At 39.5% G+C, this 72,089-nt stretch overlaps 2 protein-coding genes across 3 annotated transcripts in view; one reads left to right on the forward strand and one right to left on the reverse strand.

Moving 5' to 3' along the window:
• Positions 1 to 3,646, forward strand: part of WDR75 (WD repeat domain 75) — a 17,011-nt gene extending 13,365 nt beyond the window's left edge. The window contains exons 17-21 of one of the 2 annotated variants that reach the window (XM_074594737.1): positions 36 to 205; positions 786 to 845; positions 947 to 1,090; positions 1,171 to 1,262; positions 3,284 to 3,646. In XM_074594737.1, coding sequence (XP_074450838.1) covers positions 36 to 205; positions 786 to 845; positions 947 to 1,090; positions 1,171 to 1,262; positions 3,284 to 3,491 — 674 coding nt within the window. In that variant the 3' untranslated portion in view covers positions 3,492 to 3,646. Of the gene's footprint in view, positions 1 to 35; positions 295 to 785; positions 846 to 946; positions 1,091 to 1,170; positions 1,263 to 3,283 lie in introns of those variants that run through there. The other variant, XR_012588332.1, reaches the window with a different exon arrangement.
• Positions 3,647 to 36,286: 32,640 nt separating this feature from the next.
• Positions 36,287 to 53,363, reverse strand: SLC40A1 (solute carrier family 40 member 1). Its single transcript, XM_074594511.1, has 8 exons — positions 53,083 to 53,363; positions 52,724 to 52,791; positions 48,199 to 48,358; positions 47,242 to 47,357; positions 46,784 to 46,910; positions 43,320 to 43,562; positions 40,800 to 41,465; positions 36,287 to 39,633 (listed from the first exon to the last, which is right to left on the reverse strand). The coding sequence occupies exons 1-8, from the start codon at positions 53,123 to 53,125 to the stop codon at positions 39,314 to 39,316; spliced, it is 1,743 nt and encodes a 580-aa protein (XP_074450612.1). The 5' UTR covers positions 53,126 to 53,363; the 3' UTR covers positions 36,287 to 39,313.
• Positions 53,364 to 72,089: the final 18,726 nt, after the last annotated feature.

Consider the following 72,089-nt stretch of genomic DNA (forward strand, 5'->3'; position numbering starts at 1 on the left):
ATGATTTAAAGAGAAGACATTTCTTGGTTTTGCAGTGTTTGTGTTTAAACCAAATGAGCCACGGCCAATCTATATCCAGAGAAACCTTTGTAGAGAAAAGATCCAGCTTGCTGCCTTTGTTCCAAGAGACGAACCTGAAACAATTGGCTCCGAAAAATACCTTTGGCTAAGAAGATCCCAACTATTTTTTCTTACGGATACGCAAGTAAGAAATAGAGATGGGCAGGTGGTTCCTGGGGAAAAAGTATTTTCCTGAACATGGATTGATACAAACTCAGAGTTCTGCTGTTGAGTGTAAGAGTTTCTTTTTATGATTTCAAGGCAGCCTAAGCCACGCTTTGTTCTTTATTGAAAGCTTTCTACTGCCAAAGTAGCTTAAGTTCAAAATTGATTACTTACTGGTTTTCTACTGCTAACAGTTTCTGCTGCCTCATTCATACAAGAAACTAGATAACTTGGGAATATTGCCTATGCTGTTTAACTTAAATAACCACCCAGAAGCTGTATTATTGCTGATTATCAAAATGTTTCATATGATATTTAATTTTCCCTGTAATTTGTGGGTTGATGTTTTTTTGTTTCTTTTCCCAAAAAGTCTATACAGATCCTCTAGGTCCATTCCTGCTTCCTTTTCAGTGTATTTATAAAATAAATAGGAAGAGTTTGCCTCTTCCACTTGACTGATGGAAGCTTTTGGGCCAGTTGGAAGCTTCTGTAGGCAAGGTATGGAAGTGTGGAAAGCAGTTTCACATACTGTAACTCTGCTACATCATTCTGTATTTCAGGAGCTAATGACGCTCAGCACAAAGTCTCTACAAGAAAGGCTTACACCGGCAAGCAAACAGGTACAGTCACCTGGGTTGGTTCTGAATTTTGGTAACTCCAAATGAGATAGGGCTTAGATTTGCAACACTAAAATTCTCCTTAACTTTCACCTTTTTTCAAGCTGGCAGTAGAAGAAAGTCTTCCTGTGACCCCATTTAGTTTGCTATTGGGAAAGCACAGACGTCAGCAATCACAAGAGGATATAGACCTTGGAAAACTATTTGTTCGTAATAAGCGTGAGCAAGATTCACCTGCTGTCAAAGAGGTAGGAGTAATTACAGTAAGAGGACCAAAAAAATCATGACAAACAAAAGCTTTCATAAAACCTCTGTTTTATCTTTTCAGCTTTTGCACACTCCAGCACATGTTTTGCCATCTGCTTCCTTCCTCTGTCCTATATTTATTAATTCATTGCTCATCTCCAAAGAGAACAAAAGGTAAGAAAAATTGAAGCCCTCTCCTTAGTTATTGAAGTTACTGTAAATTATGTACATCTTTGTTTAAAGCGTAAAAGCAGTTTTCCAACACTCTTCATCTCTTTTGTTGACAGAAGTTAGTAGAACACTTCATTGTGGCAAGATTTTCTTTAAAGCAACTCAGGTTTTGGGAGATACGTGGACTGGCTATTAAGGCTATTGGCTCTTTTGTTGCTGTTATTTTTGCCATTGTTTGGTATAATGTGCTCATACGTGAACTGTTGCCTTTGGTAGTCAAATGTTCTTTATTTAACTTTATTCCAGGGATTTTAGTGTTATTTTTGGATAAGTGTTAGATTGTCAACTTTATTTGATATTACGATGACTTCCTGCGTAATTCTTTGTTTCGGTTTCTAGATACACCAAAAAGTTAGTCCTTAGGTTTAATCGTAACAGTTTGTTTAGAACTCAAATTTCATTCCTAATTAAGCTACAAAATATGAGCGTATACTGTGAACACAGTTAGCTAAGCTTGTTTTACAATGCATTAATCCCAGTTTAACGTAGTAGTTTGTTGCATATTTAAAACGTATGGCAGCTTGCTCCCCTGAGATCGATGTATGCCTCGAGAAAATGAGTGCAGACACAGGGGTTATGACACTGTAACCTTGTCATTATGATGACAATTAATATCTTGTCTCTTGCACTGCAGCCAATTAAATGCTTGCATTTTTTTGTGCAATCTGTCCTTTAAAGTGTTCGATGAAACTCTGCTAGGCTGGAGATGAAAACTTGTCATTAGTATCAGCTGCCATTCTGCATTTGCAAAGAGCAATGAGAGGGTGGTTTACACGGCCAGGGTTTGCCCAGAAAAAACAACCCGTTTGTGTAGGTTTTGGATGTGTGTTATATTCTGCCATAATGGCAGTGTAATCAGTTCTGCTGCATTGTGTTGACCAGTATTGCTAGCTTTCTTACTGGATAACATGAGTAAAAGTCTTTTTGCCACATCAGCAAAACACTGGCAAAAATCTAATACAAGGAGTACACAGAAACTGGCATGGAGCTTCAATACCAAAGAATTTGGGAGTTCAGTGGCCTGTGTGAATATTTGCACACGTAGAGCTTGTACTTTGACACTGGTAATTTGTATGACTGCACATTTAAAGTTACGCATAAGAGCTGTAGAATTGGGCTCTTGAAGAATGACAAGAATATATCACTGTATAGATTAATTTTCTTGTTAATGTTAAATAATTTTATTTTCCTTGGCAGTATAATATTCATGTAATACACACGTTTCACCATTTACATTTTGTGAGTGTTAAGTAGTTTGTATTAGAACAGGTGATTTTTAGGAGACCAGTACTGTTCTGCCATGCAGGTCATTCCTAATGAGATCCAAAACACTTATACAGCCGACACTTGAATTAATACTATTAATTACCACAGTGTAAATGGTAACCGTTCTATGTAATTCTTTAGCAGTGCGCTTTCTACTTCAGCGCTAGTTTAACTCTTGAGGTCAGAAGGGAGCAGCAACTTTAAGTACCTCTCTCTGTTTAAAACGAAACAAACTTTTTTTTTTTCTTTTCTAGTAACAGTCTTATTGTAGCAATTTTTAAGATCAAGTGACCTTTTTCAGATTTGAAAGAGAAGAGTGGCCGCCTTGAATGTTGTCTCACCTCCAGTGTATCCAGCGTTTCTAAGCCTGTAGGAGTGTGAGGTTATAACTTTTTACATAATGCTGATCTGCTTGTTCTGACATCATGTATATGGTATTTGAAGAAAGAAAAATATTTTGTTTAAGTTACTCAAAACAGAGGACAGCTATTTGTAAAATGGCTTGTAATTGAGATGGCAAGAGAAATAGAGCAGTTTGGAAGTAGCCTGAGATTAAAAAAAAATAAATAAAATCTGATGTTTACTTAGTTATTTGCATGATAACTTACCTCTCTACTACAGTATGTAATACGGTAGTATGTGAAAGTACCCATTAATTTCATTAATTGGGTTGTTTCCAATCATCTTCCTCTTAACAGTGCTGAAGAAGTTGCTGATGAAGTAGAAATGGAAAGTGAAAAAACAGAGGATGATTCAGATGAGGAAAGAGATGTTACTGAAATGGAACAAGAAGATACAAGTCCGCTGGAGTTATTAGGAGAGACAACATGTAAACTGTCTAAATCCCAGGAAAAAGAGCTACGAAAAATAAGAAAAATGGACTACAGTTGGATATCAGCTTTCTAAACAGACATCTTGTGGGTTTTATACTGTAAACTGAAGCTTTGTGGATTAAATATTCTTCAAAAAAATCTTCCAACTCCTTCGGCCATAAATTTTAGCAGTTTCTGTTTCTGTAAGAAAGGAGAACTGGGGGGAGGGATTAAAGTTTTGAAAAGCTGGTTCTGCTTCTAGTTTATTACTGAGTCTCTGCGACCTTAGAAAACATTTAACCTGTGGGGGTTTTTTTCCCCCTTGCAAATGTCTTTAAAAGGCTAATAGCAAAACCGAGTTCATTATCTGACTTGTGATCTGTTAGCGAAGTGACAGCTAGGCTGCTGCAAGTCTCCCCCGCTGAGCCGCCCTGTTCGAGCAGTAGCCCAAACAGCTTCAGTTAATGAGACTACTTAATTCAAGAGCTGGTAGGAGAAATCAGGATAGTTCTTAGCAGTGCTGTATACAGGTAAGTAACAAGTCTCCTCTTCAGAAGTTCCTCTCTAACCGTTGAGACAGATGACAAATGATTTACTACACCTGATTCTAGAATACAGACACCCAACATGTTTGCTGCTCTTCAGAGAGTAGGGAGATTCTTAGGCGTAGGGTACTTACATGCATCAGAGTATAATGAAACCTTTCCAACTATCAAGAAAATGGCACCATGGGGAAGGAGAGGTGTCTGTTTTCCTGACAGCCAGCTCAGCAGGCCTCTCCTGTATCAGCTACGCTTTCTATGTGTCGCTTAACTGGGTAGCTGTGAGTGTATAGTTAATTTGGAGACCTAAAAGTGACTACAGTCTCCTACGGTGTTACAGCGTGAAGGTAAGCTGATGAAAATTGCACGGGTACTAAACGCTCATTACTATAGAAAAGTGGGAAAACTAATGCACTTTTTTTTTGTTCTGTAAATTGACAATCGTATGGGTGTCAATACATGAACATGGGGAATAGAAACACACTTCAATAGACTTTGCTTTGCATAAAGAGCCAATTTGTTTCACGCCACTTAGAGTGAACTGTTCAATGACAGCACATTACACCGTCTTTGTATTTTCTTTTAATCAGACATGAATATGAAAAATACAAAATTGGTTACAGTTTAAACTGGCCAGGGTTCACTTAGTTACTTGACAGCAAAGGGCTTCCGCAGCTCCTCATGCGATAAAGTTACATCCCGTAGATCTTCAGACTATTTATTGCTTGGGACTGCGAGGGACAACATTTTCTTCTGTCATAGATTACTTACATAGGACTATAAGAAATGTTTCTCATGTTTTAGGCATTTTGGTTGGTTTTTTATAGGCCTTGGTATGACAGAAAAATAATGTATTTTAAAACCCACGAAGGTTTTTTTCAAAACTTGTTTGCCTGAAAGTTCATGTATATTTTTTATTTCCATTTTGCAAACTTGCAGAGAAAAGAGGAGGAAAAACACAATGACACTGTCCTAACTACAGCCAGTTTTCTGCTTTTGTATTTTCTCCCTTTTTATAACAGCTGTTTAGATAACCTTCTGGTATACGTAGCTGAAAAGAGAAATCGCAGCTCCCCAAATATTATGCAACTCTTATTTCCATCCCTCTTATTTACAGATTTAGAACTGACACGGCCTTTTCAGCCCTTGGACCTGATGGATTTTTCCCTAAATGAAAAGTTTCAACAGAACAAATAGGGAAAAACATGTTAAGACTGTAACTGACAAATGCCACGTTTTGAAAACTCAGAGGTTTTAAGAAATAGAAAGTCCAAGGAAAAAAAAAATAATATCAAGATTTCTCCCCCTCTCTCCTGCCCACCCAAACAACGCCTGCACTATACTAAGACAAGACACACTGAAAGGGGTTTGTCTTGTTTCTTAAATAACATCAGACTTCAGCTCTGTGAAAAAACAAGAGCAAGCTGAGTAGAGAGACCTGTACGCGTGTTGTTCCAAAAGTGCTGCTGCACCAAAGCCTGCTCTTGTCTTACTGGGGCAGCAACACTTCAGTGCAGCTTTAAGGTAAGAAGGAAATCTCAGCGCTTGTTAAGTGTGGGTATTTTTAAACCTCCCACGTTCTTGTGAAAGTGCAGTGCCTTACTGGAAAATAACCCGGTACAAACAAGAGACAATTCAGGCGCAATTCAGCATAATTAAAAAAAAAAAAAAAGATAGGCGAGGCCTTACGAAGCGATTTGACTGAGCTGCTGCTTCCTTGTGACACTGCACTAAATGCAGTGGGGAAGTGGCCAGTAATTTTAACCCCCTGGTTCCAGTCAAGCTTAGTTCCACAGAGACTGAAAATCACGGCTGCGCGCCCCTATTTTGTGAGCCCAGACTGGTTGCTAGTAAACAGCAGCTCCAAAACACACCGTGGCCCGTGGTGTGCAGACTTGGCCAGAAAGCTACGCGAAGGGCTAGTATTACTAAACACTGGCAGCTGTATTTTCTCAGTTGGTGAAGAATAGGGAAAAAAACGAGAACTGTGAGTTGTGCAGGCTGCTTTAGCATCACCCAGATCTTTGTATTTCACACATATTTCCCCCTAACAATCATTTGGCTGTCTGACCTTGGGGGAGCCTCTTTCAGGTACCCTGATCTGCCAAATCCCAGTATGCAACGAGCCCTTTAAAGCACGCGGTAACAGCCAGAATTAGAACCAGCGGAGAACAGCACAGAGGCAAACACCAACAACTTGAAACATAACTCGGGGGACTTCATCAGACCTTCTAGTCCACCCTCCTGCCCTGAAGCAGAGTAACCGAGGTATACTTATTCCTGACAGATGTTTGTCTAATTTTGTAAGCCTCTGATAAAAGTTATGCTAAGATCTAAGTAATCTATTCAATGCTTACTGATTCTGATGGTCACCGTTTTTCCTAATAAAATCAATCTTTCTTTCTTGCAAAATGTCTATTCTATTCTTCCATGTTTGTTGTACACTTCTTTGATAATATCTTTAAAAAATAAATGAAAGCATGCTACTCTGTTTCCTTTAAACACAAAATCATCTCCTTTAACCTTTCATTTTTGCTTTTCTGTAGGCCCTTAGAAGCTCAGAACTATCCTCCGGACCTTCTTTGGGCTAATTGCTTACAGGTCAAATATTGTTGTGACTAATGTATTATAATTCCAAGGGCAAATTTTGTCAGGGTCATTTAATACTGATAAATGTTTCTGGATAATCCTAAAGCCTGTTCTTTTTCTGCTCTGGCTTATATCCTGGGTTGATTATCTTTGGCATCTGCCACGGTCTTTTTTGGTGACGGCAGAAGCAAAGGCAGCAATTTATACCTCGGCCAGCAAAGATCGCTTCAGATGCTGAATCTCCGCAGGGCAGCACGGATACCCCAGTTCGGATTGAACGGCGCAGGCATTAGTTTTGGCCTCTGCACAGCATTTCTTCGGGGAGTTAAGTACTAGATTATAATTATGTAAACTGGAATTTAGCCAGGGCAGCAGGGTCACTCACCTCTAAGGTTGCAAAAGACATTTAAATAATACTCTGAACAGCTCAGGATTTTAACTACTTTACTAACGTAGCACGTAAAGGGGAGAACTTGTCACAACAGAGTATCTTCAGGAATCGTCAATGAAATTTGTGTTACCGTAAAGCAGCTTAGCATGAAATCCTGACTCTTCAGAAATCACTGACAAAGCACCCTTTGACTTCATAGTCCAGTGTCATGGAGACGCATAGCCAACAAGATAAAAGTACTAAATCTTAAAACACTGCTATAAACAGCGCTCTGAGTTTGATTCGAAAGTGAATGTAGTCCACGTTGCTCATGAAGAAGTTCTTAATATTGTTCATAATACAGCGAGTGAAGCCCTTTAGGCAAATAACATAACGTGGCTGGGGGGGAGGGTTACCACACAGCTCTGGGAACGTGCACATCAGCAGTTTCTGAGGTTGCAGGTTTCTCAGACGCTTTGAGGGCGTAAGCGGCCACCCTGGAAAGCGGCATTCCCACCGTCGGGCTAACGCCTGCTGCTCGCTCCTGCGCCACCCCTGCCAACACACGCCGTCGTTGCCTTTGTGGGGAGCTAGGCTGGGGGGGAAATTCTGCCTTACAGCGAGACCAGGGAATACACAAATAAATAGTTTAAGATGTTCACAGAACGACAGCCAAGTTCCACTGAGAACAGCAAAGGACTTATCTTCAAGAGGTTTTTGTACGCTCAGGAGATGAGGTTTTAATGTTATACACCCAAAATCCCACTCTTTTCTCACAGAGCCTGTCCCATGTGCTATGAGAGCTGCAACCACAGCCGGAGCGTTCCTGAGGGGTGTTTGTTCGAGGTGATGCACGAGACACCTCCGCTCCGAGCAGCAGCTCCCCGGTTCCCCTTACACCCTCTTCCTCCTCTCCCGAACTAATGGGCTAAGGAAACGAACTCCAAGGAAAGCAGCGGCCTGCTTTTCAAAGAAAATGCTGTTCGATTGATACTAGCACGTCATTAAACAGTTGAAGGGGAATTTTTTCTTAGATTCTAATATGAATCAGTTAAGAAATTACGAGTTTTTTTAACATGTAATGAAGTATCGTTATTGGAGCCATGACCTTCGTCCTCTGTTGACCTTCACAGATACAGCTGTGTTGCTAAGAATTAGGCTTATCTTTCCAGAACAGACACTGCAGCCATAAACTCATCTAACTTCTTCATGAGGGCAGGAACAAAAGAATATGTTTTCAGATAGAAAATGCTTTTTTACCCAGAAAAGCAAGATTTTGTTTTGCCGATTTTTCAAGATGGATTTCTTTTACTGCTAACTTCTTTATTTTAAAACAGCCCAGAATGTAAAACCTCAGCCATAATGCTGCTTATCGGTTTCTGTTATTGATGCCTCAACTTATGTTTATTTGCAGTGCTACTTAGTTTCTTGTATTTTTAGATTTGAGACCGTGATCAAAGCTTCAGATATCTTGGCTATTTTAATTCCTTTAGTGACCAAAGGAGTTTTCATTTCTTCCTCAAACCGGTAAAACAAGCCAACAAACAAACAAACTCCCCAACATTATCTGAGATGACATCTCTTTCATTTTTAGCCACCTACTTTACAAATAATAAAGAAAAAGTAACTTGGCGCTCTTGTGAAGTTTGTTACTCAAAGGCAATATGCAATTTTCACCAACAAAGTCGAACACTTCTGCAATGAAAGGTTTTGTTCAGGTGAAGTTTCCTCTGTGCTTTCAGCTTCCCCAGGCTCTGCTCCTCTTTTGTTTTCAGTCCTTGCTCTTCTAAGGAAGAAATACAGGGAAAGCAGAGAGACCTGTCACAGTCCTCTTACTTTTCCACTTTGAAAATTAAGCTCAATGTAGCAAGAAGTTCAGGGGATTAATTAAAATTATGTTAAAGATGATTTGTCAGTAGGAAAGACAACTTAAAAAACCCAAAGACCTGACTTGGAAGAAGGAGGGGAGTGGGGCGGTCACCTTGTGCCGTACGCACTGCGGCCCATGGGGAGCACACGCTGTTGCCATCAAGACTGCGAAGACCATGAACCGCAAGTCCCAAATGGCAACGCTTGAGTCTCCGTATTTCTCACGTGAACCCCCAGAGCCTGCAGATTGCTCTATTTCCCATGCCACTTCAAAAGCGTAGAAGGAAAAAAACCTAAAAATACAAGCCAAAGTAAAAAGGAGCGCATGTGCTCTTAGTACAAAGAGGCTATTTATGAAATACCCCGTACTGAAAAGAGCCCTTTTTCAGTTGGCGTAGTGCAAACGAAAGCTGGATTTCTGAGAACTATCACAAATGCTAGGAAAGGAAAATTTTCATAGTGCTCGCTCCATCGGTCGGTGCAGTATGTTATTTCTGGACTGCATATTCTCTGAGTAGACTCGGGAATACAGTGACAGTTTATCTTTCCTTTTCTATGTGAAATCCACTAGCTGATCTCAAGGATTAAATGGAAAGAAAAACGCACATCACTTGCAAAATAAAAAACCACTTCTAAATCAACTGGTTTAGATGAAGCCAGAAAGCCACCCTGAATGCACATCACCGCAAATCACCTGCAAGCAATAACAGCTTTCCAGTGAAGCAGCAAAGAAATGTTCCAAAAACATTTCAACTTTGAATAATGCATTGTAAGTAGAACCACTTACAAAACAATTAAAGATGGGCCGGCATATACAAACGGTGGAGGTTTCCTGCTGCCCTTCTCAGTGCAGTAATAAATCAAGCCACTTACGTCGTTGAGTCAAAACAATCCAGTAAACCCCACAGCAATGCTGTGAAGATACATACTATATATCTATATCTATCTATACGCATAACACAACCATGCTTGAGACTTCAACTTAAAGATGGGTATCGGTTCAAATATGGACATTTATTAAAAAAAAAAAAAAAAGATAGCTGCCTATTTACAAGAAAAAAATATTCAGGAGTTCTCAAGCAGCTTTTCAGGCTAAATACAACTGTTTGATGTATAATACGGAAATCCTACATCCGTTTTAAGCATGCTTAGCTCTTAGTTACTCAAGAAAGAATGAATCTGCAGAGACTCACAGTTACCTGCTCAGATTGCAAGAGTAGTGTCAGCAAGAGAAGGAACAGCAAAGGGGAACTGACAAAAAAAAAAAAAAAAAAAAAAGAGAGAGAGAGAAACACGCCTTAAAACTTTAAGGAAAAGAAAACCAAAAAGGTTCTATGCACAGCACAGTGTTGCTAGTTTTCCCATAATTTTGTCTGTTTGGGTTTCGCTAGATCTCCAGCGGCTACTTTTCATCTACCTGGAGCGTTCAGGTCTCTCTTCCATATGAAGTCTCTGGTGCCAAGCCACAAGATTCCTCTTCAGGAGGACACTCATGGTGCCTCTCTCCTCTTACCAACCCCTCATCTCAGTTAACCTTCCGTAGCGTAAACCTCTCATCCAACAGGCTTAAAACTGACCAGAGGGTTCAAAAGTTATTTGGAAGGGGAGGGGAGGGAGACGCACACGGAGAAACTGCGGGAAGTTTCATTTTTCTAATGGAACCAACCTAGAAATCAATGCTCTCCTTTTGTGTAACTGCCCGCCAGTCGCTCACGCCAAGTGGGAGAGGCGGCTGCTGCGCCTTTCCCCTGTTCCCACGCACGTGGCCCCCTGCGGTGCCAGGCGATGGAAGGGGATCCGGGTGATCACCCACTAATGCACAGAGACGAGAACCTCACATCGAGACCCTGCGGACCCACGGACTTGAAAACGTATTCAAGAAAAAGAAATCTAACAAATTCAGTCTAGATCATAGCTTCTAAGTAAAAATAATCAGGAGAAGCATAAAGGAGGCTTCCCGCAGCCACATCAAACGGACTCAAAAAGCTACTAAAATTTTGTAATCATTTTATTACAGTAATTCAGATTAGTATAAAGATGTTCAACCAGAGACAACTCAAACTTCACATGTGCAACACAGCAGATCATGCAATAGAAAACAATACTATATAACAGATTAGGTTTGACTGCGGGCAGTTGTAAGGGTCTAAATTCTGTGAGTATGGAGCAGGCTATTAAGAAGATAATTAAAACAACAACAGAGATCAAAACAGATGAAAGTAACCAGGCAGTAGATTACAAAGAGCACTCTTACAGACGAAATTTATGAGACTTCAGTAAATCTGCAGGAAATAACTATCAGGTGTATAATCCTCCAATTGATAATCACAGGGATAAAAATTAGAACAAACAGGGATCTTGGAGAGGGGAAAAAAAAAAAAAAAAGGAAGAAAGAGCTTTACAGAGAGGTAAAGGGTCTCCAAAGGAAGATATACGTAGCATCTGGAAACTGCTGGGTTTTGTTTCTGTTTTGATTTCCACACGTAACGAAGCTCTGGCCATCCTGTCTGTGGTACTCGTCATTGAAGTGGAGTTTGCTTTTGCACAAGCAAAGCCCCGGCGGCAATAGTGAACTTTTGTTTTCAAAGCACGCACGCTTTTCCTGTTCACAAGTACTTGCTGATCAAACAAAATGCGATAGACATGAAGTACTCACAGCTACTTGGTGCTGGGTATCTTTCATGAACTGTGGAACAAGCCATTGCGCTCCCTTTAATGTGCTAAATATTCCTTAGCAAGAAAACAGAATCGAGCCATAGAAGTAGGCTATTTTCATTAAGGAATCTACACCATACAGTTGTTTTCGACATCTTTTTTGAAAAGAAGAAACCACATCTAGACGAATGCAAAGATGGCTGTGATCTAAACAAAGTTTAAAATATGAACAGCTTAACAGACCTCAGAAAACTACATCTTTTTATGAGTCATTTGTTATCATTTTTTTCTCCATAGGAAAAAATATCTGTCCACTTAACAAAAGGGATTAGGTTAATTTTCTTAACATTTTACTGAAATAATCATTTTAATTGTCATTTTTTAAAGTTTCATAATAGCTGCAGTCTCAGATCTATAGGATTTAGTAAGAAAGAAATCAGCAGGGTTCCACAGAAATGATCTCAGAATCTTTAGGTGTCGTTATTCCTCAAGAAATTAGAAGAATAAGGAATTTCATAGTAAACATTCAATTTAAAATGAAAAAATGAAAAGTCTACCTTTTCATTAGATCCAGTCAACATTAATTATTTCTTGAGTAGAATCTGAGAGGTACAAAGCAGCTTTTTTTTAATCCTGTGTTCATTTCCTAAATTCAATTTGACTATTCGTTAATGAGATCACACTGCAAAGAAAGAAATGTGAACCAACCCATTGCGCAAGTTTGCTAATCCTCTATTTACTACTTGCTCAAACTAACAAAAAGGTTGGGCATTTCATGTTCATAAAGAAAAATCAGCATCAAATGAAGGAAGAACATATTTAAAGAAAGAAAAAACTAGAACATTTGAAATCTTTGGAAAAACTTGAACATCTGGGAAATGCTGAAGCACCCTGTAGGAAGGCGTTATTGAGAGAGATTCGAAAGAAGCGGGTATTTCTGGTGCTATTTTCTGTAAAGCAATACTGAAATAGGGCTACATTGTGCATATTTCAAATCAGAGGGGTTGAAAGGTACGGGCAAATATTATGTTGGTCCAAGTTTTTCCAGGGAAAAAGGTTACCGTTGCTTCTTCTGACTAAGCGAAGCCTGCCTTGTGCTATGGGGGTGGCTGCTGCTTAAATACAGTCCAGATGTCGCCCGGGGCAAAGGCGGGGGTTGTGCGTGGTCGCCGACACAAGCAGAGATGAGAGTCAAACCCACTGAAATTTATTGGGTTTTTATACTCAGGGCCCGTTAGGCCAAATACATATTCCAGATACGGCACAGAGGGGACTCTGTGAACATACCTGCCTGCGCATTTTGCCGTTACACTGACGGAGGCAAGATCCATCTTAAAAGCAATTCCTGGAAGCTCAACCTTATTCATTCTATGGCTTCGGGGGCAAGTTACAAACCAGAAGGCAACAACATCAGGAGAAAACCCAACCAAAACCCAAGCCAATTTCCCATCCACCTCTGCCTTCCCCCCACCCCCTGCCAGTCCGGAGAGCAAGAATATTTGTCATTTGAGATTATGGGCTTTGAAGAAATAAGGTTTGTCAACCCAGTGTGTTTCAGTTGCCCACTTCATGAGTCCCTCATAAGAGGAGTAAAAACCAAACAAACATATGAAACAGCTGTGTTTGCATTTAAACAAACATTAATTGATTGAAGTAATGAGTAACCTCAAAAACTGTTTAGAAAGTTCATAGCATCCTTCAAATATTTGTAGACTATTAGAATTTAACTAATTTAATTATGTATGTAACCTTTTATTTCAACAGTACCTGGAAACAAGGAGGGGAAGGCGCACCACATTTGTACATCTAAGTATAATGGACAGAAATAAAAGGTGAAATGTGAGTTAAATACTTTGAAAAGTTTTCTTGACAGTAAATCTACCTTCAGCCTCAAGTTTCCAGGGGGGACGGTTCAGTTACACTTCTGCTCTTTCAAGAGAAAAGAGAGGGAAAATATTGTAGAAGTTAACCTGACAGTTGTGTCTCTGGCTTACTCGATTACTCCCCCTCCTGCAAATCTATGGATATATCCAACAGGTACATGAGCAGATGTTAGTATTTACAGCGTGTTGTCTTTAGAGAAACATGACAGGCCCTAACCGATAGCTTAGGGAAGACACCATCTGGTGCCCCAGGAACAGTTGGGAAGGAAACCCGGCACCCATTACTAATATAATACTATCCCACGGCTGTGCTCAACTGGAGCAAATGAAAAGATGAAAAGAAAGGAAGAACACATTTTAGACATGCATACTATATCTTTAAAGGAATTTGACACATCAACGGTATATTCCATAGAACAAGACAATAATTTCTTACCATACCCTTTATCAAGTGTCATTCCTGGAACGTCAGATATCACTGCTTAGATTTTACTTGTGCCATTAAACTCTTTCAATAGCGTACATTGTTGCACTCTGAAAATAATTGGTCATTTTGAAAGAGGAAATGCAACTTTTATGACTATTCGTTTTTTAATTCATCTACTTTTCTGAAGTTACTTGGAAACTGTCTCCTATTTATTTCCCTTAAATTTCATGCCTATAATTAATTTATATTCCTAGAATACTTCAGCCACTTATTTCTGACTTTCTTCTACTGAAATTATAGTTAATTTCATATAGTAAAAGGATCCTTTAAGCACTCCGTAAATACAATACACAGTACTGTTGCATGGCAAAGAATCTATTTCCTTTCAGCATTTTGCCTTGTCTGTGTTTAAGCAATATTAACTCCCAACTGTGTGCTAATAAGAAAAATCAGGGAACTCTCTGCAATGCACCAATATGCCCAGAAACCACTGAGTTATACCGCAGGCAAGTTGAAAACAAGTATCTCTCTAATCAGTACCGTGTTTCTGGACTGTTCATTTATTTGCTAAGTTCCAGTGCTATTTAGAAAATAAAGTAGGTGATCAGAACCAGATGATATACACTGAACATTTATGATTTGTTTGGTTTGATTTTTCTCAAACTCTGGAGCAGATATTATTCTTTAAAAGGATAAAAAAGAAAACAATTCTAGTCAAATTTAGCTTGCAATGATGGTAGTTTAGCACACTAAATAAATAATTCCCCACAAATCAAGCCTTAACTGTAGACACATAAAGCTGTACGTGCAGCAAACACACAGCAGTAGACTAAAGGACACTGATAATTAACTAAATCTACTCAGAGAAACGATTCACTCTGCCAAACATTTAAAGTTGTTCCTACAATACTGGATGTTCTAGTGTGTTGATTTTTACCAATCCAAACAAGATCTAAATCTCACTCAGTCTTTCTCTGCTCAGAACTTTTATATCACTAAAGTCACGAACTAAAATACGCAGTCCTTCCACAAGTTAGAGCATATGAAGTTTGACTAATTTCATTTATCTGGGACAACTCAGATATATTAGAAATGACTGACACGTTCACAAAAATCAAAGACTTCTAGAGCCCTTCAGAGAGTGGGGAATAGAGGTAGGAGGGGATGAAGAAATTTCACGTCAAGGAGATAGGCACCATATGTTCTTAACAAGCTTCTGGTTTTCCAACACCATATAAAGAAGAAGAGGTTCCACAAGATTAAGCATGTGCTACCGGTCTATTAAGTTTAATGACATTCTTTATCTCCCCAAAGACCTGAGTTCCTAGATCTATCAAAAAAAAAAAAAAAAAGGCAAGCCTACTTGGACAGCAATTCAGCTACTTGTACATACATCCATGTTTAAGATTACAAACAAACCCCATGAGGTCAATCGGCTGGAAAAGTTGGGTAGATAGTACCCTTTTGCTACGCAAAAGTCTCAACCGAACAAACATAGACATGACCATTCTCAGTTCATGCTTGTAGTGTACAATAACAATTCAAGGTAATCATCAGGCATGCAATTATATGTGTACTTTGTATCTTTGTATTTCCTAAGGTTGCGTGGCCTAAAAGAATTTACAGCTTTGAAATAGCAGTGCATATCTATAGATGCTTTACCACATTTTCCATTATAAATATACCTATCTCTATGCATACGAAATGAATACTGGTGTTGTAACAGATTACTTCATGTCCCAGAGCTGCACTGTCTCCAAATAAGATGCATGTGATCTAACACACTCACTCAGCACAAGCGATTATCTACTGCAATAGCTCCTAAACAAGGAGCTAAGAGCTGTAAATGCAGTGGAAAACCCAATTAATTCAAAGAGAGGGCTCATACCGAGAAATTATATCATGCTACCATAAACCCAAGAGTGAGGTTGCCAGCAAAAGGGTGAGGACTCCTGCTCCATGGCACTGAAATCATATATAATTTGGTATTAACTTTCTGCATCCTTAAGGAAGCTAGTGCAAGATGTCACTGGACAATATTGCAGCAGTCAAGGGATTTGTGAAACATGAGCAGTTATAGGAAAAAACCAACCAACCAAACAAAACCCTCTCTGAAAAGTCTCAATTTGTGCCAGGGACTTACTAAAGGCTTGCTTTTTTCTAGGGATCATTTGGGAAACCATCAGCATTACTGGCACAACTTGAGGCTTCTCTGCTAGAAAAGTTAAGGATCCTGCTGAGAAACTTGTTTCATGTATCATACTGTCGAAGAGCTTTTAAACCTACGGCCTTTTAAGAGAGATGCAGAAAAAAATATTCCGTATTTATGTAAAGGATTAGGGATATGTATAATGAAAGAGGCGTCTTGTATTGGGTGACAAAGGCCTCTTGATGCATACCCAGTGGAGGGACCTATATTCAAAAAAGCAGCAGTGCCTCCAAGTACACTGGTGATGTTTCAATACATATATTTTTCACTTTCACTTCTGGAGAATCTAAAGCAGTCCCAGTTTATGATCACAGACTCAGAAAATATAAAAATAGTAACAGAATCAAATTGTCATGTGAAATGAGACAGTTTTGAGGCCTGATAGATCCCAAAGATTAAAGCGCAGAGCACGATCCACAACTATTTACGCTATCGGGAATGCTGATCTCACATGGGAACAATAATATTACTGCGGACAGTACACCACAGCAGTTTAGAGTCTACGTTAGTATTTTGTAGTTTTTAATTTCTCCCACATGGTTTATATTTTTCCATTTGATGTAATTTTTCTTTTAGTAAATCAAAGCTGAAAACCATGCCAAACTGTGCCTTAATCCCAAGAATATATTCTCCAGATCAAAATCATCTGATTTAAGGGTCATTTTTATTTCTTAAGCGTTACTTCAGAAACGTCTGGTCATTGAACCAGTCACAAGTCATAGCACTTCTTTCCTGCTACCAGTACCTAAACCGATGAGAAAGCTGACACAGCAAATATGCTGCGGCTTGGACCGTTTACGAAAGGGGATCTTTTATGCTTAGCAATCTTCACAGTTGTGCAGAGAACGGACAGTTTGACTAACCACAAAAAAATCAAAACAACTCTTGAGTAATGCACTGCCTTCATTTTAGCACTCTCGTTGTGTCCAGTTTTTAACCTGTTTTTCAGCTTTTCCTTTGTGTTTTCTCATACCGTTTATTTATTTTCAGTATTCTGCCAAGGAACGAACCACCCGGGAGATAAAGTATGGGGACTGTTTTTGTAGTTTCGCTGGAATATATTCCACAAATTCCAGGGTCCAGGAAAGGACCACAGCAAGAAGCAGGAAATACCCTTAATCATTTACTTCCCACAAAGCATACCTTGCTCTGTGTGGCTTCATTCCGCTGAAGCATCTTTTAGACTGTCTCAACTTTTTTCCTAGATAAAATCTATTTTTAGAAGAGAACTATGAAATATCTGAGATGGAGAAAGCATGAAAAAATATACCCTTTTTCCTATTTAAAAATACACCTGTACCAACCATTTTTCCTATTAAAGATATGCCTGTACCAAGGATTTTATACCACGTTTGAATTCCAAAGAGGAAAGACATTCAGAGATTAGCAACGTACACATCTCTTTTCATGCCGACAACCTGCAACTTGGTTAGATTAATCACAAAAGTAGCTTTAGAGTCTGCGGGGCTAATATGAAACAGGAAAAGTACTTCCTTCCTCTGGCTCCTGAGAGCTGACTTCCTTCATGAAGCAAAATCTGTTTCATACGGCTGGGCGTGGAAGTAGCTCCCCTGCCCTCAGCTGCACCCGCCGAGCCATCCTGGCAGAAAATACATTGTGGAAGAGAAAAGGAGGGGGGGAAGTTAAAAAAAAAAAAGAAGGCAGAACGTGCAAATTCACCCCATCCACTGCTGAAAGACAACACGGAGTGATGACTTCCATTAGGCTCTGGTTGCCTGAAACAATTTTAATTTTCAAGTTTTTCTGACCCTTACTATGCAAATTAGCCCCCAGACAGATAGAGCCACGTGGGAGAATGGGGCTGTGCGTCGGGTTAATGGAGTTCGTGTTATTCCCTTGGGTTTAACTCCAGCCAGTCTGGACACGTCAGTCAGTCTGAAGGCAGGCAGATTAAAGGCAACTGAAGAGATAAGAAGAAAGCACAATGTCTAAATCAGACTCCTTACACACTTCATTTTTATTATTCTTTCTTTCTAAGACTCCTCTCTTGGGCTGGCCTGGAAGAAATGCATTTTGCTGAAGAATTGAGGTTCTGTAAGTACAAAAAGAAAGCATGGAGGTTTAAAGTAAAAATATAAAATACACATCACTGTGTAACAAGTAGTTAGACACTAAGAAGAGAGATTCAGTTGTTACACCTGACTGGGACTCTGCCCGAGATGGAGGTTTGGGGCTGAGGTTTCCCTGTTCCGAGAGGAGCCTTTGACCATCCACATCACGCGGTCAGGAAGACAGTTCTCTATCTGCAATAGCCAACATCTCTGCTGTTGCTGGTACCAGCATAACAGTGGCCTGGAAAGCAAAATACTTTTCCTACCTCAGCTCCTAACCACAAGGAACTGAAGTATGAAAGAAAACAAGTTTTGGCGTAGTTTTCATAGAATCACAGAACGGTTCGGGTTGGAAGGGACCTTAAAGATCATCTAGTTCCAACCCCCTGCCATGGGCAGGGACATCTCCCACTAGAAGGTTTTTGGTTTTGAACCCAACCAGGACCTAACCCCATTTAAAAAATTTCAAGTCTAAAGAGCATTTTAATAAAGGGTTATAATAGAGGTAAATAGAATACTGAAAAACAACTAGACTCATCTCTCTCCCTTTGGAGGCATACAGCTTCTTGAGAGACCTACAAACATAATGGCTCGAATGGATAGTTTAGTGTGAAAGCTTTACCAAATTGAAGCCATTTTAACCTTTTCAGGAAACAAAAAAAAACATCCGTTCACACAAGTTTTTGGACTGAGCATGAATTTCAAAAGCAAAACGTTCGCAAGTGGCTTTCTGCAACCGATCTGCAGAACCAGCAATTTTCACCGACAGAATTAAGAGTCCCACAGTACAGGACAGTCACATCACCACGGTGGCAAATGCTGCACGCAGCTACACCGAGTGACCACAGGCAAGGCTTTGAGCTATTCTACGACCAGCACGAAGGGAGTAATATTACTGTCCACATTTTTTACTAGTTAACACTGAACTTTTCTTTTGAGGATGAAATAAATAGACTAATAGTTGGATCAAAAAACTTGGGATTATCACGGAATGCTGCCTACGTTCACGGGTTGTCTATATTGATAGACTCTTACAGAACAATATGCACAACACGCAGTTTTTTAGAATATTAGTAATCCCATTTCTGGTTTTAATTCCTTTTTTCCAGGTATTTCAGTTGCATCATAAGCGTGACGTTAAACAAGCTGTTCAGACAGCAGTTTAAAGCATTACGCCTAAAACAACAGGCCTGTGGCTTCTTTTAAACTCTTACCCATAGGAACAAGGCAAGCACGATCCCGAGAGGCAAAATTATGCTATATAGTATAGTCTGACCACCCAGACACTTAAAACTGAAATACTTGCAGATATATCAGACCATAATCACACTACAATCACACAGCAGGCAAGGCGTGGAGATGACTGCTTTTATATTTCTTTGCAAAAGTAGAAGGAATTAGCAATAATTATCATCAGTTCTTATTCTGAAACAGCAAAACACATTTTCTTTCTGGCAAGCAGCCGAACTATTAATGTTTATAAAGTATACTGAGATCTATCAATTGAAAGCGTACCAGGAGCGGAAAACACATCACAACCCATGTGTTATACAGACCTGCATTAGTTTTACTCCTTTGAAACCTAGTTTGAATCAAGAACTACATAAAACTTTGATGTAAAGCAAATAATTGTTCTGCTCAAAACACAAGCTGGTTTTGCTTTGAAGATGTGTGGCATAAAGAGCGGGAAGTCACAAATGATTTCCATGGGAAACATATGACTCCACAGTACTCCTATCGTTGCTCAGACATCTAACTCCTGGGTCTTCTGATCACGTTGTGAAAGGATGTGAAACTTCAGAAGTATTATTTCTTGTATATTTTTCCATGTCATGAGCACAATGAATGGGATTGCTCCCAGGGGCAAATCACAGAGCATACTTATTGCTAGAATCAGAATGCATTAAATTCAGGTTTTGATCTATTAAAATAGACTATTTACAGCTAAGGTTTCCTTTTTGAAGAAACTTCCCCTTCCGAAACCTCACTTTTTTTTTGCACATTTAGCGTTTGATAGTACATGAGGATGTGCTATTATGCATGATGCACGTATTACGGTTTTGGTACTAAATAGCTAAAGCTGATATAGCGTAACCTGTTTTCCCTTGAACATGTAAATATCCAGCAGAGAGAGCCACCAAAACTTAGCTGAGAAACCCACTTTCCCTCTTTGTAGCGGCCCGAGTATTTTCAGGACTTATAAAAAAAAGTTGTATTTCTGATCCTGTAGTGAAGAAATTGAATGAAAAATAACTTCCATTCACCAAAAGGCAGAAAAAACACCTGGCTGAGAAACTTTAGCAGATGTCATGTAAGAAAATGCATTCTTACAGCTTTATAGGCAGACAGACTGTATGCCTTTACATCCCTTACTGGATTTTATCCTGTTCTAGTTAAGTTTCCATCAAGCACTTCTCCAGGTAGCTGACTGTCTTTGCAGCGTCTTCCTGCCCAGTGCCTCCTAGCGATACGCAGCCGTTTTGCAGCTGCTGCTGGTCATCCCTGCATTCCCGCAAAGCATCTCTATGACACGACAAATAACTTTGGGCCCATAACATCAACTCTACAAAACCACTTTCTAATTAAAATGTCATTTGAAAATCCCTTCTTATGCTAGCATCTGAAATTACTTGAAACTAATATTAGACACATACGTATTTATAACTCGTAAAATATTTATCTTCAATTTTCAGCTTGTCTTTTTTCTTTTTAATTTCTAGCCTGCGTTAGGAAAAAAAAAAAAAAAAGTAACTTCTCTGAAAGAGCGTAAACAGGAGCTAGAGGTTCATTCCAGACCATATGCATTAGGTCTTTTCAAGGCAAAAATAAAGATCATGTGAGGAATGTGCCAACTTTCCATAGATAACCAATAGACAGCAATTTGACTTCCTAATTGCGTTTCTGTTTTTCCAAGGACAGAGCAAAGAGAAGAGCTTCAAGGAAATGAAACTCCCCAGTGTCAAGTATCAGCATGATTACATTTGCTGTTATCTGTGCTGAGAAAGTTTTTCTGTACTTCCAAATACAGAAATAATGGCAAGTATGCTAACGAGTGATCCTGAGATGAGTGGTACCACGTGAATTTTCTTGTTCACATAGACATAAGGTTTTGGAGTTAACAGATCCTTGTATTACAAGTCCTAGGAAGCCTTCCTGATGGTGAACAGGCCCTGGAGCAGGCTCTTTAATGGCTAATCCATCCTCGGTATTCGCAGCCTCTGAACAAGCACATTTCTTCCATATCGGTGGCTGCGTGGAAGGTGTGTATTTCATGGCTGAGGTGAAATTCATTGTATTAAATTAAGCATAAACTTGGTACGCTACAGATGGTGTTTTATACAGTGCTGACTTCATATCCACATTGTTTTAACTGTACCCTGCATCTCTCTTTAAGGAAGTATTTCTATTTTGTCAACGAATTAGTATTTGAAGCCTAACAAAAATATAATGAAGACTACTGATTTTCCATCCAAATTTGCTTAAAATTTTCCAGTAATAGATACCACTATGAGAGGTCTGTGGCATAAGAACTGAGCCCTGTGTCACACTGGGGTTAGAGATGCAGTGCTCCAGGGAGGGCGGAGGGGAAACAGGGAAGGTGTGCTCAGGAGCTCTGCGCCATTTCTTAAGGAATCCTTGTGAAGTGCCACCACTCAGGTGGAAGCTCAGGGGAGGAACAAGCTCAAGCTAGGATATCAAGCTAAAGACGATCAGCAGATCTGAATGTTAAAGTAACCTTTAAAGTTGGTTAACTGCTGGTTTATAGGGACCCTTTGTATTCACTCTGTTAGAGAGCAGGAGAGTTGAAAATTCCACCTTATTGATAGTTGTTAAGAAGTAGTTTTCCAGAACGTGACAAATTTTTGTTGCTTTTCTGCAACGGGTGATGAACAACAATCTGTTCTCAAAACACAAGAGCTTCTTCTAGAGTGTCAGATGTTGCAGGTAATTTTTTTCTTGTGTCCACTTCTACACCTCAGCCAGCCAACAGAACGTAGGCTCCTTCTACTCACATTCTTCACTTGTGGTCTCTCAAACTGTGTAGTTTTCCTGGCTTCTGTTTAACTCAGGAAACAGAACCAATAATGAGAACTATTACAGAGAAAGGGAGAAATAATTATTTGAGTTGGAATGCCATTAGGTTCATAAAGCTTAAATCATTTTAGTGATTGCTCCCTATCATTTCTTGTATGTGAAGCCTAACTTAAAAGAGAAACTTGAAAAAAATTTAAAAATCCTAACTACTGGATTATAACTACTCTACCTCAAAGCAACAATTTTTTTTCTTGTTAAGGAGATACATTACTGTGTTCTGCAACAGCTGTTTTGTGACTTGATAACCAGAATCCAGGTTTGTGATTTACTGTAATTCAAGTATATATTAGCAGTAATAAACCTATCTTATAGTAGACAACATACATTTCCTGAACCTGAGAATAGACCTTCTGCTCACATCAGTAAAGAATCAAAGTCTGCAGTCGAAAAAGTGGACTGTTATTCTGTGATCAGTTGTAATTGTCATTCTGATAATACTTTATTAGTAAGACAAGCAATGTTTTTAGTTCCTTCTCATTCCTAAAGGCCATAGTCCCTGCAGGGAATCTATGCGTGTAAAGTACTTGCTGCAATAGTTTAAAATGAAAGAGTACTTAAAAAAATAAAGGTTTAGGCTCAAATCAATAGCCTTATCAGATTTGTGGCATCCAACCTTTGTGTATATAACCTTCTCATTCTAATAATAAACATTTTCAGAATCTGAAATTAAAGATGAGTAGTAAAGGCAGTATTGTTTTTTCTTTTAAATGACAGAAGGTCCTGTACAGATTTCTCTCTGTTTTAATTAAACAGTGTTATCCAGGTGAAATGAATTCAGAGCCTACTTTCAAAGGGTGTTTGATTTTCCAGGTATACAGAACCTATCTAAAATAATCTAAAATAAGTGCAAGGTACTGTAAAATCGTTACCTTTACTAGTGCTCTAGTTTGCCACAGGTTTCTGTTTAATAGAAGCATCTGTTGGAAACGTTTGGTACTTCCACTCAAATTTCAATATTTTAAGAATTTCTCAAGGAACGAACACAGCAGTTTCAAGAGTCAATTTTAGGGTTTTTTCCCCCCCACAAAAAAGGTACAGGTATAATGTCAAATGTCCTCTCTCAGCTTCTCAGAGGCTAAAATAGGGAGATACTCAAAACAGCCGTGGCAAGGCTCCAACAGTGGTAGGAGGAAAGCTTTGTCGCGCCTGCCAAGAATCTCAGCGATGGAGAGCAGAGAGCTGAACTTTGCCTTACATAGTGGCTGACGAGCCCAGAGGTCTGTAAGGCTTTCCTATTTTCATTTGGCTTTACTTGCTTACAAAAATGTAAACTCTGTGGGAATCCAGAAAATTAAAAAAAAAAAAGCTCTCATTGTAAGTTACTAATTCATACTGTGTTAAGCCAGTAGTTATAGGTCAGCTTTCGCTATGGCATCCAACTATTACGGATTTCTTTTAACATACTTTCTCATAAACACCTCCCACCCCCACCCCATATTGACTGATAGGGTGGCTTAATTCATCTCTTCACCTAAAGGGCCCTGATTTGCCAGAAATAGCCAAGAGAGAGAACCTCACGGGACGTGCCACATATTTGCATTTCGCTGCCAAAGTGTTTAATCTTGCCCGTGAACAGCTGAGTGAACACAGGAGCCCCAAAACCTTCGACAGCCATTTTCTTCAGTTACCTTTGCCAAAGGACAACTGATTTATTCTTGGAGGGGCTTTATTTTCTTAATTCTTTCGTTTGTTGCTATTCTGGTGCCTTGATGTGATGTAACGTTCCCTCTTACCATTTCATCTTCATAGATCTTATACCCCCCAAAACACAAATCAGCAGGCTGGGACTACAGCATTAAGGAAGTTTTGTTGTAAACTTGGTTTAAATCACAGAACAGCTTCAACCAAAATAAACAGATTTCCCTCTTCACTTGAGTAAAAAGACAAATAAGTTGTTTGAGGTTTGACATTTGAAAATATTGTAATGTTCTACTTTGCAGAGTTACTTTTGTTTTGTTTAGTTACTTTTGTTGCTTTTTAAGTCATACTTTGGATAAAGCTCACTATTTTGTCTTTCCCAAAATATATTTTTAGAGTGCGTGTTCTTTCGTTGTTAATTTTTTGTTGTTTTTGCCAAGAACATTCAAGTGTTTGAGGTTGAGCGAGACCCATGTCGTTTGTTTTTTTCCCTCCTCAAGAAATCTCTTTTTCCCCCAGTTCAGTCACTGAAGAAACTGTGGAGCTTTTTCCATCTATTGCCTAGGTGGAAACTTTACTTTAGTTCTAGGTCACGGACTGAAGGCATTTAGGTGCCTAACTCCCACAGGAACAACAGGAATCACTGAATTCCACCGAGAACCGTGCTGATTATTCTTCACTTTCTCAGTGGGCATTGTGCTATCAGCTCAGATACTTCCCACCTCTTGTTCCCTGCCCCTCCCTGCAAAGGAAATACCACGAAATTTTTCTCCAGAGGAACGCATTTGATTTCATGAATACCGAAAGTTGCCCTTTACATTCCCACTGCTCTTCATGCCCCACAGAAGACAGACTGGGTGGGCAGTCCCTGGCAAGGCCGCTTCCACAGGGCGCTGGAAGGCCACTTGTTGGGCTGGGGCCACCTCGCAACTCTGTAGATTGTAGCGGCTCCCAGGGGCAGCATCTCACACACAGGCTTTTCCTCTCCGTGCAAGGAATGAGGCGGACGTGTCAAGGGGCATCAGATGTGCTGCATCCTGCTTTCTGCCTGAAAATTAATGGGGAGCCACAAAAGCTGAGTTTATGAGAGAAGTGGGCTACTCTAGGAAGGAGGCCAAAGTACGTTCCCACGGTAAAGCACCACATCAGGATTCTTGCCAGGGAAGCTGAAGGAGGAGGTACTCCTCCTGCACATGCCATGAGCCAGCTACCCAGGGAGATGGCGGGGCAGTGGGGATCTCTGCAAAGCCTTCCTGTGTGAATAAAGAAAGGGGATTTATAAACTGCTGAAGTGTCCATCACATGAGTTTTGTTTCCTTTTTAGTTCTAATCAAGATTTTTATGGCAAAGGCAGCAAGAACATTGCTTGCCGCTCATGATGCTGTATTTCTGCTATACAGAACAAACCCTCAACGCGTGACGGCTACAGTAACGCGCACCTGACTGTGGATTAGACAAGAACATCTTACACACACCCATGTTTTAAGATGGTTGAATCCTACCTTTTTCATTATGCTTATGTTCACACTTACACTACCAGTTCAAATTTCCAGCCTTACAGCTGACCTCTGATTATTGTTTTTTTTTTTTCTTGTCAATATCAAATAAATAACTGCAACCAGAACCCCAATCCAGGAAAAACAGACCAGTTGCTTCCTCTGTATTAGTAGCCTTGAGAAGATTACTAATCCTCCCACCTGTGTGCAAAGTGACATAAAAATAATATGGTACAATATGAAAGAGTTGACCCTGCCATGGTTGTATTTCATTGGTTTCAGGTCTCCCTGCTTCAAACTTAGTTTCCTCACAGGAAAAGAGTGTTAATTTTAAAGACTGCCATAAATAATTATATTCAATGGGAATACCTTTATAGAGATCCATTTAACCGAGTCCTCTCACTATAGTGTATAACTTAACGTGCTCCCATACTTATTAATGAGTGATACATTAATAGATTTACCACATAATCACAGATAAAGTAAGACAGGAAAACTGTTACTAAGAAACATGTGATAGCGAGTCCTAAAATACTCTGGGATAGGTTTGAACTACTTGCTGGCTGGGAAACTGCTGAATCATGCCCTTAGGCTCATACTGAAAATAGTGTTTCATTTGGCAAAGCACATACAAGCTATTGATGTTCCCTATTGTTGAACGCCAGCTGAATAGCTGCTGATCAGGAAGGATGAAGAAGCATTCTCCTAACTTTTCTGCCTCCTTGAAAGAAAGGCAATAGCAAGTATGTTTTATCCTACAGTAGTTCCCCCTTTCGCAGTAGCTTTTAACAGAAAAAGAAAGTCTCCAACACATTTTCAAAGTGTTCTGTGAGCTTTCTGAGTGTGAGACACCTTAGAAGAACCTTTACTTGCCTTTTTACACATGCAGCATTGATGGGTAGCAGGCGTCACTCATCTCTCAGTTGTAGTCCTCTCTGGTGAGACTGTGATATTCTCACTGTATAGTCTATAAATTATGTTTTAGACTTAAGGGGAGAAAAGAGCCATTCTCGATCATTTAAAGAAGATTGAATTAATATGAGTAAAGTAGCTCTCTCTGAGGTCTTGGAAAAGGTGACTGCTTAATGCCCTTAACAAGGAGGGAGAGGTTTTAAAAAGTTGAGTTCAAAAGCTCCAGCTGGAGTTAATTATGTTCTCTAATAGGCTTTGTAATGACTGTGTTTCCTGGCCTTTGGCATCCCATAGGCAGAAGGAGAGACAAGAGTTGCCCTCTGAGTTTCTCTGGGTGCCTCGTTACCTCCTCCCTTATTCCTTCTGCCCCGGTATGATGGAGACCTAGACTGAAGTCCTGGGTTTATCAGCAGAAAGGGTGCAGCGCAAGCTGCTGGTATGAACTTGGCAAAGTCCATCCAAGGTGGTGTGGAGGGACCTCCTGCTTTGGCCCCGACGCCACACAGCCTCGCCCGGGGAGCCTTAGCCCAGCTGGAGGGATAGGTCATGCAGAGCAGCCTCTTCGGCAGAGCTGCCAGGGGACAGGCACTGAGAAATTGCAGGGAGAAGCCTAAGAAGGGAAGAAATATTATTGCAGTTTTCTCTGCTGGGTCTGGGAGTGTTACCTCCCAGCCCTCTGGCTGACTTGACCTCTCCACAGTGGCTGACTGCCATCCATGTAACATCTGACCATTTAAAACACGGTGGTGGTTTTTAAAAGGACAGAAAGTATATTACCTTTTAACCATCTGCCCTGAAATCTTTATACAAGAGTTTGGGTATCACATAATGAAACGTTCTCATACATTTTTTATTACAGGAGGGGTAAGAAAAATGTCTGTGGTGACACAGCCACTCGAAGTTGCAGCCCTTGCATTTTGTCTGTAACTTACATATAATCATGTAATTTTTCCCGCAAATAAAATCCATCTTTGAAAAGAAAAATAATCTCTAGGCAGGAAGCGTGGGCAGCCCAGCTCTCCAGTCTCCAGGGAGGGTAGTTTATTCAGAAAGCAGAGGATGGTATTTCCAGAGTTTCCTTTACGGAACTTTAAATCGCGGTAGGTGGGACACATGCGGTCTGCTGAAGAGATGTGCTGAGTTAATCTGCTGCTTTAGCAAAGCTCCCTGGCACAGGCCACCTGCCGAATCCATACCACATAGGGGGTTATAAGTACTTTGTGCTATATATTTCTGCTATAGAGAATAAACCCTCAACACACGGTAACTGCAGTTACCGTTGTGCTACATATTTCTCACAAATTCATGAGTAATTCACCGAACTCTTCAGCACAGCTGTAATTAGGTAATTCCTCTTGGTGTCTGCTTGGTAAGTTACTCTTTTTCCTGAAATCCACAAACACGTTTTGCTTCTTGGTCCTACTTCTTTAGATTTCAACAGCAAATGACTGAGACTATCAGAGCCCAGAAATGGCAGTCCCCTGCATTTATCAAGCCCAAGACACAAACGACCTGTATTAATTAACTTTCAGTCAGTATCCTTAGGATGGCACAGAACCGTCTCACTCCAGATGACTTCGGAGGCAGGAGTAAGACCTAGAGGTGGTTTACTGTAGCGTGACAAGTGATGCTTCAGAGAAGGGAGCAGGGAAAGACAGGGATGTCCACTGAATAAATTAAAGGTTTGAAGGATGCAGGGATTTAAATAATGGCTAGCAGCGAGGTAATAACGTGAAAGCAATTAATCTCAGTCTGCAGTGTGTCCTCTGTCACATGCTCCTGATGGGCCGTCTTACTTCCCCCTTCCTTAACATTTTATACACTTTTATCACCCCAGTCTGAGCTCTCCAAGACTCTTCCACGGGCACTGGACAAATCTTGGTTTACAGAATGTGCTTTCTCCCATGCCTCTCTTGCTCTCAGCCATACTTTGCTGCTCTGTGAAACCCAGTCAGAACTGTCTTTGCCATTTCTAACCAAGGTTTGGACTTAAGGCTACCAGAATTGGTTTACTTTTTCCATCCTATTGTTTCGTGATTGCAGCCAAACTTCTGGTATATTGTGTTAAGCATGATGTAAGGTAAGAATTGCTGACACATCCCCAAGCACATCTAATAATGCCTTGTATCACTTCCTCAGGATGATCTTGCGAAACTGCGTTTTCCCTTTTTTTTGAAGTGTGTTATTCGTAGATGGAAGCAGAGTTAGATAAATAAAAATGCATTGTAGGAATTGCAGTTAATAGTACCGAGGTGAGCTATTCCTACCTATTTTGTTGCTTAAACTTTTACTCAGTAACAGTTTTCACAGACAGCAATATATAATGACTAAATTGTTTTTAATGTATCTGATAAGAAGCAGGATAACATGCTGATATCCTTTTATTTTGAAGTGTTAACAAGGAGGATTAGGACTGTAATTTTTTTTTAACGATTCTGTCTTTTAATGAAGAGAATTAGAAGACCAAAATGGTCACAGAGAAATCAGTCTCTGAATATCTATCTTTATTGATTTGGTACAACATTTGCGTGTTGTCCTTTCCAAAGGTGAAGGTTCTTGGAATTTATAATAGCAGTGCATGGAGGTCTGCACAGAATGGCCTCAAGTAATGCTGAAGTATGATCCCAAGTAATGCTGCACACTTTCAGTAAACTACAGAAAAGAAAATTGCTGCTGCCTTGGTCATCTTGTTTGGCACTGGGCTACATACAAGTAAGGCCTGCATGCTGAAGCTTAGTCCATGAAGAACACCGATAACCCTGCTGAAGGGCTGCTGACTGGGTAGCTCCTCCAGATCCCTCTTTTCTGGTGTCAAATTTGTCAATGAATACAATGCATGGGAAATGTACAGACCCAGAAATCAGCACCTATGCTGGACACAAAGGTGCAACTTCCATGGCTTGTAGCTCTGCGGATGTGAAGGTACGTGGCTAGGGTTGAGGACAATACTGCTCTGTACTTCAATTCCTTTACCACATTTAAGAGGACTTATAATTGCCAGAAAGAGCTGAGGTTATTAATATGATCTTCTAGCACTTCCGTTTCCATGCCCTGATACTCATCTCGCCTATGTGCTCTGTGGCTGCGTGGGGAATGCCAACTAGACAACAGATGCAACACGGGAAAGAAGTACAAAATCAGTCTGAAATAACAGCCTTCTGATGAGCATCCAGCTATCAGCCTTGGGCTCTTCTGTTTGCTCTCTTCCATTTACATAAGACAACATTTAGATTTTACCACAGCTAAGTGATAAAACGAAACCATACATTCCTCTATAGCCCTGAACTTGGTTACCTATGCTAATAACCCAAGTAAATAAGTCAAGTTACCATTTTGTTACTGAAAATCTAGTCTCAGTTGGGAAAGCAGAACTGGATAAAAATTCTTTATTTGTGGAGGGAGGACATACCTAAGCATTCATCTTAAGAAAAAAAAAAAATCTCTGTTTTTTGTCTAATCGGGCCGTTTTTGCCGTGAGTCCAAAGATTAGACATCCTCAGGTCTGATTCCTCTATTCACTGAATTCTTCTTTTCAGAAAATCTATTCCTACTTGTGTCCACATAGTCACAAAAAAAAAAAAATAGAGGAAATAAACAGTGGGAGAACAGTTTCTTTTCCCTTTTTTGTCTAAGCATGAGCCTAATGACAAGATTCAGGGGAAGGAGTTAAAGGTGATGAGACATATTTTTTGCAGATATTGTGATTGAGGCTAGTGGTACCTGCCAGCTTCAGGCACTAATTAGAGCAGGCAAGATGACAGAATCATAGAATTCTCTAGGTTGGAAGGTTCGGATCATCGAGTCCAACCATTAACATAAAACTGCCAAAACCACCACTAAACCACGTCCCTAAGCACTGTGTCTACCCGCCTTTTAAATACCTCCAGGGATGGTGATTCAACCACTTCCCTGGGCAGCCTCTTCCAGTGCTTAATAACCCTTTCTTTGAAGAAATTTTTCCTAATACCCAGTCTAAACCTCCCCTGGTGCAACTTGAGGCCGTTTCCTCTTGTCCTATTGCCTGTTACTTGGGAGAAGAGACCGACCCCCACCTCTCTACACCCTCCTTTCAGGTAGTTGTAGAGAGCGATAAGGTCTCCCCTCAGCCTCCTTTTCTCCAGGGTGAACAACCCCAGCTCCCTCAGCCGCTCCTTATGAGACTTGTTCTCCAGGCCCCTCACCAGCCCCGTTGCCCTTCTCTGGACTCGCTCCAAAACCTTGATGTCTTTCTCGTGGTGAGAGGCCCAAAACTGAACATGGTATTGGAGGTGCAGCCTCACCAGTGCTGAGTACAGGGGGACAGATAGTTGAAAACAAAAGAGCCAAAGCATGACTCTACTTCTTTGACAACTGCACATCCCTGGAAAGGCTATCCTGGGACAGTAAAAGCAGTAAAAAGGCTGTAAAGTTAAAGGTCCTGGAAGTGTGCATGACAAAAATGGCTGCTGCTTTATAGTAAGACATATAATAAGAGAAATGTTTTGTCTTAAAAATAAGTAAATAAAGGGTTCCTGACTCATATAATATTTCTTGGTATTTCAGATAGGGAAGAAAATTTCAAAAGACATTCAGGAGATTTTATTGAACAAAACTTTTCTCCCAGGAGAAACATTTAATTTTTTTTTTACATTCCTTCCATAGGCACATACTACTTGCACTACTGTTTTGTGTGTTTCTCTCCAGGAACTGGTTGTATTCCAACCGCCCCACCACGTGCCATCCACTCAGTCCACTGACACCTTGAGACTACGCTACTGAAATTTGCAGGGGGGCTCTGCAAAGCAGCAGTGTCTGTGCTCAGACATCCACCCAGGCAGCGCTGCAGCTCAGATGGGCTGGTTCGTGTTTCTCTGGCCCCAGCTGTGTCACAGTTTGCTCCTTTTGGGCATGGCTGAACAACGTCGAGGTCAGTACAGCATGACAGGGAGCAGTATATTGCAGCCAAACTCCTAAAGTTTCGAGCAAGTCATTTTTATTATTCTGAAACTTTTGTCAAAACCGTCCCAAAGAATGAATTCTTTATCATGTTTTGTTATCTTTAGAAGATAAATAGATGGCAGCACACTTCATACCGTAAACAGTAACTTTGACTGGCCTTACTCCAGTAGCAGCTGAACAAATATTTCTGACATGGACAACTGCTCCTCCCTCCTTCTCAGCTGGACAGACCACATATTTTTATAACTCCCTGTCAGTTCTTAGGTCTAATGTGGTCAGCCAGGGAAAGGAAGCTCCCACAAATAAAGGAATTCAGACATCGCATGTACCTTTTCATCAGTCTTAGAACCAAAATGTGCATTTCTAGGAGCAGCCCCAGAAAACACATGGTCCAAATTCTCCCAGTTAAGCTCTGCCGCTCTTAGTTAAATCAGCAGGCTACAGCCAGCTAAGAGCTCAACGCAGCAGACTGTATAGGAGGTGTATGCATATAATTCAGGCACGCTCTGTACAGGAATATTGCATGTGAGCATTTTGGAAAACAATTTTGGCAAGTCTGCTTAATGTAAACAGGAATATTTGTACTGTTGTACCAAAATAACCTGAGGGAAAATCTAGTATTCCTAACTGTCACGCTAAATAATCCAGAAGACCTTGTTTAGTTAAACAAGATTCTCTGCTGGAATTATATGAATATTAATCAAGAGGCATCAGTTTGAGTCATTTAGTTCAAGATAAAACAATGTGAAATGCTTCGAGCAGTACTAAAAATGTTAATGTGAGGAATGTGTGTTCTCTTCACTTCAGCTGTCCTACTTAAAAAGGATCCTTAGATGAAAAGGCGCTGAAGCTGCTTTACTTTTACTTTCTAAGCATAAAGAGGATTTTTACACTAACCATTTTGTTCTTCCAACTATGTATTTCAGCTATCTGTCCTCAGCACCGCCCCTTTGAAGATCTGCTGTATCATTGCTCTATGAAATCTGGCTGTAGAAATTGTGGAGTTTTGACAGTCCATAGGAAAAAAGCTTTCATTCTTATGCCTGAACACTTTAATAACACTTTAATAACACAAATTAATAACACTGTAATAACATAAACACTTATGCCTGAACACTTTAATAATCCTGCAGAGCAGCTTGTAATAGTGAATTATAGATCGCTTATAAACTGAAGGCAAACATTAAGACACTAAATGAAAGGAAAAGATGTATTTATTGATGGACAAGCTATCCATTGGACAATCTCTGGAGGGCAATTAACTGGTGGTTAGCTGGTGTGAAAAGTCCACGTGAACTAGTCTATTCTCTCAGCAGTGGTTCTAGAGGAAATACTGAAGAACCGCAGAAATACATTACATTACATGCAATTGGAGAAAAACAGAGCTGGAAAAATGGTACCTGCCCTTGAAGATATTCAGGATTAGAAACTCCACAACCTCCGGAGTTTCAAGCATGCTGTAATCTGACTTTGTTAATGCTTGTCTTCTCAATCAAGATTACACCTTTTTCCCATCCCCTTTCACATAGTCAGGTATTGTGAGTGCATCACCTCTTAGTCTCCAAATGACTTCTTTCGCTCGTGTCTCGTTTCCTAGAGCTCTGATTACAGACACGAAGGAAAAGCGCAGTACCCCATTTTTCCCAATTCAGAGAGAACAGCAGCTTGTATGATTCAATTCATGAATCATACGTGCTCTAGATGTGTTTCCATTTATTTTTTTGTGTTATGTAGCTGACTTATGTTTGGCCTTTGCTGTGCTATAACCTTGCAATTCTTTTCTACAAAAACAGATAGGTGTTCCCTATCCATTATTTCAGCAGTTCTGCTGAACATTTAGGTCCTGCCTAAATGTAGTGCCTTGCACTTGTCTACATTGGATTTCATCTTATTTTTTCTAGACCTCTTTATTGATTTGTTAAGACGTGCTGGTGGCAATAGACATAAAGCCATATCACACATCACATCACAGGCATATCACATTTTCACCTGTGTTTTCTGAGGACACGGGACTTGCGCAATCACACTGTTCTCTGTCACCTCCATCACTTCCTGAAAAACAGCTTTTGAACCACTTGGTTAATTTTGTCTAAATGTGACGAAAGAGGTCTCAAAGAATAACAGTTTTGTGAGAATCAGCAGCTGGGTAGAGAAGTTTGGAACTGCTTTCCTTCTCCAAGGGAAAAGCCTTTGGCGTGAGTACAAGCCTTGTGTGTGCTGTCTGTCCTGTTAGCTGGCTAATCAGTCCCTGAGCACTCCTGGGCCCGCCGCACACGCGTGGCTCCCAAGGATCAGGCAGAGCACATGCTCTACTTTGCTGTGCTGGTAAAACAGGGGAGAGGGGAGCACTGCGAGGAGGCCTCGGGGAAGAGCAAGGATTACACAAGACAGGGGTAGGAGCTACGGTTATTGCACCTGTGGGTCTGTAGGGACCGAGGACACGTAGATACAGAAAACCATGCTTTGTTAGTTCTGCTGCGCGAGGAAGAACTCATTTTCAGACGCTGGTATGGTGTCACTGGGATGCAGATAGCCTGTTTTTCCCCTGACTGAAGCGGACAATGGCTTACCATGAATAAAGTGGGTGCGTTCTCCGAGCCAATCTGTACAGCTTTAACAAGTGTTCTGCGGTTTTGGGGGACAGGGTGGGGGGCAGAGTTATGCTTAGATACCTACTGACGTTTTAACAGCAGCATCTACTGTACGTTCTCCTTCCCTTATCTCCCAAAGGAGGAGAATCAGATTTTCTAAATGTAAGTAACTTCCCATGCATTTAAAAGGATTAGGAACTCTTAACTCTGCTTGTGTGAAAACAGATTGCTCCATCACACTATACTGAGAACGAGCAGAATGCACGTTTGCATGCTTCTCTTGTGACCAAATGCAATAAAGTTTAACTAGAAAGAAATATTGACCCACACAAGAACAAGCTGAAGTATTTGAAAAAGCATTATTGAACAGCCTGCACTTTGTCCACGCGCTTTGCAAGCCTTTAAGCAAACATCCTTGTTCAGTTTTTTCTGCCCTTCAGAGTTGCAAAACACAGTCTGCCTTATTTAAAGCAGAAGCTAGAGGCATAGCCTTACTCCAGGAATAAAATACTTTGAATCCCACAGTGATTGTTACACCACGCAGTTAACAGCACCTACCAGCAGGAAAAAGAATGTATGAGTACAGAGGGCACGGACTATTACTCTTCATACTTACTGCCAGCTTCTCTAGTACTAACTACTTGAGAAAGATACGAATGCAGAATACAGCACAATATATTCCTGGAGGACCTGAAAATAGGTCAATCTTGAGACAGATAGAAAAGCATTATCATCTCAACAGGGCTAGATTTCAAAAAGCTGGATCTATTGGTTGCACTTTTCTCTAGCAGAAACAATCTTTACTCTGAATTACTTCAGGTTTGCTTGTAATTTTGTATTGTTTCAAAGTCATGAAGAGCCTATGACTTGTCATTGACTCTAATATCTGCTAGTTTTTAATACTAAAAAGCAATAGAAATTATTTGAAATGTGTCCGGAATTGCCTGTTCATTTCTGGTTTCTTTATGAAGCTTTACCTTAAAGATGTGATCGTTTGTAGATTATGAATTTAAAATACATGCTTTGCAAAACCAGTTGTGTAGGACACTGTGAAAGAAGCCTCTGTCCAGCTGGAAAGGAGTGTAACGCTATGACATGAAAAAATGTCATCTTTGACAGTGATCACTGAGGGAACACTCAGCCAAATTAGGAAGGAAGTGAGCTTGCTCTGCTGACCTGGGACATATACACCATGTACTTTGTAGAAGCAAAGACAGCAGTAACTGTAGTAATTTCGAACTACTAGATATGAACCTACTTAAAATTTCTAAGAGACAGTCTTCTCATTAAAGAAACAGAAAATAGTTTAAACTGAAGGGACCGAGTTCACTGTATCCGTTTTCCTTTAACAAGATTCAATTTTCAATCCCTGTCTCATCAGGGCTCAGTTTAAGAAAACACTTTTGAAAATAAAAGCAGTTACATATTCCAGAGCAAAATACGTTGCCTTCCACAGGCAGGATTATCTCAACTACCTAGTAAACCAAGTAATGCAATAAGCAAGTAAACAGGTGGTAGGTATCTTCAATCATACCTTTGGTTGCTGAGCACTGAATTCCACAGGGTCTTAGAACTTTCCAAAACATGAACACCCAAGCAAAGGAAAACAGTGAAACCATCAAATGGTAAATTGTGAAGGGCCTTCTTCAGTCAAGAAAGTGTTCTTCACCCATTAAGTATACTGCACAATACCATTCACAAATCTTTTTTTGTGCCTGTATGGGTGGATCAGTGTAACTACATTTTCAAGCCAGTATTTTAACAATTTTTTTAGTTTCTAAGGGGCAGTGGAAGTAAACATTCCTAAAAATGAAGCCACGTTTTGGTGGTTTGTATTAAAGAGACACATTGCTTACCCTAATGCTACCAAATCTGACACACGCAACAAAGCCTGTAGTTTCAACCCACCACATTCTAATTCCCAGATGGGAATAGCTAATTATTACTAATAATTCTTCTAACTCCCATAGGGGAATAACATGGTAATAACATAACTGGGGACAATCCATAAAGGTATTGTTCTAGGAAAATCTCTAGTTCAAAGAGGAATCTGCTCAGGGAAATCCTAGCGCATGAGCATAGCATCCTTCCAAAGATCAATTCATCACGCAAGCATATCCTAAGTACACATATCAAGAAACAGTCCTGTATAAAATACTTAATTGAAGTACTTTTCAAGGCTAAACCAGAATATTGGAAGTATAGCATTTATTTGTGACCACTTTTATACCTAGTGTTCTCCCCTACAGGTTGCTGCTACAGAAGGCCATAATCTCAAATTCAATACAGTAAAAAAAAAAAATGACTTGCTCAGCAAGCCAATATACAACGCTGCTGTGTCACCAATGCTGGTCCTGGGTTGAGGGAAGACCACAACTTCTCCTTCAACTGTTGTGTCTTAAGTTACCACTGTGGATGGTAAATAAAAATGAGGTGACTAAATACAGGGCTGTTGAAAGGCTTTTACTATACTTGTCATTTGCTTCCTCCTCCATGCTATTTGTTTGTCCTCCATGGCTGTTTCCAGCCCATCACTATGGAAAACTTTCAGCTACAGGATCCATGCAAAAGACAGCATACCAAGATGAATAAGACAGGACAAATAAATTTTTATGCAAATTTATTCATCAGCTTTAACAACAGTAATACATAAATCAATACTATGTCCAGCATAAGGTTGTATAATAAAATATGCTCTTCTGGTAAGATTGGTTTCTAGTGCGTACATTTTAAGGGCAGTTTTCATCCAGATTGGACACATTTTAAAAAAAATAAATAAATACAAGGCCAAAAATGCTTACTTAATGAAAGTCCTGCTAAGTAAGACTTCAGGTTCCACATTGCTTCAAAGCACTAATCAGTACAGGTGTCTGCGTACATCTTAGACTTATACACAAATAGGTTGTGCTCAAGCAGCATACATTTTTTGACATCTGACTCAGACCAATACACACAAGATTTCCAATTTAGACCTCTCTACTCTTCTTAAAGCTAGCATACACCTTTTTCTTTCTCTTTTAGGATTGTCTTGCTTTCTGGCTTTGTATCTGCACATGTGAATCCTAGCAACATTATGTGTACAAAATACAAAGGTCTAGTTCCCTCCCAACACTACTTTTTTGTCTTGAGATCCAGACTGCACTATCTAGTGGAACTATTTATGAAACAAATTGCTACTCAACTCAAATAAGACTACATTGCTCTTGGAAAAAAAGTAAATTTGGGAACAGATGGGAACACGGTACGCTCCCCACCTCTGTTATGTTTTTGGAGCTCTCTAGGGTTTCAGGAATACATCCTCTCTGGGATGTCTGGTGCTTAGTGCTACAGCATTCGGCTTTAGGCACACTGGGTTCTCTAGACTACAGACAGCCCACAAGAAGCTGCATTTTCAGCTTTGTTTCCCTGATGGCCAGCGAGTCAAATATCTACAGTGGCATTCAGATGTTCAAAGTGCAGTATAGAGGCATCCACTGACGTTTGGGCTACCTTTATTTATAATCAGCGATATTAAAATCTGGTCCCAATTTTGATTAGATACACATGAGAAAGCATATTTGGCAAATCAGATGTATTTTATTTACTAGCTTACTTATCACATATTGTTTGGGTATATTTGTTCTATGAATCTAGATAAGCTTGGGTTTTTTTGTCTTCTGACTTTTAAATTCCGCTGACAGCAAAATTCCCTTTTGCTTAAAAAGTTACACTTAGGATTGAGTCACAAATTTTAAAACTACTCTAATTAACATATTTTACTTCATTATATCAAAACCTGAAAGCTTGGTCAAAGTATAAACACTTATAAACCTAGTGAAAACATCCCTGAGAAACTTTCAGTAACATAGCTGTAATGATTAGGTTTTGGTCCATTAGAGGAGAAAAATTGTTACATCCAGTTATTGAATACTGAAGGCTACAAGTACATTGGATTCCCATTCATTGACTTTCACTCCTCTTACAAAATATTCCGAGACAAAAGCCGCTAGAGGTTTTTTTTACATTCTATTTAGCTTGATATATAATGTAATCATTACAAATTTTAAGATGAATGGCCTAAATTCAGCCCTGGTGTAACATGTTTAATGTCAATGGAGTTCACACACTTACATTCCAGGGCTGAAGTCTGGCAACACAAATGACTGTGGGAGGATAGTACCTAAAATAAAAAAAAAAAACCAAAACAACTTAAAAGTTACAGAGGATACTTTTCACAAGTTGCTGATGTATGTTTTTGCATACTACTTATTTTGCAAACAAACGTTTTACAAAGATTTAAGTTTAGAAGTTATACCATCATGCCATAGGAAAACTCAGAACACCACCGGGTTCAACTCTACTGAGAAAGCAAAGTGCATAGCATAGTTTCCACAAAAGTGCACATACAGTTAATGACTATGGAAGTACTGTTAGTATACATGCAGGGTAAAAAAAAAAACAAACAAACAAAAAAAAAACCAAAAAACAAAACCACACCCAAAACAAACAGCAAGAACTTCTTGCAAATCAGAGCAATATCATTCTTCATTGTTTTGAAGTTGCTTAACAGGGCCACACAGTCAAACATCTCATTGTTTTAGCACTATTTTAGAACAAACTAAGTCAAAATCCACATACACGTGAAACAGGTAAATGCAAGCAATCCACTTTTTTTACTTCTTTTGCCTGGGATACTAATAATTTTCCAATACATCAGGCTTTATTAGGGACAACAGCATTCAAAAATAAACTAAAGCTGCTTGTACTCTGAGGCAAAAACTAAGTTAGCCTTAGACATTATCTTTCTGTACCAGTACTCCTGACCTTAGCACTTTCTGCTACATAAAACCTGAGCAGACCTGTCATTTGCAATTAAAAAAGCCATGCTTTATAATGTTATATGAATAGCTTCTGCTAAGTGACGCTATGTTTTACTTGATATCAAGTGCAACAAAAGTGTAATACAATATACTGTACCTAGCACTCGCCTAATTTGTATTTGTAAGGAAACATGCAAAAAAAACCCTACAAAGGTGTTTCTGTAAAGTTAAACCAAAACAGATAGACTACTAAAAAGGTATTTTGTTAAAACACTGGAACTTAGAAGAGTCCACTTTGGGAATCCAAGAAGTATGTTTATATGAATTTGAGAAAATAGGGGAGCAGAACTGTTCATGCCAAGCGAAAAACAGAAAAACCCCACAAAACCAAATACTGTATATCAAGTTTTTCTGAAGCAACTAAAAAATAAACACTCTTGTTTTGCTCAATGAGCACAAGAATTGTTCCGAATTCATGAACAAACTGAGTATGTATAACCACTGAACAGTATCATGCCGTGGGGGTCGGCAACAGAATTCAACATTATCAATGCTGATGTTCATCATGATTGTTGATCAAATACTAGATGTGCAACTTGTGGGGATCCTTTGAAACACCTGCTGTCAAGATTCAACTAGGCTGCTCTCTGCCAAACAAAACATTTTTACAGGGTCACTGTAACACAAATTTAAACTCTCTTGGGACAGGTTCCTCAAACAGCTAAATTATGTAGTCAACTCTAGAGAAACACCTTAGACAGGGTCACAAAAGGCGGTAATGTATTTAACCATGATATTTTTGTAGCAAGTTAGTAAGAGAAGTGAATCCTTTCAGACAGTAGATGTATTACCAGGTGGTGAACTGTCAGAGACTGTTTTGGGATCAGGAGTGCAACAAACAAAGAGTTGTTTTCCCAAGCTTTTTTGGGCAAATCTGAAGTACATTATGTGGCCCATTGCAACAAAAGACACAGAAATAAGCACCAATAAGCCAAAAGCTTCAGGGTTTGGGGCCAAGATGACCATGATGAAGTGCAGTAAATCAAGAAGATAATTCATGGAGTTTTGGACACCATTTATGATGCCTCTTTCAGATTCTACCACGTTTTCTTGGAGCAACTGTGTGACAGTCAAATCAAAGGACCAAAGGCCTACAGAGAGAAAAAAAAAAAAAACACAGTTATCCATACCACTGGGCTTCTCATGGTAAGCTTTCATTACTGCCACAATTCAGTTCATACTTCCAATTACTCACTCCTGACAAAAATGTGTGCAACAAGCTAGCCTCTTGTCAGACTCAAACTGATTTCACACTGACAGCCAAAACAATTTACCTTCCCTTTACTAGTATTTCCTGAAATACATACATACATCTTGACGCATTAACTTGCCTGTCCCATCTTACTTCAACATGCATATCAAGCTAACAATGTTTTGCTCACTAGTTCCTTATTTCAATAGCCGTTTTACAGCTATTCACAGTGTATTCATGCTAGCTACAATTGCGAATTTGTAAGATGGTTGCAAAAAAAAATATCAAACACATTTTAAAATATGCAAAATACTTAATAATTCACAAGAATCTTGGTCGACACTAGCTTCTATACTGTTCTAGTCTATTAACGATTCAGTTTTAAAAGTTTATCTTGCGAACAAACTGAATACATGTAATTCAAGTATTTTATTCCTCCAAAATTCAGCAGAAAATGCAGAAATTAAGAGTACAAGAATTCTACAGGTGAGAATTACTGTTTGTTACATTTATGTATTTGACAGCCTCGCCTGTTGACAGATACTAACACCACACTAACCAGCAATTCCTCAAAAAATTAAGCTGTCATCCAAATCAAAGTTTCTGTTCTGAACTCCTTTGCTGGTCACAAGTTTAGAGGTTAGACAGTTTATTTAAAGAAAGAATTAATGTACTAAACTGCTAAGTTTTAATGTTTTCATAGCAGATGTATTTAGTTCTGTCTCCTATTAACAAATGGTTTTATTTGGTTGTGAAAGAAGATCATTTAGAGATGAGCATTCCAAACAACAAGTTACATTCACTCCCAATGCAGTAACTTTTCTCCTGTTAGTGATATATGATATGCAAGAAATCAGTACTGCAGTCTCTGCACTGGTGATACTATTGCAAGATCATTTCATTTTTATGTGAAGTGTGATGAATTAGCCTTAGAAATGCAATATAACACTTCCAACGGTAGCCTACAATTCTAAACTCAAATTTGTACTTAGTTGACAGGCACTGTAATTTTTAGAATTAAAAAGCAGTCCATAGATCAGATTTTAATAGAGACACAATACTTACCAACTCTAGCAGCAATGACTCCTGCAAACAGGAGACTAACAGAGATTAAAGGCACAGGCTCAGGACTCATCTCTGGGTCGCCGTTAGCAGGAGTAGTAGACCCGTTTAACAAGTTGGGCATTCCAGTTGCAAAAACCATCTCAGGCTTATCTTCTGGAGATGCTATAGTAGGTAATGGTTCACTTTCAAACAGCCTGGCACTGATGTCAGCAAATGGGGAAACAGACAAATCCATAGGACTTCCAGGCATGAATACAGAGATGGCACATAAGACCAGACAAGCAAACTGAGCAACTCCAGAAATAAGGCCCGTGCGAATCAGGCCACATTTGCGACGAAGCCAAGTGAAAGCTACTGTTCCCATGATTCCAGTGACTGCCGAGGCACCCATGAGGAGGCTTAGCACAGAGCCACTCAAGCCCTGAGTATATGCATAGCCTGTAGTAATACAATCAAAGCCCAGAACAGTCATATACAGAAATGCAAGACCCATGCCTGCAAGAAACACTGGCTGGTTGTAGTATGCAACCCATCCATCACGAAATGTGATGAAAGGTTCAGCAATCCGGGCACCGCAGCCGACTTCCTTCTCCTGTTGGGGCTCAAAGCCAGTTACATCTTTCTCAACAATTAACTGCACTCCTTCAGCAGGTTTCACGTCACTCTCTGTAAACAGAAAGGTAACTGTTAGATATGGTCCTGCCTGCAAAGTGCAGTGTAAACTGCGAGACAATTGTTTGCAGTTAGTAAGGTCACTGCTGCAGAATGCATCAGTTAAATTCTGCAATCAGCCTTCCTCCAACTACTTAAATGTTCTAAAGTGTCCTTAAATCCCACCTATATAGTAAGATCAAGTAAAGTTTAAATAAAACTCCTGCTTATTTAAACAGTGGTACGAGAATGCATAGCCTGCTTCTTTTTAATAGACTTGTGACCAAATGCTCCATTTCCATAAATTATTTGTTTAATGAATGCCAGTGTTAGTTGTCATTTTTACATAGCCTTGTATGTCCAAACGCACTAATCACAGAAAGCAGGGAATACTTAAACATCTGGGAACATCTCATGTCATGGTTGAAGAACCAAAGCAGAGATGCTTGCTGAAGCCTATGAAAGCCAAGAAGCTTTCAAAACTTGACTTCAAAGAAATCTCATACCATGCTTTTCTACAATTCCATTTTCACCCCCATTTAGGTGGCAGGCACTTCCACTGGTCACGAACAAAAATCCAGAAACCTACAGCAGTATTTAGATTAGTAATATGGATAGAAACGATACATATGTTTGGATACCTGAGCAGTGTTTTTACACTGTCAAGTTTGAAACAAACTCCATATATAGCAAGTGACACAAATAAAGTATTTTTAGAACTTTTAAAAACACAAGTCTTCTACTGAAATCAGTAGCTACTGCTACTGTACTGCTACTACAATAGCAAAAATTAAGAGATCCTTCCTACATATTGCCATTTGCTAAACGCTTCGCTCTTCAGGAGCATTCAAGAGCCAGTTCCAAAGCTACAGAGCCTTCTATGCTCTTTATCTTGCTCCCCTGTCTGAGGCTGCCATCAGCCTACTACAATAGCTTACTGGACCAGCTATTACCACAATGGATCTGCTGGCTGGCAGGAAGGTATGTCTCTTCAGCACTTTTAATAACTCCTACCTCACTATATAGTGAGCAAAGAACAGATTGCCAGCTAGCTTTTAAAGGAAAAAAAAAAAAAAAACAACCAAAGAATTCTTTATAACATTCCTTTAAAAAGAAAACAAATACACAACATATGAGCCCATAGCTTGAGCTTTCAGTAGTGCTCACATACTGCTGTCTTAAAATGTGAAAATGCTTGAGTTTTGTATTCCAGTATCTGACTGGCACAGTAAGTCTGCTTCTCAAGCAATTTTAATTTCTGCTATTAAGACTATGTAAAGTAATCTTAATATCAATTTCAAGGTTGCTTATAGTCATAGTCATCTGCACTGCAAATCCCAGCTGTTCAGCTTGGCCAAGGAAGCAGAGTAGAAGATGAAAGTAGATTTTTTTTTTTTCCTCCATCATTTCCTGCAGCATGTGGAACTCATTGAAGCATTATCACCTATTCTACAATCTCCTGAAAGCCTGTTAGTACTACGCATAACTAGAGATGAGTTGGCAAGAGTCCTACACAGGCTGTTTTGCTTTTAGATGCTACAGAGTGGAGGACTTTATTAGTTTATTAGCTATGCTGTAGATGGACAGGAGCATTCCTTGTGATCAGCCCTATATAACAGGGCAGACTTACTCTAAAGGACTAATTGAGAGCATTCATTCTTTGGCTGCCTTTTATGGGATTCCTCAAATTGCTGCACAAAGTATTGCTATTTAAGAGTCTCTGGTATCTATGTGCAAAACCTGAAACCTCAAAGCTATGAGTAGAAAGCCTCAAAGCAGTGTCTGTAGAAGGCAAAAGTCAGCATTTCAGTTTGACTGCCACAGTGAATATACTGTGAATTTCAACAGTTACTTTTGTGTTTTCAATACCTTTCTTTACATTCAACTGTTTCAGTTCCGATTCTTCAACTTTTGCAGATTTGAGAGCCAGAGTAGGGGTTTTCTGATAAACCTTCCAGAGCAGCAGGTATTCCACACACATCGACATCAGGTTCCATCCCGAAATGAATCCACAGCCAATCATCGGAGAGCCATATGTCATTATCTGGCCAACTGCCATTGGTGCCAAGATATTGGTCAACTGATCAATTCTTCTTATTGTGGCATTCATATCTGTCAGAAACGATTTTATGAAATTGGAGTAATTGCTGAACGCTTACAGTGAAATACTCAGTATCATAACCGAGGATTGCGTATGTATACACATCAAGCTAAAAAGTCTTGTTCCAAGTGTAAGCAGTTCCAGCAGCGTGAGACTGCTAACCAGAGGCACCTTTAGAGTGTTCCAGTGTTAAAAGTTTACTGCAACCAACCAAGGTGTTTGTAAGCCAATTCCCTACTCCCTGTCGGTTTTGCCTGCATGAGGTCTTCCAAATTGAGCATACTGTGTTTACAGTGGAAGTTTAATCCTGCAGGTAAAACTTAATCATGAGATCAGATTGCCTTTCCATCATAGTGACATTATGGACTCCTAAACCTATCTCTGTAACATTCAAACCTAGCATGCACAACTCTGGACATTCATAGGAATCTCACATGGTAGAATTCTTTCCTGCATAATACAAGAAATTTCCTATGTAATAACTTTAGCAATTACCATCTCCCAGTACTGGACCATCTATTTCTTAATCTCCTCCATGGAATTCTAGTAACTGGTGGCCACAGTACCCACTGTGATACCAGTGGACCTTTGAAATGGCTTTAAATTTCCTTATTGAGTCACACTGGTTGATGGCAGTTGTAGGCATTCTCAGACCTTACTGAGCAAAGTCCTCACTACTTTCTGTTCCACACTTTGATGTTCAGAGTCAAAACAAGCAGCCTGTTCTTAGCATGAACACATCTTCCACTTGCTGGATGCGTCACCCTGTCCAATCTTATCCGCTTTAGTGTCATCACACCCTCTGGGTTCCTGTAAAGTTTCCAATTAATCGTGCCATCGTTCCACTCCAAAAAGTTGCTAGATGCTCAATGGTTTTGCGCATCAGGGCTTCAGGCTGCTTAGAAGTACATCTCAAAGCCATTTTAGAGTCCTATTATGAAATTAGAGCTTTTGAAAAGCAAGTGAAACCGTATACCAGTGTGAAGCTGCTTTTCTGAATCTGTGGAGAATTACTCCTTGCTATTCAAAGAAATGTTTAGGTTATTCTATTTAAAATTCAAAGTCAATTCAACTTTAACTATTTGACTGATGGTTAACTAAGATGAGTTAAGTTAAATACTTGCATAATATTTGGCTTTAGAAATTCCAAGAACTGAGCTTTGGTTTTTTGAGTTGAGGAAGGCTAATATTTCCAATCAGGAAAAGTACAAAGTAAGAGTGAATGGAAAAAGGAATCAAGGACAATAAAAAGGGGGAAGCCAAGGCAATTTTTTATTTCCCTGTTCCACTAACTTACTTAACCAAGGCTCCTCTTCGAGGAAAGGTAACAGTGCAGAGATACACAACAGTATTTAATGCAAAGTCAATGCTGGCATTTAATTTTTTAAGTTAAGGAATTTCAACAGCCTCCAAGTTACACTCTGATTAAACACATAACCCCCCTATTCATCCTGGAAGATCCTTTAGATAGACCTGTTGAACTAAGGTGCTTAGTTTGGTGGGTTTTTTGTTTTTAAATTAAGTTGCATGAGAATTTAGAGTAATCTCTTGTCTGATTTTTCAGTACAGAATATAAGTGGTCATACAATTCTGTCTGAGCTCATGAAGCAGCAGAGAAGCAGAACTGCCTTCCATGCAGCAGCACTCTGCAGGTGTGATCTGTACCTCATTTCATGTGTATTAAGTAGTACAGGGATTGGGGAGATTTGCTAATTAAGATCTGTCACAAGAAGACAGGTTAATGAGAACCATTAGAACTTTAAGGCTTTTATGGATAGATTAGATTTTTCTACTTGTAATTCAGATGCATAAAGAAAATTAACCTGTACTGCTGCTCTAAAAAAGGCATGACCTACAAAGGCACTGCAAGGACAAAATAAAAGACTATGGTAGAAAATTTATATGCTGGGAAATGGAAGCAAGATGCTTTTTATACATCTAAGAACTAACTTCTCCTGGATGAGATGGGGAAATAAGATTCCTTCATTGGAGATAAACATCAAGAATAAATCTGCAATATAGGACTCAAATCTCTAAAAGGACTCTGGCACATAAACTGAACTTCATAGGCAATTTAGGCAATTAATAAAAAATTAGAGTCCAGAAGCTGAAATGCTGTCTAGGCCTGAAGGTATCTAAACTCCTCAAGTGCGAGCTATAAATGTCTTGGCAACGTTAAACTGCTCTGTGTCTTCTTTGCACTTCAGTATCAGTTCCTCTATCTGGGAAGGCTTAAATCCCCTTACAGGGTTGATTCAGAGCCCATATAGCCTGTTCATCACAAAGAATGCTGCTTCCCATGCCATCTGTTACAATCAGAGCAGCAGCATAGCCAAAGATCAGTCACACATCCCTTACTGTGAGTGGCCTTGCAGCTAGCAGTAGCCCCCAGCAAAGGAGAGTCAGGTTCAATGCATCCTTGGGGAGGACCCCAAGCAATCTCTCACATCCAAGTAGTGTCAAGGCCACCAAGCTGCAGTAGAATTTGAATGGGAACTCATTCGCTTTCCTAATAATGCCATGCTACTGTGCAAGAAAGGGGGAAAAAGAAAAACATTCCCTAGGTGAAAAAGAAGATTAAGTCTGTAGTCTAATACCAAAGGTATCGGATGTCAAGGAATACAATACAGAGCTTTCAGTTCCAACTGAAGAAGCATTCACAGCTCTGAGTTAGACATCTAATGCTAGAAAAGTGCAAGATTTCAAGTATATCTGCACGTACAGCATTTCCTACTGGCAACTTCCTGATCCACCTACTTTACTGTTCTGGACTTCATTCTCATGTATCTCTTTCTTTGATCCCTATGTGAGGAGCCCAGTTACGCAACAGTTTTCTGCTTCATTCCAGGGACCTAAAAATAAAGCATTGCAACACTTGGCTTTAAGTGCCTGGAAGTTAAATAGCTTTTCTATTAAACACTGGTTATTTGATTTAAGAGCGTGGTGTATGTTTATTTGTTCAGCAAGAATAAAGTTTTCCTGACAAAGCTGCAGTAGGACTAAAAGGGGAACAAAACAAGTTTAGGGATGAATTTTAAAAACTGAACTGTAATCACAACAGTAATTTCTAGTCTTAGTTAAGTTCAGTCCACAACAGGGAAGAGGAAAATAAAGGCTGCCCTTTTTATCTGCTGTTTTCTTATAATCTGGAACTCAAAGATGCGCTGACCTCTGTAAAACTCTAGCTTGGAAAATAAAACATTTAAGGCATTAAAAAGGCAACATGTTTCACCTGCCAGCTTGCTTCTGTCTTCCCCTGCAACCACAACAATCCAGTCCCTCTGAATTGTGATCGCTGTGGCAGTGCTGGCCAAATTGGCAATATTTGCTATTGTGATAACCAGGATATAGCACACCGTCTAGAGAAATGGGGGAAAAAGTTACAAGGTAAGAAAATTGATGAAGGCAGAGCTCCACTCCTACCCTGTACAACCAGAAAAGACACTTTCACATTTGAATCCATACATTTTACCATTATTCTTCAGATAAAACAATACCAAGTCTACTTTACAATTCTTGGCAGAAAACAATCACCTCTGTTTACCCAACTAGCTCAAAGTTTCATTTGCTAGTTTTAGCTCACAAGAATGTCTTAACAGACTAGAGAGAAAAATAAAAAATGATCTGCCTCCCATGCTCCCCAAAGTTTCTTTGTAAGTTAATTCCTTATTAACAAGTTCAAGCACTCACAAGAAGCCATCCATGGTATAAGGTCAAAAGCTGTGTCTTAAACAAGAAGACAATCATCAGGATAATACCACACAGGATGACAGACGCGTTCTGTACAACCAAAGATGTCTGAGCCACTGTTTTAAATCAAAACAGAAAACAACAGTTATGAACATAAGAATGACGTAACTGTAAGCTTAAGGAGGTTATAATTAAGGAACATGCACAGATTCTTTAAATGTTTTTGTTTTCCTATTCTCCCCCCAAAATATAAGTGGTAAAACTATACTTCATATTACATTTTGAATCTTCTATTGTCTTACAGAAACAAGTTAACGTCTGATGTGACTTTGTAGCTCTTCGCAATTCATAGCTCTTAACAATTTACAGCACAAGTAAGTCTCAATCAAAAATCAAGCTACCTATTTAAATGCTGACACTATTTTTAAGGGGGTAAAAACAAGACTTAGCTTGAGTCTCTAAAATTCATCTTTGGCATACCATGGAAGTGACGCTATTTTGTAAACTCTTGGAAAGTAAAAACGTGTATGAAGAACTTGATGCCATGTTACTGATAAACAGACTAGAGCACACATATTTAAAATATGTAAAATGCAAATGCAGTGCATGTTTACATTTAAGTGGAAGATGTTTGTATCCGGGCAGAAAACAACAAATAATATGAATGTATGTTAGTATTAGACTGTTAATGACTACAGACTGAGTTCTTTAAGTTACATGCTTTTGACCTTTTGCATTTCTACACATCACACAGGTTTAGCCTTAGTGAACACAGAGTGATGTAAAACTGTTTTCCTTTGTATCTTTGTATAATCATTACCACTGAAACACTACCCTTCTTGAAAAAAACTGAGCAAGCCCCATTCTCATATTTGACTGGAGCAGCTAATTCTAGCTTTATCTTTTTACATTAATTTGATCCATCCTTAAGTAAATAACCTGCTCTAGGCATCTAACCTTTGAGCCTGGAGTTCTTGTCCACCCAGTCTCCAATAATGGCTCCAAGGAGAAGAACTGATCCCGCCACAACCAGTCCATACACTGCAGTCAGGAGTAAGCTGTTTCCATAAAGTTCAACCAGGAATACAGACACGGCAAAATGCCACATACGATCTCCCTTTAAGAGTAACAGAGAGTACATACACAACATTACTATTTGCACTTTGCAAGCACACAAGCCGACTATTTTACTAATGCCCTGACAAAAGTCTGCATTAAAATAAACATGTTATATATGCAGCAGTGGCATGTGGGTTTTTTTTTTTTGTTTGGTTTTTTTATTTAGTTATTGGGGGTTTATTTATTTATTTATTTAGGGCTTTTTTTAATGACTACATCCTGTCACCATTGTTTTTATCCCCGTATCACTCAGATCATTTGTCCTAATCAAGTGCAACATTACAGCTTGCAATACCATGTCAAAAATCCCAAGTATTTTCCCTTATAGCATTACAGGACAAAGTCTGTTACCTGCCACATCCAACAAGCCTCAGAAAGATAGATTCCCCAGCACAGTTCAATTATCAGCAGAGTTATTGATTACCAGTACTATTTAAATAACTTTTCAAGACAGCAGTTTGCTCTTAGGTGATCAAAGCTTAAATGCTGCTTTAAAACACAAGAGCCAGTCAAGTCAAAGCAAGTCATAATATAATTCAAGATAGACATGGGTAAATCAAGGAAGCTGTTATCCTAAATGTTAACTGAAGTTTCTGAAGTCAGTGGACTTACGCTTTTAATAATGTTTAGCATCAGCATATTACTAAGAGGCAGGGTATCAGAGCTCATTTAGCCTAACACAAACTCATTGCTAGCTGAACCTGTTTAGCCCATTGCTAGCTTAACCTAGGGCTCAGAATACAGAATTTTCATGTTCTGATACTACTTACTACAGGTTAAAAAAAAAAAGCCCAAAATGCTGAACATGTTTAAGTGCGGTAATTTTCATACTACTCAAAACATTTTTAGGTTTGCTACCGAACAGACCTGTGGCTTGCTAACAAATAAATCGAGGCATTTTTTTGTCACATGATGGGAGTCACATCTCACTTGTATTTTTAAACATATCACAAGATACCTGCTACAGAAAATGCTTTATGTAATCAATAACAAAGCAGATGAATAGAAATCATTCATACTATGCTAGGGCACACAGCTTGTTTAATAAAGGTTCCTAATGTTAGTCTTGCATAAACCAAACACGAAACTGCTGCCTTTTCTTCTGCTGCCTTATCTAAAATAAGCAATTGCTATGCGATACATCAAATAGTACAAATTTCTAAGGACCTCAAATATCCTGAAGGGCTGAGGGAGGTGTAATATAAAGCACTTTTAAAAAGCAAAGTCTGCCAAATCTAACATACCATATAGCACAGCAATCAAGAGATACATAAAAAGCATGCTTTCTGGAGGATCAAAATAATTGCAAAGTTTGATTAAAGTCTTCAACGCAGTATAGATGCACAAAAAGAATTCACCTTTTAATGTTTTTGAAGCTCTCTGAAGGAGGTTTCTTCAAACACTGTAATGTGTAAACATTCATATTTGTTTCCTTAACCATAGGCAGAAAAATAACTACATCCCAATCATGTGGGAAGAAAAGTTTCACCTGTTCAAGGAAAAACTCTGGGTATTTTTTTTGTTTTCTAACTAAAACCAATGAAAAAATGCAAATATAAGCATGATCAGCTTAAATGTGCCCTCTCGTATATAATAAACCATTTTTCACTCTCCAGAGACACCTCAAGTCTTCTGTAAAATATGTTCCATTTATTCCATGGCTAGAAGTATGTATAAAGTATTCCAGCAACTAAAACACAGGGATATAATTTTCCAAGTCTAGCATTCATTTAAACTTAGTATGACTTGAGGTACCTCCTTACTGAATTTCACTTAAAATACATGTAGGTGGATTAACTAAGTTTTTATTAGCCTGGGTAACTGTTTATTAAGGTAGAAAAATAAGCCAAAAGAGTACTTTCACATTACAATTTTGTGACAGAAGTTTAGTTTTTTTCTTTAGGCAGAGATGTTTCAGTTACTGAATTCTGACAAGATAAAGAAGGCTTTATTAAAAAAAAAATGTAAATATGCAAAGGTCAGTGGCAGCCACTACTGTCAGAGTGAAAAATCTGGTCGCACTTGAAACTCACAGAAAGATTCCTTTGACTCCAGTGAGATCGTGATTTTGCTATACAATTCATTAGGAGCCTGTGAACGCTGTTCAACCTTATCTAACGCATTTACCCAGAGTATTTAGATCAGGCCAATCCACACAGATCATTTTTGGGGTAACTAAAGCTATTGCAACCTGGAAGAATGAATTTCTTTCAAGAATTGAAAACCATAAAGAGCAACCAAAGATAAATCAGTGTCTCAGAAGGGCAGTATTAGTGAATTACAGAGGTTTGAAGCAGGTATGTAATTTCAAGCTAAGATCTACTGAAATTTAAACAGTAAATACTGCCTTCAGAAATGGGCAAAGCCTTGATTATACACACTTCATTCCACTTTAAAATGTCTCAAAATGTGTATATTTCAACTCTTTTAAATAAATAACTACAGCTGTTTAGCCTCACCATCCTTTAAGATGGTTCCTCCTCTTCTGTCACTATAATTATAATTATCTCAGACTGAACATACACAATCCCATCTCAGAACTGAAGCCAAGTTAAGCCGCAGCCACACTACTGCCATGCCTCCAGAGGTCCAAGTGGCACAGATAAGGCTGTGAAGTTGCAACTGATCTCCTGGCAAGCATTAGGCATGGCACCAACAAGGTGAACCCAGTTTCATTCTGTTCTTTCTTTAGTGCAACAGCGTAAGGTCTGGGACTCCAGTTCAGAACCGCAGTCCAGCCTATTAAGATCACTGAGGCCAAGCACACATTCAAATGCTTTGCTGAACCTAAGACATAGCCTAGACTTTGTTCAAACCTGAATATTTGTGGAGATGTGACACGTTTAATCATTTACAGCTTCCCTCTGTATTTGGGAATGGCTTAGTAAAACAGAAACCAAATTAGCTCTCTCAACTACAGCAAAAATCACATTTCCATCAGGTTTCCTATTGTGGACATAGCCATTCCATAACAAAGATGATTACTTTGAGTTCTGAAGATTAAGGCGGTTGTTTACTGTTCCTGTTAGCAAAACCATTCAGTCTACAGGAACACTAAAGCTTAGGAGATACAAAAGGTGCAGTCCTGCACCTAGTTCTGTCGAAATATGGTGTATTTCTGTTGTTTCAGCAGGTTTGGTTGGGGTTTTTTTGAGTCAAGATTTTCAGCACAAAACACATTGGAATAAGGAGTATACTATTAATATTGTTAAATCAAGCTGAGTAGACATCTTGCAGTCCAATGTTTGTTATAGTGTGCGATATTATTTTCAAACTCTGCTTTGTCATCTTTACTCATGTACTCTGAGCGCAGTCCCACTGCCGAGCTTTGAAGCGCTCGTCAGAGAGGAGTAAGCAGTGTTGCCTGAATCGCCGGTTAGGCTCTTTGTGGGTATTACTGACAAAAAAAACTGCGGCAGGTAACAACCCTGGTCTCTGAAAAGCAGTGAGCCAAAGAGAAAACACTGCCACTGAGCTCCTTCAATAATATTAATAATTGCTAAAATATTGCACTTGTTTAAACAAGCATTTGATACCACTCCAAGCCTTCTTCCATTAACAGAAACATCAATATGACCTTTCAGGTTGGTGAAAGTAAGGAGCTGCCAAAGTTAGGCACGCAATGTTGTAACTGTATATCAGCCATTTTTCAGTGCTATACAAAGCACAGTCCAAATCCATGACTAAAAACAAAACAGAGAATATCAGGAAGGAAACCTTCCACTTGATTTTTTTGATCAAGCCATCGGATGGAGGCTTAATATTGTATTAACACATACATATATTCTTAATTTTATTGTATGGAATAGAACCACACTGTCCATTTTCAGCATGTTTTAAGATTTTTTTAAGTACCTTTCAAGTGAGTAAAAATGGTGTAGTAAGTTTCTACACAGGAAAGCACTTCAGAAGGCAAACATTCTGACAGAAAGACAGACATCCCCCTGACACTCTCAACAGGTTTGCTAAAGAGTGTCAGTAATGCGTCCATTGTAAACATGGAGTATTGCCCATTAGTTAGTGTAGTAAGCATACAAGCCCTTCAAATACATGTTGCAATGGACTGTGCTTCATTTCTTTCACTCAGAGCTTACCCTCTAAGGAGTCTCACTGGTTCTGTAGTTACTTAAAACCATAAAAAGGTACAGAACCAGATTGTCAGGAAAGAGAGTACTGCACTACTCGGCACTAATGAAAACTTGAAACCACTGCAACTACGAAGACTTTTAGCAGCAAGGTGTTGTAAAGAGACCTCTGTCTTTGTGGCTACTTTGTGAAGATTTTTTTGGAAAGTACCAATAATCAGGTAAGTCATAGCTAGATTAATGAAGTCCTCCTTCTCCCAGGCCAATATTTTACTTACCCAAGTGGACAGCGCATGTCCAAGATAAAGAAGAAACTTTGCAGACGTAAAATAGGCAACCACAGATCCTAAATGAGAAATAAGAAACAAATGCTAAAGGAGGTTCGGGCACACCCACCACGTTTCGCTACACACCGGGTACTATTCGCTGCCGTGGAGGAGCCCAACATCGCTTTCCAAGCGAAGCTGCCACCGGGACACGCCGCGTTTCGGGGCGGCGGCCGCCTCTCCGGAGCCCCCCACCCGCGGGCAGCACCGCGCGGCGGCCTCGGCGGGGCCTCTCGCCCCCCCGTCCCGCTCATCCGCGCCCGGCAACAGAGCGAGAGGCGCCCCGGCCGCCCCCGCCGCCGCGCACTGACCGCAGGGCCGCCGCTCGCCCGCCGGCTCCGCTCCCCGCGCCATGCTGGCCCGCTCAGCCGCTGCCAGAGCCCGATGCCGAGAGGAGGCGGGGGGACGCGCGGCTTTGCTCCGTGTTGCCTTCCCCGACTTAGCTAGCACTGTAGCTGAAGTCGGAAAGCCTTAGCCTTATGCCCCGCGGGCGGCCGGGGACGCTCCGCCGCGGAGGGGCCGAGCGAGCGCCGCACGACGCCCGGCTCGGTCTGCGCGGCCTCGGCTGCCGGAGGCGCCGATGCTGCGGGCTGGGCGCTGTTCCGCGCACCGCCCTTTGTAGGCGGTGGCGGTTACCGCCCCCCACCGGCCCGGCCCGCCCCGGGGGCGGCCCCCGGCCCGGCCCCGCCCACGCCCCGCTCCGACCCGGCCCGACCCGGCCCAGCCCGGCCCAGCGGGAGCAGCGCCCGAGGGGCCGCGGGGCGGCCGGCGGGGTGCTCGGCAGGCTGGGGTTGCTGCGGTCGGGTACGGGACCCCGAGCAACAGGAGACCCGCCTGAAAACCGTCATAACGCGCTTTCGGTACTGTGGGCCACAAGTCTCCTTCGTTTGGTTTGGGTCCTTGTTGATTCTTGTTGTTGCCTTTTTATTTTATGACCTTTTAAAAAACGTGACATTCTTGAACGTTCGATTTGAAGAAGCTGGGGTTGTAAGATAAGCACCAAGTATCACAAGACACCTGCAAATGACAGTGCTCCCAATTCATCGCCTTCCAAAAAAACCCAACACAACATTTAATGTCTTTAACTGAAATAACCTGCCGTTCTAATGAGATGGTGCAGAGTTCACTCACTCGATGCTGGCTCAGCCTGTCTGCTGCAGATCAAGTATCCCCGTTCCTACCATAAATACTTTTTTTGCACCCTATGTGACCTATTTTTGGTATTGACCACCAGCAAAACCTGCATTTTTACATAACTTAAAAAACAGTCAAAATGTACATCAGGTTAGTTTTCTCAGGATGCTATGAAAATAATTAAGAAGTATCTGTCTCTGTACTTCAGAAAACATAATGATTTCTCTTGGTTGCCAGGGCTGAAATAATTTTTTCATTGTGTAATACTGCAGAGTTCCCTCCTATATGTGTAGAATTGCTTCTGGTTTGGGCTTCTTTTTTTTTTTTTTCTCAAGTATATAGGCCATCCCAGAAGTAAATGCCTGACGTAACAGACCAATAATCTGTTCTGGTTTTGCTACTCCTGTGATCTTGTTCAAAGTATTTCTTGTATTAATTAGATGACTTTCTATGCATGAATCATGGTTTATCCTTTGCATAAAGGGAACTATACCTTGGGAAAAAGTAATACGGAAATAAAAATTCATATAAACATAGGAAGCCTAAAATGACTATTTTAATGGGATTGGTTACCCTAGGTGAGTTAAGTGTTTCTTCTTATAGTATGTTCCATAGAAAATGCAAAAAATCTTTTCTCAGATTGGTAGCAAAAGCAGAGGAAATTTTCTTGATGGCTTGTCATATAAGCCTTACTGCTTGAACTGTATGCTTCTTTACTAACAAATAAAAAGATTTTTTTCCTAAAACTTAACATTTTTAATATTATTAGTCCTTATTAAATAAATAACGTACAGTATATCAAAATCAACTGATACTTTCTTAGTTTTAAGTCTATTAACTGTCAGTGCTTGCATCTTTACTGACAATTTTGGTGCACTGAATTAACTCGGGTTTCTTCTGAAGCAAGGCTCTGATTAGTGTCCAAGTTACTTGCACCTTAGGCAGTAAGGTGACGCACAATTTCTAGCAGCACTGTGAGAAGCCTGTAGTGGTCCACACAGGGCAACGCATTTCACTTGTATCTTTTCTAGCCCTCTCCCTGGTGGCACTTCTGGCCACTGTCACAGTTTGTTTGCTGGACCAGATAGCTCTGGGGATCTAGTCTGCCAGGTACCATACATAATACAGCAGCAGAGCTGGATCCTAAAGAGATTTACTCTCCATGCAATGACACTAGGAACACTTACCAGAAAAGCCCTGCTGGTTAGACCCTATTTTTGTTACTAGAGAACAACTTGGATGAATTACATTTTAAATAACCATTTCTGATGGAATGCTTGCAGTACTTTACCTGTGCCTTGGATTATATACCGGAAATCATCACCCTCATTATTTTTTCCTACAGGACAACTCGTCTTTTTTATGATATTTAAGCCATGAGAAAAGGGCAAGAAAACGTACCTACCATCCTTTGGAATATAAAAAGCAATAGTTCCCATAAGTCTGAGATTTCTCAGACAGAAGTATGTATAGTCTGTCCAGTGTATACAGAGTGAATCTAATGTGTCCATGAAATATTTAATTTGGTGGATATCAGTGAAAGACTGTACTGTATGCAACGTAGAGTTGAACTGCACACAATGAAGTCAGCCTGTCCAGAGTGCACAATGTATGATGCAAATGATTTGCATAGTGCAAATAAACCATGCAGTTCACATACTGTAGGTCATGTATGTCCCAGATGTACAGACTCACTGAAAATCTGATGTAGAGTTAACCTGCCCCGGTAAGTACAGTAAGTACCATCCGGAATTTGTTATATCTGAAGGGAGTAACAGCACCTTTTCCAACAATTTGCCTGCCAAATATCCAGAGGTCCTAGACATACAGCTAAAAGGCCATAGCTGATTTATGATGCATTTGTCTACTTCCAAAAGCAGCGGAGTTGGCAGGCAGGGGAAATCCATAGTTTTTCTCCTGAATTTGCGACCACTTTTCTGCATGATCTTTCCCCAGGGGCTTATTAAAATAAGTCTGTTGTAAGGTTTCTTTCCCTGTCAAACAGGGAATAACAGAATACTCCTTACAAGACCAATGCTAAACCTAATACACTAGCTTGAGCACTTTGATATTTACATCTAAGATGCTGCTAAAAGAGTCCCAAATATTCTTATTAATACTTCACTAAATCCAAATTTTATTATGTTGCTTTGTGAAGCCCTTGTGAATATTTTTAAAGAGGCAGCTCTTGTTTCAGGTTGGCTGGCTCACTGGAGTCTTTTCACCACAATATTTACAGATTTCAGATGCATTTAGGGAGGTGTTTAATAGCTGGAAGCTGTATGAGAGGAGTTACCAGTTTTACTTGGTAAAGACCCGACTCAGCAGTCTTACAGCAATAATTTACATAATGGGACAGCATACCAGCCGTGGATTTGAGCCCAGGTCTGACTAATTGTCACTAGCAGAGTGGAAGTGGAGACAAAAAAGTGGGATTTTGGAGACAAGTGTTGACCAAAACAGTAAGACAACCTTACTATGCACATAACCCTGGCTTTCCACCACTTTTTGGAATATACATGTTTGTGGGCAGCCCGAGAGCATCTTCTATTGCAAGGCCAGCCCTAGCCTCCTACTTAATAACTTGATGTTCTTACCTACACTTCTGCTTTTCCTATGGGAAGGCTTAACCATTTCTTTTATTACTACTTTTCCAGATTATTAGATAGTACAATTTATCTTTGTTTTGTTTATTTTCAGGTGAGGAAAACCCGTTCAGAATTTACATGTACTGCTATTGTAGATGTCACAAAGGCATTTTATTCTTAACAGAAATCTCTTAATTCTTCACAGCCTATCACTGGAGATGCGCAGGAATTAACAAGACCTGTATTTATGCTCTAGTCTTCCTAGCCAAAGTTCTTCAGTGGATAAATTCCTTATGCTTTATTAAAAATATATGACTAATGTAATCTCTCCAGTTATTATTTGAGTGAAGAAATGCAACTACTGGACTAGGTTTTAGAATTTTTACATTTCAGATTAAAATACGAAAATAATTTCATTCAAAAGACAGAAACATTCTTCAAAATGTTTCTAATGAGACAGCTGTCTCAAAAAAAATTATAGTATATTTAACTTGTCTGGCAACATGGGCAACAATTCAACTAGAAGATGTAAACAACTGAAAATGTTTTAGTTATTGGTAAGCGCATAACTATGATGCCAAGAATATTCAAAGATATACTTCCAGGAAGGCCATGTCTTGAAAAATAAGACAGGATATATTTTGGCTTTAAACAACCACCCACATCAGTGGCAGCTTCTTTAAGCGCTATGCTTGTAAATAGAGCTGCTGAATCTAGAGCAATAGCAATTTTACAAAATAATACCCACAAACGTCATCATGGTTTAACCAAAGAGGCATGAATAATAGTGAGAGACCTCATGTAAGCTCAGATCTTACACTCAGCCGAGAGGTTTCATGAAGTTTAATTATCATGATGGTACTATATATTTCATTAAGACGCCCCTCTTGGTGAGCAAAGTGGTTTTTTACTCAACTAGCTTACACAAGGCCTAGGAAAACTGGGAAGAATTTGCCATCTATTGAAGGGTGAAGCATAGAAGCCTTTACTGAACTGTCCCCTGCTATGACTTAGGCATGGAAAGCTGTGGCTCTGTTGCTCATAACCCCACACATTCAACTACCAGAACCACCGTCTCCGTATCAGCTGACACTCAGAGTTTGCAATGCACTTGCACAGGGAAACAGGCTGAGACGGGGTGGAGAAAAGTCTTCCAGGTTTCTTAGGATTCCTGCTTCCCTTCAAAAGAGATTTATTTCACTTACATGCAAGTAACCTGAGTATCTATACATACTGATCCTCATAAGTAAATGTCCACTCCCTCACACTTTCTCTAAGATTCATAGTGTGATGCTCCTATTGGATTTGTTTCTCTCAGACTTCAAAGTGACAGCTCCTGTCTCTCAGGGCTAGATGACAGACTGCCATCATTTTAACCTGAAACAGTCATCACTTTCATGACCAGAGCTAGACTCCTGTGACAAACTCTTGAAGAAAAACCATCCAGGAGCTCTAGCATATTCAGTATTCAGAGGTTTATTTGGAGGCTAGAATTATCGAGCTTGTACAAAACTCCGGCCAGGGGGCTGAACCAGCTCAGTGCCCACATGCCCAAATTAAGATGTTTGTAATTGAAAAGTGATGGCCTAAATAGTGAGCAAAACAACTTGCTTAAAATCCTATGTTATGTGTAACAACTTATTTCAATAATTTCCTTTTGTCTGATCTTTCTCGGCCATAAGAGAACACTGTACCCAAAACACAAATAAGGAAAGCATCCTGTACCAAATGAGAAAAAAGTAATTAAAAGAAAGAAAACACCACATCTAGGAACAAGTGGATGTTTCACACACAAATGTCAATAGTAGCATTTCTGCACATTCCCTATATCATACTGAACATTAATTCTCAAGAGTGGGAATACTGACTTGAATTGGAACACTGTGTGTTGAGGAAGAGACTGAAATGAGTCTGGAGGGTAAGATTAACAGCTTATCTGCAATTTAAGCTCATTTTTTTTAGTTTTCTTCGTTAGAACTTAACTACAGTTTGTCTCCTACAGGGTGTCATTGTTCTGTCACTAAAAAATAAAACAATGCTTAATAAACAGTATTATGTTTCCTGTCTGTATTTTAGTGTCCAGTATGAAAACACTGCGATATGTTATTTTCCCTAAAGCCTTCTAATATGTATAAATCTTGCCTTTTTATTTCTTAATTCAATGTTGAGGAATTTTGACACATACAATAAGATCAAATGTGAAAGCCAGTCAGACAGTATTTGCACCCCTTAAGAAAGAAACCCTGTTATAAGCAGAAGGCATTCTTCTCTTGAAGAACTCCTGTTGAAGATTATGGTTGACCTCTTCAAGACAGTCAGATTTTGATATCCCTGTTCACCTTTCTGCAATAGTCTATTCTGATTCTATGCCAAGAAAATACTTAAAAGCACATTTTTAACTCCAGGCATATGTTTAGTTTCCACTGATTTCAATGAAATAAAAAAAAAATTCCTAGATTTAAGACAATGTTGAAAGACTTTTTGGAATAGAAGTGAACCAGGGAATAAAAGCTTCTTTTAATCTGCCATTAGTTTGAACTAAACAATCTGTAGCATCAGTGATCCCACAGCAGGAAAGGGGAAATCCCTTATAAGAGCTTCAGTTGCACTATCAATTTCTGTTTCTGGGTGTCTCCAGAAGTCTTTATAAAAACATGTTTGTCTTTAGAGACCAATATTCACGTACGTTCAAACTAGCCACAACTTTTAAAGTAATTTTTTGGCAGGTAAAGCATAAAGTACAAGAAGTACTTAGAATTACATGATGAAATAAGTATACGTCAGTAAATAAAATCATTGGGTCACAACAACCCCATGCAGCGTTACAAGCTTGGGGAAGAGTGCCTGGAGAGCTGCCTGGCAGAAAAGGACCTGGGGGTGTTGGTCGACTGCCAGCTGAAAATGAGGGAATACTAGGGAATACTAGGGAAGTGATTGTCCCCCTGTACTCAGCACTGGTGAGGCTGCACCTCCAATACTGTGTCCAAGTTTGGGCCTCTCACCACAAAAAAGACATTGTGGTGCTGGAGCGGGTCCAGAGAAGGGCAACGGGGCTGGTGAAGGGTCTGGAGAACAGGTCTCATGAGGGGCGGCTGAGGGAGCTGGGGTTGTTTAGCCTGGAGAAAAGGAGGCTGAGGGGAGACCTTATCGCTCTCTACAACTACCTGAAAGGAGGTTGTAGAGAGGTGGGGTCAATCTCTTCTCCCAAGTAACAGGCAATAGGACAAGAGGAAATGGCCTCAAGTTGCACCAGGGGAGGTTTAGACTGCATATTAGGAAAGATTTTTACACTGAAAGGGTTATTAAGCATTGGAACAGGCTGCCCAGGGAAGTGGTTGAGGCACCATCCCTGGAGGTATTTAAAAGATGGGTAGACACAGTGCTTAGAGATATGGTTTAGTGATGGTTTTTGACAGTGTTAGATTGATGGTTGAACTAGATGATCTGAAAGGTCTCCTCTAACCTAGGCATTTCTATGATTCTATGATTAATTTGAACTGTTCTGCAATTATACAAATAACATTCACCTCAACAGCCATCAGTTTTGTAGGCATCAATTTTGCAGGTGAATGAATACAGGTGGAGCCCTTTGCCCATATACAGCACCCTATGTGAACAGGGCTCTGCACTGGGACATGAGACTTCACCAAAAAAATCTTTAGCAAAGCCTGCATAGATGATTCTAGCATGCATTTGTAGACATGAGAAAAACCTCATACTACCATCTGACTGTTCTTGGTGTTAGACATTGATTAACTAAGTTTCCATATCTTATTAAGAATTAATAAGCCTGTCTTTTCCCCTTTTGCAATATCATTAATAAAATCCTTTGGTGTTAGAGCTGTATTATTTACTCATAATAGCCCACCTAGTAATTAGCCATCATTCTACAATTACTTAGCTTTCAATTGTCATAAATTCTAGCCTTGGCTTTCAAAGAGTAGCTTACCCATCAGACTTGAGCTGATACCTTCTTGTCACTGATGGTATATGACTTCACTAACACTAGTAAATGTCAACTAACTATTGTTTCAATAGGAAAGGCTGTTCCCATAGAAAGCATCCATCTTCAGGCTTTTTTCTTAAAATGTGTTTAGCATTAATAAGTAATTAAAAAACTAAAAAGAAAACCTGAAAAATATAAGTTTGCTCTAAAATTTCTTTTATAGTGGCTCTAACAAGAACATTCATATTAATATTGTTATATTGATTTTCTAATTTATCTGAAGTGAAAGTTAAAGTAATACCAAGGGAAGCACTCCCTCTCTGTTCCATTAATGACAACCATGGCCTAAATTATATTACAGAGATATTGCCAGGGAGACTCCCCCAATATCCAAAATGGTATGTGGAATCTGTTGGCACTGGCACATTTATGTTGCTGTGCTCAGTGACAAGATGCAAACTCCCTGCCTCAGGATGCTTTTCAAAGTGACAGTCTTTGGCCACAATGGTGGTCTTAGCCCTCGGTTTCAGCTTTGTGCTAGCACTGCTGTACCAAAGCTGAAAATGGGGTACGGTATTTGCGGAGCTCTTTTTTTCCAATATCCTAAGCACAAATCTACTCATTAGCTTAAATCAAGCTAGCAAGAAAACACAAATATGACTGATCGCTTGCTCTTATCTTGCCATAATACTTCTCCACCCTATTATTATGGCTAGCACTCCCAAATGGATGGAATGACCTGTTATCCTAACCCAGATAGCTGGCTAAAGTACAATTTTTCATGGCACAATTATGCTCAATGGCCCAAACTGTGATACATTTAAATAATTACGGAAATCAAGACTCAATATAAGTACCCAATGAAAAACTGAAAAACAAGTGTGGTCAACAATTCAATAAAAAGTTCATCAGAAGCAAATGCAAAGTCTTATATCTGGGATGGAATAATTCCATCCAACAGTACAGGCTGGGGGACAACTGTGTAAGAAGCAGCTTTGAAGAAATGGATGGGGGAGGCCTGGTGCACAAGAAGTTGAACATGAATCAGTTGAATGTGAAGCAGTGTGTCCTTACAGCAAAGGCGGACAACTGCATCCTGAGTTGTTTTAGCAAGAGGATAGTCAGCAGGCCCAGAGAATTAATCCTTTCCCCTGTGTGACAGCTGTGAGGCTGCAGCTGAAGTGCTGTGACCAGTGTTTCAGTCCTCTGGACAACAAAGACATTGACATATTGGAGTGAGTTCAGCAAAGGTGGTCAGGGGGCTGGAGCACACCATGTAAGACAAGAGGCTGAGCAAGCAGGGCCTGTTCACACTAGAGAAGAGAAGGTTCAGGGAACATCTTAACACTGTCAGACGATACAGAGAAGATGGAGCCAGACTCTTCTCGGAGGTGCACAGTAACAGGACAAGAGGCAACAGACACAAGTTGAAACATGAGAAATTTCAATAACTACAAGCTTTTTCTTTTTTTTAAACACAAAGGTGGACAAATACTGGAATAGATTACTCAGAAAGGCTGGGGAATTCCCATCCTGAGGGTGCCCAATACACAACTGGACAAGTCCCCGAGTAACATGCTCTAGGACCTGCTTTGAACATGGCATTGGACTAGATGACTTCCAGAGGTCCCTTCCAACCCAAATTATTCTATGATCATGGAAACTTTATCACCTTCATCACTCAATTTCTCAAACTGCAGGCTGTGGCCCTCTCTTTTGGGGGAACTATAAATACATCCCATTACAGATCTACCAAGTAGAGTCAGTGTATGTGAAGAAGAAATGGTCAAAACCTGATCCTGTCTGTTTGAAAAGGCAATGTTGATTTGAATTTGGGGAAGGGTTGTAAATAACTAGATATTACAGAAGAACTACTCATGAAAAATAAGTCCATACTCAGTGCTCATGAGTCAATTCAATTCAAATCAAGTTAAATTAATATAACAAACACAATCAGATCTTTAAGATTTTGCATATAAGGAGATCAAACATTAATAACTTAAGGGAACTGATATGGAAAGGTAGCAACATCATGGGGGTCCTGGTCATATGACGCCTGGCATGTGAGTCAAATGTGAGTTAGCAAGAATTCTTTCCTGCCATACCAGTGTTAGGAAAAAGAGCAAATATTTTCAAACAACTTCAAACAACTATGAGCAGTAAAATGATCTAACAAAGTCTGTATATTACTGGTACTGCAAAGAACAGCTGTATATTAGCTATATTCTTAAACTACACCGCACAGGTTTGCACGTGGAAAAAGTAAAACAATGGCAAGATCAATAGATTTCAAATTGTCTCTTAATACCATATATAGATGCTTTTTTCTGACCTCAGATGAGGCTGAGGCAGGGCTCTTGCTTCACTGCAAAAGAGATTGACTTAAGTTGCTTTTCAAGTAAGTAGTATTTTAAATCTATGGGCTGCTCACTAATTATGTCTTCAGTCCTATAAAAACACGTAATTGCCCATTACTGTAGAAATGTACAGTAGAAATAGTTAAGTATTTATTATACACGTGCTTCCAAGTGTTTTCAGGATGAGAGTCCATGCCAAAGTCAATTAAGTATAGGGCTCCAAAGTGGTTGGGAAATTATACAGGATAAACAGGCAGAGGATGTTTCTTAAGTGAAGGTGCAATTCTGGATGTTAGACATGGTCAGAAGCATTGTTGTGATGTATTTAACCTTGCGAACAAATAGAAGAGTTGTTGTAACATATAATTATTAAAGAAAACATTGACACAATTAAACCTCTAACTAATGTCTATTTACACAATATTCACATCCATCCTGAGGAGCACAGGTTTTTCATTTGTGAATTCCTTTCTTCTGTAGTCTTTCTGTTTTGACCACATTTTTATTGTCACCAATCGATTTCGTACCTCCTGTTGCAAAACAAGTATTTCGTTTACGCTGTTGTGCATAACAAATTTCAAAATGGTGATTAATCTAGCTAAAATACTGCACAGTGACAACATGCTACATAGGGCCAAAATAAGCTGCCTACACATAGGCATGTAGTTTGAGAGACCCTTGTGTTATCTGAAACGCCCAAACAGCAAATACAGCATAAGCCCTGTGAGAGGCCTGTGCTCTTCTGGTGTATTAACTGGGTGGCAGACAGGATACCCTCTTATCGCCTCAGATGATAATAGATGTCTAAATTTAGAAAAACAGAACAAATTCTTTCTCTCTGAAAACCTCATTGAGGCTGTTGGAGACATGCTAAATCTTTAGGACAGCATGTGTTTATTAACATGGTAAGTTTTTGGTTTGTATGTTATCTTCAGAGTACTTTGCCAATATTTCTACATTGAGACTTGGCAGCACTTCTGCACTAGGTATTACAGCTACACTGTGGAAGAACTGAGGTTTGGGGAGACTGAGAGCCACGTTCAGTTTTCCTAAATTCTTCTTCAGTCTTTCTGCCCAGCATTTTCCACTTAAAAAGCCTATAGTCAACCAATCGAAACACTATCACTTAGTTGCAATTTGGATGGCGTGAGTTTGGCGTTGCATAACTTCCTCCAGGATGATCACTTGGAGCCATCAGAACCCTTGGATGGAGTCTTAATGGGGAACTTGTCCTGAATGATTTTTAGAAGGCAGCCTGGAAGGAGAAAACGAGGGCTCTACAATACATGGGCTTGTGCTGTTGTAGTGAATAGCAGGTTGTAGTAGTAACTGAAGGAGCCTGCTCACTGGGAAGGTGAGAATCATTCCAAATTGTCTGGGGGAACATGCTTGTCTCCACAATTATTGTTCCTTAGATAATTAAAAACATGGAAATTGGCTGTCGGAATCACTGTTTGGAACAAAATAGTTCAGTTCCTTAACATTTTGTATAGGTGCCTAGACTTAGAAATTAAAAGGAAGCCATCAAAAGAAATATTTCATTAACTAATTCAAGGCATGAGATTCACTCTTGTGATTCAGCTTTGTTAGGTACAGCCACTTAATTAGTAGAATTATATGAATTATATAATTATGCTCTGATATATCAAATTAACAAATGCAAGATACATTCAATTCAAGGTTTATTACTTTTTCTAAAATGCATAGGCCAAAGATGGGACCTAAGAGAACATGAAGGCTGGACATTTAATTAAGCAGCAAAGGATAAGAGAAGAAAAATTCAAGACTGTACCTGCCAGTGTGGACATGATCTGATATCCAATGGGGCCTGTGGGAAGTAGAAGGCAAATGGGAAAAAAGCAAGGAGGAGAAAATAAACAAATGAAAAAAAAACACAAAACAAAAAAAGAAGCTTTGGCACATAGGAAGACAGGACTGAGAAAGAGACCAAATCCAGCGACTGACCGACAGCCTGGCTGCCAGGCACTTCTGGATTCTGATCTTAGATTCATTGCTGACTCACCGTGTGGCCACTAACAAATGACTCCACCTTTGTGTTTCAGTTTCTCATTAGCAGGGTAATATTTATCTACTAGTCTCACGGAACGTTGTATAGATAATTAATAAATGTTTGAAAAGTACTTTGAAGGTGAAAGGCCAAATCCACAGTAATGGCTAGGAGGGCATTGAAATAACTTGCTTATTCCTTTTCAGCAAAACCCGTCTATACTTACAGAAAGCACGCAAAAAACCCGACAACATAGATTTGTTACTGCTGCTGACTACTCTCTCCTCTACCTGTTTTCACCTATGATTGCACGCGATATTTAGCTAATGTTTGATTCAAGCAAATCACATGTGTACAACTATTTATCAGCTAAAGTTAATTATGTGCCCAACCGATTGTCAGATTAGATTCCAAGACTAAATGGTGTGTAGAGGGCTGTCTTTTATCATATATCTACATAAACATCTGATAAACACTTTTTCAAATACAAATAATAATAGCTGGTAAGTTATAAAAAGTGACAAATACATTTAGCATTGGTCATCAGCTCTCTGAAGCTGGGACCATTTCTAAGGCCTATCTTTGTGCCTTAGCATCAAAGTATACTGTTGATGGTAGGCGTTCATTACAATTTTATATTATTAAAATAAAATTTAAAAAAAAAAATCACAACAAACTATAGGATACGTTTATTATAGGATACATTTGTCCCTGCTCATTGCAGGGGAGTTGGACTAGATGGCCTTTAAGGGTCCCTTCCAACCCAAACAGGTCTATGATTCTATGATTCTTTCATCTAATGTCAAAAGCCTACTACATCTTAGGCAGCTCGTGTTTATTTGGTCACAATCAGACCAGAAGCAGACTGGTATTCTGGGCTGATAAAATTCTGGTTATTTACTTTCCCTAATGATTCCTCTACTCAAGGCTGAGGTCTTTCAGGAAGGCAAAACAGTCTTAGCTGTTAGGCCATTAGTGTCTTACAGGTGCCGTAAGTCAACAGTAATTTCTATCCAACTTAATATGCTTGTCCTTTCTATGAGTCTATTTAAAGTTTTATGTGTCAGGCTTTATATATGCAACTATTTATGAAATCACAACAACTCGACCTAATTTAGTAATATTGAATAACAGAAGAAAGCTCATTTGAGAAAGTTCACTAGCCATCCCTAAATAAAGTTTGTTCATAACATATTCAAACAAATTATTTAATTAATATTTTTGAACTATATATTTAGTTCGTAATCAATTAAGATTTGCTGTGTTTGGGTCAAGTACTGCCACTGACTTAAGTAAATTATGATCTAATACAGCAATAGAAAAGAAGAATGCTATTCAGTGTGAATTAGTACATGAAATACCAGACATGCCATACTAATCAAATGATTAGTCCACTTTTACTTCTCCTGTACCTAATCAGTGAGTAAACCATTTTTTTCAGTCTAAGGAGAACAAGAAAAATATTATTGAATGCTGAAACAAAATTTGCGTTTATGGCCTAGCACATTTTTAATTTTGGACAACCAGTGAAAAATAATTTATCATCTCTGCAAGGCAGAAAGCAGGGGCGTGTGCTTTATTACCCAATCAAAAAGAAAACTGGGTTGTTCAGCCCATTTTCAAATGGGAACACACACACATAGGTTTTGTAAAAAAACACAGGAAGTTGTAACAATTTAGCAAACAAAATAACAGCTAGTTTAAAAATGAACACAGGCTGTATCTCCAAGCCATCCCACACAATCAGTAGTTTTCAAGAACCCTTTGTATAACATCACTTGAGAAGTTACAAAAAGTAGCATTACATCTAAATATTCATATCTGAATATGACAGAAAAACAACAGTAATTTTGTGGCTTGAGTGGCTTAACTGAAAATTGGGTGGAACCGCTGATAATTCACTGCCTAACCAAAATGCAATTATATAGCAGGTTGCTAATCAGTAATCCTGGATTCATCCTGCCTCTGGCTTTGTCACTGATACAGGGTTGCACCTATACTGCCATCTCTAATAGCAATCTAGTTATGGCAGCACCGAGTTGAGCAGAAGCTGCACAGTCTGTCTAGGACACGGGGTACATGCGCAGTTGGCCTATGTCAAGCTTTGTGCTGCATACCTCCTGGTACTGATACTGAACTAATACATCACATGCTACCAACTCCAGGAAAAACATACCAGTAGTGTGTCATGTTTTCCTTTGAGCTTTACGAGCAGCTTGATAGCTGTAGAGCAACAATCCACTGGTCAGAGTCTTTTGGTTCTATTACAGGTCTTTTGTGTATTCCCAAACAAGTGCATATTTTGTTTTAGTTTCCTGTGCTGTAAAAAGAGAGAGATTTTCTGAAGTCTTAAAATTTGTGGATGAATAGCGTCCTGCACAGTAAATTCTGAGTGCTGCTACATGCAGTCATGTCTAGTTTTATATCCTCCAATTTCCTCATGTATAGAATGAGGATTATTTTATGGGTTATAATTAACAAGTCGCTAAGAGGTTAAATTCATGAAGATCGGTCAAGTATTCTGGAGGCAGCATTCAAAGAATATTACTATTAGTTTCACCACATGCATATTACATAAAGCTTAAGTCTACAGAAAGGCCTGGGAGCAGGAAACAGGGAACAGTGATGCTATTGTACCCAGAGTGGTATTAGAACAATGACCATTATAAGCCAATGATACTTTATGAACTGAACAGAACAATGTCCAAGGCTTAGCATCCAGGACTCTATTAGTTGTGACATTATAAATCAGAGAGATCATAAAAATGAGGTCAGTTCTCTGGGCTAATTGTATTTGACTATTTGTTGAGAATTGTTTGTATAGGGAAAAAATACGTAATTCAGTTTACAGATCTACTTTACTAAAAAATGAGAAACTCAAAACGGCTAAAACTCAATTCCTCCCGCAGTGGTACCAGTAAGGGTCCTTTGTAGTAGGATGCTGAGCACTTTTAAAAATCGCAGCGGAAAGTGTGCAGTTTGCAGGATTCACATGTCATGATTTGTTCTTTGGGAGGAAAAGTCACACTGTTAACACCTAAAACATATGTTTACACACTGTCCACAGTACTGGGCGCTCCTCAGGGAACAAAGCAGTTCGACAAAGCTAAGTATGGGGGCTACCACTATATTCTTCCTCACCTACTTGGTTACTAGAAAGATATAGAGATATCTTATACTAAATGCTTGGGTAATTCAACCACCATTTTTATATATATATATATGAATACATAACTAACAGCACTGGACTTATGACACTGAAAACTATTGACCAGCGAATATCCAGTGTGTCTGACCTTACTATAGTTCTCCCAAGGAACGAAGATCCTCATATAGTCAGTGAAGAGGTGCTGAAGTTCAGACAGACGTCACCTTCCTTGAAGGTCTTCAGAGCCCTCTCACCACTGCATGTGTTCCCAGTGTGTTTGCCGTGTGCTTTCTGATGCAAAACAGCTCTTTGGTGAGCAATCTGCACAAGAATTGTGCGATCAAGTACAGCTGTTGCAGCAGTGACTGTGCAGCCCTACAGCAGAGTGTAGCTGCAGGAACAAAAAATGCTTATCTATTGAATGGAGGGGACAAGAAGGGAAGCAGAATTAGTAAAAGCAAGATCTGAAATGCAATTCATTCATTTTAGGTGTTAGAAAAAACATGGGAACTAAAGAACAGATGGAGTAAAAGGATGAAAATGGCTTGACTGGCCAGGTCAAAAAGTTTATCCTGTAGCAAACAGTATGATAAAACCATGAAAGGTGGGAGAAGTGGTTAATTGATCACATACAGTACTATTATCAGCGTGAAAGAGGTAAGGAAATTAACTTCAGTAGTTGCGCACACAAAAGAAAATAATGGAAGACTTCCTGCAAATATAATGAATATGGTACACACTGACCTCTCTCCAGTATAACTTCATGGAAGTTAAACAGAAATTCTGTTGCAGCCGTGGGGACAACTCATGAGTACAATCTTTATACTGGAGTCTGGGGCAGATCAGTGGATATGGGAATAAGGTTTTAGGTAGCGTTCCACGTAGATGCAGGTCATCTAACAGAAGCAGGAGACACAAGCAGCCTCATTGGAAAGAAGGGCAATCAGTTAAAGGACAATGCTGCAGGTAAACATCAGGTCAGATTGTGGCAAGTTTTACGGGCCTTGTGAGGTGCTAGACACCTTCAAGCTTTTTTTGATCTCAAAAATTTGAATAATAGGACAATTCAGGTTTGAAAGGCCCTCAGAAGGTCTCTTGTCTAATCTCCTGCTCCGAGCAAGGTCAGCTATGAGATCAGGTTACTCAAAGCTTTATCTAGTCCGGTCTTGAAAACCTCCAAGGTTGGAGACTACAAATCGTCCCTGGACAACCAGTTCCACTGCTTCTCTGTCCTCATCTGCATCATCTTTATCTCATCTGAGAAATTAATTAATGCTTCCAGTTGCCAGTATCTCCTGTATCTGTTCCTGATTCATTCTCATTGTTATTGGCACCCTGGAATTGCTTTTATTCTGCTAAGGAGTCATAACTGGCTGAATTCTTTTTATTTTTTTTTCTTTTTACAGATTTCATACAATATGAACTGTGGCAATGTGACGAGAATAAAATACAAGGGAGATGATGCTGTGCTACAAACTTAAAAAAACCCAACTTTGTTCAGGGGGATGTAAAGCATTAGCAGATGGCACTGCCGTGTTATGAACAGTCTCACAGTTGGTATATTTAAATTCTGTAGGCTAAAAGGCTCTAGTGTAGTGATTTTAGAAGCTCCCACCTGACTTCAGTACAAGCTGAAAACATTCTCACTGTCATCAGAACAAGGATTTCAGTCCCCAGGGATGTTTTATGAAAAAAGAGAAGCAGCTGTACAAGCATTCCTGCCAAAATAATTAACAAAACAGTAAATAACAGTAACTGGAGTAAGTGACTATATGTTTTGCACCCCGAGAACCACAGGGCGTCAAAGTGAGAGCAACAGCTGTGGAAGTAATAGGGAAATAGAAAAGGACAGCAAGATGCTGCATGATACAGATTTTTATTCATTCTGAGGTATGCATATGTGCCTTCTAAGATGGGGCCAGGATGTTTATCACCTCAGAGAACTAAAAATCAGCAACATCATTTGTGTCCCAGACAAAGCAACCATAAATGTTCTTCCCACACCTATGCACAGAGGTGTGGCATTCAGGTCTTTCATCAAATCTCTGTTTGCAGGAAAACAGCTTGCTTGATAAAGCTCCTGCATAGTGACAGCCTTTCATAATGCACACTCTAACCTTGGCTGGGTTACCTGGGAAATTTCCTCCAATTAATAATCCTTCCGGTTTGAAGATGGCTTTTTTTGATAAATCTATAGACTGCAATGTGCTCAAGGGCAGAATATTGGCCCTATTACACCACCCTCCCTCCTCAGAAAAATGCAAAGTTTCAGTCAGGATGTTGCAGCTGTTCCACCGCTGTGCAATGTGGTACTAAGCAATAATTTAGGCCAGGAAATGGAGATTACTTCATACTAATGCAGAGCTGGTGATGATTTTTAAAAATTCTCAGAGGTAAAGTTTTATTTCACAATAAAACAGTAAATAAATAAATAAATACATGAAGCAATGGCACCAAAATCAAGCAGGAAGCCTGCTTAATAACTTCCAAATATGAAGGACTAAAATTACAGTCTAACATAAAATGACAGTAACACATGGAACAAAAAAATACCCTCAGCCTATTCACCTCAACTGCTGAGTTTACTAAAAATATTTAGCTTGCTATTGGATCATACAGAAGCTGCTTATAGGCAGCAAGAAGTACTTGATCCAAGCACACACTACACTGTTTGATAAGAAACAAACTATTAAGAATTAAATAATGAAGTGCTGCTAAATCATTTTTCGATGCATGAGGTCAGTACTATTTTAGAACAACTGCCATCTATTCTGCTAATCAGAAACTGACAGACACTTGCAAAAAGACCTATTTACTATGTATAGCTATATTATAAAGTCTTACTTTTAAAGATGAACTAGTTAGAATATCATTAAAAATGAATTATATTAATGCCTAAGCAGAATTCTCTTTTGTTGTATCTCTCAGTAAAAACCATAGCAAATGCTTCAGTGGAAAAACAAATAAGACATTCTAATGCTAAAACGGAAATTCAAAGAAATTCAGTGAATCCAGTTATTTTTAACTGATCATGCTAATTAGCACAGAAAATCCTCAAAATTGAAGATGATAACCAAAGGCTAGCACTGCCAACTGCCCATCTTCCCACACAAGATGACAACTCAGACTACACTGGCATTTGTGACACTGTTTTATTACTTAACAGCTAGCAGTAGTTAGGTATAGCACAAGATAGCATGCCATTTTGTTGTTGTTGCTGACTTCTTAAAAGGAACATTTGATACTGGAGCATAAGATCTAGCACATTCATCTAAGTGACAGACGTTCTGGGCTTGCTCTGACCAACAGCCAGTACAACAGAGCAGATTTCAGTGGATGCACAATTCACTGTTGCATTTGCACACACTGAGTGCAGAAGGAGACTTAAGGGCGTAAACCAATTCCTTTCTGACACCTGCTTATACACTGAAGCATGAGATTTGGTTCTCCTTTTCCTACTATACCCTATGACAAAAAAAATATCATTAGTCCTCATAAAATTAGTCTATTAAAAAAACAAATCATTTTAAACTAGGAATTTCTGCAGCATTGCATTTCACCCACCAACTGTATGCAACATGAATATTTTCAGTTCTAAATATATTACAACTCCACCGCCTATCAGTGCTTTTTCTGTTAAAAAATTAAAGCGGCAACAATCCCTACTATTTGGACTTCCCATTCAACCATTTTTTCAGTTCTCACCAATACAATTGTAAATAAGTTCTCCCACACATCAACTATATAGTATCAATGAAGTGTTAGATCAGAAAGATAATTAATGTCAACACTGTTAGCAATCATCTTGCCAATCATCTAGCAAGTATTTCCTCATTGTTGTTCTGTGTATGGCGAGATATGTAGGCAGAATAGATGGTGCAACCTGTCATTAGAAGCTCTGCTGGGAAGCGACTGAATACTACAAACCTCCTCCTCCCCCACTCCGCAAAAATCACTTCCCTATCTACACGTTAGAACAGAAAATCTTTACCATCAATGACCTCAGCTTTGTCCTCAGCATCAGAATGAGACACACAACTTTGCAATGGCTAGAAACTGAATTGTCCAGTAACTAGAGTTAAATCTGCAGCTTTCTTCACCAGCCATGTGCACGATGCAGCCACCTGTCCTACCTTG

This window comes from Larus michahellis, chromosome 7 (genome assembly GCF_964199755.1).
Source record: "Larus michahellis chromosome 7, bLarMic1.1, whole genome shotgun sequence".
In the NCBI taxonomy this organism is placed as follows: Eukaryota; Metazoa; Chordata; class Aves; order Charadriiformes; family Laridae; genus Larus; species Larus michahellis.

Coding starts and splice junctions, on each gene's coding strand:
- SLC40A1 (XM_074594511.1), bottom strand. CDS start 53,125: ATGGCGCGGGGAGCGGAGCCGGCGGGCGAGCGGCGGCCCTGCG. Junction 46,911..47,241: donor TATACCATGGATGGCTTCTT/GTGAGTGCTTGA, acceptor CCATTTCTCTAG/ACGGTGTGCTATATCCTGGT. Junction 39,634..40,799: donor AGTCATTGCTGCTAGAGTTG/GTAAGTATTGTG, acceptor TTCTCTCTGTAG/GCCTTTGGTCCTTTGATTTG.